The sequence below is a fragment of the Apteryx mantelli genome, chromosome 3 (genome assembly GCF_036417845.1).
Source record: "Apteryx mantelli isolate bAptMan1 chromosome 3, bAptMan1.hap1, whole genome shotgun sequence".
In the NCBI taxonomy this organism is placed as follows: Eukaryota; Metazoa; Chordata; class Aves; order Apterygiformes; family Apterygidae; genus Apteryx; species Apteryx mantelli.
In genome coordinates, this window is record NC_089980.1 from 33,569,863 (window position 1) to 33,641,951 (window position 72,089).

The window sequence follows — 72,089 nt, forward strand, 5'->3', positions numbered from 1 at the left end:
AGGGGGAAAAAGGGCAGATGGATGCTCACTTCCCATCTGATATTGGCTTTGACAGGCAGTAGTTTCAAAGGGACTTAGCTGTTGTTTTGATCCCAGCCTGCTAATAGCAGGAATTGCTGTAAGTAATGTCTAGAATCATCTGCTTAGGGGACCTGGAGATTTGCAGAGGGGAAAACAGAACTGAATTTTTTAAAAGAACTATTTAATTTGAAGGAGTAAACTCCCAAGTAATAATTGACACCCAGCTGGTACTTGCTGGATTTGGCGTTGTTCAGTGTACACAGGCCAAAATAATTAGTATGTTGTAAAAAATGTAAATTATTGCCATTTTGACAAAGAGTGATTTTTTTCCATTTTTTTTCCAATTTTTATGATTAGCTGTATAGATTTCTGCAACCTTGTCTGCAATTTATCTTGCAGCTTACTTGGAGGAGATACAGTCGGTGCGCCGCCATACCAACAGTGTGTTGGACAGCAGCAACAATTGCAACCCTCCTATTGTGGTTCACTGCAGTGCAGGGGTAGGAAGGACCGGCGTGGTTATCCTAACAGAGCTGATGATTGGGTGCTTGGAGCATAATGAAGTAAGTGAGCTTCTCCCTCATGACCAACCCTGACTTCATTCCTTAACTAACTAGTTACACTTCTGAGGTTAAAATTAAAAGGCATTGAAATGCTTTCTTTCTATTGCCTTTGTGAAACAAGAGCCTTAAATGCAACAGGCAGAGATTTCCCATGGCAAGTTACTTGTTGCAGGTTGCTGTTGGGTTGATTTTATGCGTTTTTATTAATATTAATTTAATGCATTCAAAATTAGGGCTTCTTTCTCTCTTTTGAGAATTTAGTCTAATTCATACCTGTATTTAATTAACAGTCTAGAGACAGCATGTCCACAAGGACATCTTGAAAGAGGCTAGAGAAGAATGCCAGCTTCCAAGCTCTTTTTACTAATGTTTTCTGTTCTCTAAATTTACTATGTAGGCTCCTTTCTCTCTCTCTCGTACTGTCTCTAATCTCATTTGGAATGAAACTCAGCTGTGGCTTTAAAAAAAAAAAAAAAAAGTGTGTGTATGTAGGGGGTTGAGCGCCGAAGAGCTACAACCAGCATTACAAGATTAGTCTTACAGTCTGAAGCAATGTTAAGAAGAACATCATTGGCAGAGCAACCGTGTGTAGCTATTTGCTTTTTGTCTGTGTCCTTTGCCACTGGGGAGCTGTCCAGTAAAAACACCACATCCTCAATAAGAGTGCGCCATGCAGTTCCAACCTGTGCAAAACAGCTATTGAAACGAGGGGTTTCTATTGCCAAAGGAACTGCTCAAAGACCAAAACCTCTTGTAGAGATAAGAATACAGCAAGAGCCACAAATAGATGCGTATTATCTGTCCCTCCCAGTAATCATCCACTGGATGAGTCACTTGCAGTGCAGGGACCACTGGATGTACATACCTGAAGGAGCAGAAATGCTCACTTATTTTCTGTGTTACCATAAAGTTATGGACTGGGGCCTTTCTGTGCAAGGCACTGTACAAAGTGTACAAAAAGTACTTTTTTGCTCATTGAGAAATGTGAGTCCTAAAGGAGATGCATACCAGTGAACTTTCCTTTTCATCATTTTTTAAACAGTGATGCAGAGCTTTGTTTTGATCTTCTCTACTCTCTTATCCCCCTCCAGTTTCTTATTGTTCTTTGCTAGGTGAGAAATATTAAATACAAGATTGATCTGTGTCACAAAGAAGCACCACATTGTAGTTGCAAGTGATCTCCTGAAGATACTGGGCCCGTTTCAACTGTGATGAGCCTCCTGCAACTTTGGTCAAGCTTCATTAGGACTGAAGCTGGCCTGGACAGCTGTGTCATAATTTAAGTGTGGTTTCTTATTTTTTCATGCTCTTATTTCTTCTTTTTAGCCTTCATTTTCTTTTTCACACAATTCCTTTTTTGAGGACAAGGAGGTGGCAAGGACAGAAAGGACCCCCACACACGTGGTTTGGGAGTTCTGCAGCCTTCATGTATCAGCTGAGGTTTAGTAACTGCTCTTGTGCGAGGAGTGGCTCTGACTCTCAAGCCTGCTTGACTTATTTCCATATGCACTGGCGTCTGGAAATGGCTGCTACTGTTGTTCACACAGCAGCCATGAAGTTTCTGCACTTCAGAGGAAATCTGGATAGTTATAAGATCTGTACTTAAATCGCTTGTGAGCAATGTTTAGCTGTGTCTGCTTTATAGTAACCTCTGTATGCTAATGCTGTGCCAGGAACAAGTACTAAACAGTTGTGCAGCTCTCTGTGGCCACCTCAGTTTGTCTGCGGTTTACAGAAGATACCTATTCAGCCAAAAATAGCTGAGTAGCAGCTGAAGATAAAGGAGGTACCTAGACATTTGAGCATGGGAGTGGGCCTTTACGTTCAGAGGAATTCTCATCAACTTCACTAGGAGCTGATGGTAGTGCTCACTAATAAGGGATTTCTCTGATGTCTCTTAATTAAAGCATTCCTTTGTCTTGATTATTAGTGGAAATCATTATTAATATTAAAGACAATTTTCCTAAAGGGCTTTGTTGCTCAGGATTGTACTAAGTTAATATTTTTGGTTTGTTAAAACCAAATTAAAAAATTTTTAAACTTAACATTTCATTACTAGTTAAGCAGTATGTTTTCAGCTTGTGACAGATACCATACTTTGCACAGAGGATTCTTTTTCATGCAGCAGTTTTACTGGTTTATTTTGAAGTAGGATTACTTGTTGTTGCTTTTTTTCCTGAAGTAAAATTGCTTATTACTTAAAATGCTTTACAGTCTTACAAATTAGCTGATTTCCTCAAAAGACTTGTAGTGAGTAGGTGCATTAATATTTTTGTGAAGAAGAAAAGGGAAGAAGGTTGAAAATCCTGATACAGATCTTTGCGGAAAGTCTGCAGCAGTGCTGGAACTAAAACCAAATCTCTTGATTTTGAGGGTTTTAGGTTTAGGTAAAAGGCCATTTTTAATCAGCTGTTGTACAGCTTTAGTCACTGTGGCTTCTGGGCACTTGCTGGTTGAATCTAAACCTATAGATCTCATTGCAGGAATATATTTTCAGTAGCTTGCTATATAGCAAGTAATATGTCACATCATTACATCCTTTTTGCTGTAGGCATGTACAAGAACAAATTAACTGAGGCTCTATCGACTTTTAGTTCTGACTTGGCACTGGGACATGAACTAATGACTGCAGTTACAGTCATCTTCATAGGGAAGATATTTTAGTTTGGATATCAGAAATGAGTAACATTTTTGTATTTTCTTTTTGCAAATGCCACCTTAGCAAAGTATTACTTATCTTTCATTGACATATATTGTGATGAATCTGAATTTCAAGATTCTGCTTTCCTGGAGTAAAATGATTATTAAGGTTGAATACAAATAGGAAGGTCCAACGGGCAAGATGGGCTTGCGTTTCATTTCTGAGATAAATCAAAGCCTAAGCCATTATAAGAAGGTGCAGGTAGTCACGGATTAGCGTGTACCACAGGCCTAGTAAAAATCAATGAACTGTCAAATACTGAACCGCTGAGGTAGGAAGTTGGCTGTGCAGGTCAAAGCTGGCGTGCATTTTTGTTGTAGCTATTCAGGTGCGATCGAGTTCTGCGTGACTCTGCTCAGCGAGAACCAAGTGCCTTTTGTAATCACCAGACGCCCCAGCGAGGCACTCTCCGAGTTAGCTGAGCAAACTGAAAAGAGCTTATGTTTTCCCCTGCGCCCATTTGAAAATAATACGACGTTACTCATCACAGCTTACGCATCTTTATGCTTGTTGACTCTCTAGAACTGTCCTTTTGTAACAGCTTGTTTTGGGATGTGGTAGAATATTTAGCTGTGTTTTCAGAAATTGATAATACATTAGTTTGGGCTTGTTTACATAGAACGAGTTTCTTAATTTCATGAAAATGCACAGAAATGGATATCTGGTGTGATTTCCTTATTTATATTTTACTTTAAACTTTCCAGAAAATTTCCACTGTGCATGGAAATAGACTCCACGTGCCTCCAGTTGTTAGCAGTGATCTTAACTTATTTCACTGTCGTTTTGTCCAGGCTTTGTCCTTGTACCATTTCTCATCTCAGCCAAAAGACTTGCTAGGTTCCCTTTTGTGTTTCTAGAATGGCAAACTGGCATTACGAAGTGCACTTTGTGTTGCTTGATAGGATAACTATTCTTCGGTTTTATCTCTTATAACACATAAGAAACAACACACAATTGTTACTCCAAAGTAGAGGAAACAGAGGACAAATTCTCCATTGCATCGCTCATCCCAAGAGTTGTTACTCGTCTTCTTCCTAAAGCTTTACTCTGTAAAAATGTATCCCCCCACACACACTTTTTAACAGTCAATTATTTCTGTCAGGAAAAAAAAAAATCATTGTACTAAAATAATGGTGAAAGTAGTGGTATAATAATTAAAAAGGAAAAAAAAACCAACTTCATCAAAGGAGCACATATCTTAGTGCTTGCATTTACTGCTGGAATAGTAAATTTGTATCCCTGATCTTGGGTTGTATTAGACACTCTGAATTCTATCCTGGCAGGCTGAGCTTTATGGTTTAAGTGATTTCTGAATAGCTCCTCATGTACCTGTTCTAACAAATGAAACACAGCAACATCATAGTTCTTTTGCTCCCTAAATGCTGGAAATATGATGGCAATACCTAATGAATTTTCCAGTGAATGATGCTTCACCTCACAAGCCCCTCTGTTTCACACAATGCATTTTTTGATTCAGACCATTATAAGGGTGCACGTGCGTCAGCGTGCTAATTGGGATGACGGGTGCATTTTCACAGGGGATTGCCTCGTCTGTCCTCACTTAATGCGTTTTGGTTCCTGTTGCAGGGTGGTCTCAGAACACAGGAATGAGTTTCTTTTTGCTGAAACTAAACTGGAAGATGTGCACTAAGAGGGCACCTAATGTGTCCCAGCTGCTAATAGACAGTCAGTACATGGGAACAGACTAACGCTGGTCTGAATTCAATCCCCTGCAAAATGTGTTTTGTGCATATTGGTTCCTCAGTGCCAACTGTTTTGCTTTACGGATGTGTTTCTTTTGGAGCATTATTTGCTAGTGTAAACTTAGCTGTGAGAGGTCAGGTGCCAGGGTTTCTAGATCTTTTGGTGATAGACAGTGACTTCCACTCTCTTTTAGTGGAAGGATTAGTATATTTGCCTGCGCTTTAATTTTGTTTGAAGATCTTTTGTTCTTATGATCCTGATGTCTGCTTGCCGCTTGTAAAAAAAAAATCTCTTGGATCCTCCCTCTATGAATGAGTTTCTCTGCAGATCAAAGGGCAGTATGCAAGTTGCCACAGTGTTCGTTGATGCACTGAACGGCAGAGTTGCAACTGAACTATATTATCTTGGCTATATAAATTTTGCACTAGACTTTCCTGATATATCTAGCCTTTAACCTGAGATAATACGATACACAAGATTTATTTTACTGAATTGAAAATGGATGTATTGAACCAGAAACCTACAAAGAGAAGAAAACCTTTACTAGGTGTTCAGTTGATGGTCTGCTGAGAGGTAGTCAGTGGTACACAACTGGAAGACAGAGTATTTAGTCATTTGCCCATTTAGATCAGTTCAGAAATTCCCATAAACTTCACTGGGAAAAGGATTAGATGCATATGTAATACTGCTTTACTCCTTGAAAAAGTTCGTGCAAAAAAATTGTAGTATTTCACTATGGTTGGTTATAATTAGTTCTATTATCTAACTATAATATAGTTCCTCATGCCAGCTATGTTCTTGTCTTTAAGTCAGATAACTGATGTTTGAAGTGGTGCTTGCTGGATTTAATGAATCTACATCCTTATGTCCTTTTTGCCTTCACTTTACAGAAAGTGGATGTGCCTGTGATGCTGAGACACCTGCGGGAGCAGAGAATGTTTATGATCCAGACCATAGCCCAATACAAATTTGTCTATCAAGTGCTCATCCAGTTCCTGCAAAACTCCAGACTTATTTAATCTCTTTAAAGATCCCAGACATAGCTTTCTGGATTTGACTGAACGTTGCTGATAAGAGGGGAACTGCCTTGATAACGTTGTGTGCATATATTGTACTTACTCAAGTTGTCTTGAAAGTAAGCAGTGATTATTCTTTACTAGAGTCTCCCATGGATTATTTTATACAAGATATAATTTATTTTTCTTGGAATAACTTGTGAATTACTTTAATAACTTGTGAAACTTATGGTAACTTTTGAATTGAACCACATTTGACATGACTGATCTGCATTGTAACATGTTCATAGGGAAAGCAATCCTTTCTAAAGGTGTAGTATACGGGCTTTTAGATTGCTACATAGTTTATGAAATGAACAGTTATTTGGCAGTAGGCTTTTTCTCAGATAAGAATATTGTGGAGCCAAATATGTGGCTTCCATGGTAAAAGTGAGACCTGCTACACGTCAGCTAGGGCTCTGTAGGAGTAGAGTCTGAGAATGCAAAATCGTAAGGTACGGAGACCTGTGCCTCTGCACAAGCAGCAGGGAGAGTTACAGAGGGCTCGAACGCAGGCAGTTGTGAGGGCAGAGCACTCTGGGTGCTAAAACTGTTCAAATTTCACAGGAATTACAGTTTCAGTTTAGTCTTGGAAAGAAGCAATATTGGATCTTTTAAACGAGGCCTTTACCATCCTTTGGAGGGATTCTTAAGAGATGAAGTGTTAGAAAAACAACCCAGAACAAGATGAGGTTAATCAGTGAGTCTCTCCTGTAACTGTAGCGGGCTGTGGATTGAATGGCAGAGGCATTTCAGCTTAAATACCAGCACCCCCACCCACCCCCACATACACTTTAGCAAGTTGTGGTGGAATTCCCACACTGTTATTTCTGGTGTAAGAGATGGAAAGAAAAGTTCCTGCACTGAAGCTGCTCCCTCTTCACACAACTCCCCTGTTTCTCATCTCTGCAAGCTGACATCCTCCTGCCAGCAGTCCTGCTCTTGACCGAACTTGCTCAGACTTGGTGGTTCTGTAGGATTGCTAGAGAACAGACCAGGCTGGAAAGGAGCCCTGGAGGTCTCTGGTCCCAGCCCTGCTCACAGCTGGGCCAACTTCAAAGTTGGATCGGGCACCCAAGGCCGTGTCCAGTCAAGTTTCAGAAATCTCCAAGGGTGGAGGTTCCATGGCCTTGCGGGGCCCCAATGCTTAGCCATTGTTGTGGTGAAATTATTTCTCCTGGATATCCATCCCTTTCCCAGATAAGTTTAATCTTTTAGTCCCTCATTCCTTTTGCTTCTCATGCCTACTTGCCTACCCCTGTCCCTCCATCCTCATCTCTGATCCCTTCTTCTCTGGCAGCTAGTCCCACCCAACTCTCTTTTCTCTGCTTTAGGGGACCCCCGCTCCCTCCCAATTCCTAAACGTTTTGTCCTCCTTCTGCCTGTAGTTTTGCATCCTCTTAATCACCCTACTGGCTGGTGCTTCTGTCTTTATACTATCTCTACAGCCTGGGCAGATAAACAGTCTGATGTCCTGTTTTTTCTATCTCCCAGTTTCCTACTGTGTTTCTCTTTGCTGGATGAGAGTGTTTATTTCTTCTGAGGATACAGCTGTTATGCCATGGCATTATGGGAAATGCAGTCATTGGCCTTTCTGCAGAGAAAAGCTTCAGCAGTAGCAGATGAGATAGGTCAAGTTAAGTAATACTGAAGGCTGTGGACCAGGAGTTCCCAGCTCCCAAACAAGTCACAGGATCACAGAATTCTTGGGGTTGGAAGGGACCTCTGGAGATCACCTAGTCGAACCTCCCTACTTAAGCAGGGTCACCTACAGCAGGTTGCCCAGGACTGTGTCCAGTTGGGTTTTGAACGTTTCCAAGTATGGAAACTCCACAACCTCTCTGAGCAACCTGTTCCAATGTTCAACCACCTTCACAATGAAGTGTTTTCTTGTGTTCAGAAGGAATTTCCCATACTTCAGTTTGTGCCCCTTGCCCCTTGTCCTGTCCCTGGGCACCACTGAGAAAAGTCTGACTCTGGCTTCTTTACACTCTCCCATCGGTTATTTATACACATTTATCAGATCCCCCGAGCCTTCTCTTCTCCAAGCTAAACAGTCCCAGCTCTCTCAGCCTTTTCTCATATGACAGATGCTCCAGTTCCTTAATCATCTTAGTAGCCCTTCGCTGGACTTGCTCCTGTAGCTCTATATCTCTCTTGTACTGTGGAGCCCAGAACCAGACCCTGTGCACTGGATGTGTCCTCACTGGTGCTGAGTAGAGGTGAAGGATCACCTCCCTTGACCTGCTGGCAGCGCTCTTCCTCATGCAGCCCAGGATACCATTGGCCTTCTTGGCCACAAGGGCACATTGCTGGCTCATGGTCAATTTGTTGTCCACCAGAACTCCCAGGGCCTTCTCTGCAGAGCTGGTCTCCAGTTGGCCCCCAGCCTGTCCTGCTGCATGGGATTATGCTCCCTGGGGGCAGGATTTGGCACTTCCCTTTGCTGAACTTCTTCAAGGTCCTCTCTGCCCATTTCTCCAGCCTGGTAAGGTCCCTCTGAATAGCAGCGCAACCATCTGGTTGGTATATCAGCCCCTCCTCCTAGTTTTGTATCATCTGTAAAAAAAAAAAAAAAAAAAAAAGTCAGATGTGTCCTAAAACCTACTGTGGAAACGGATCATAATCCAGAAAGTTTGCAATGCAGTTACTGTTTAAGAGAATCAGAAATACTATGCTTATTTGTGGCCATCTCACAGGGCTGCTTTTCTAAAATTCCCCTCCTTCTGTTTGGCAACAAAATGCAAACTTTTGTTGTTGTTCTTGTTTTAAATATGTATAACCAAGCCATAATAGCTTAAAGTCAATGCATAAAGGCCTAAGACTACATGCACTCTCAGCTTCCGTAGGATCACTAAATGGATCTACGCACCTACCTTTCCCCCAAATCAGTGGGAGCTTAATCTACATTTCAATACTTGACAATGCTTCTCAAAATGCATTTAAAACTCCACTGTGTTTTTACTTGGCATTATGCAATACAGGCCTAATGATACGAGAAGAATTCTGGTGGAAAGTGCTAGTTACCAGCAAATGCTTATGAGTTATTTAGCTGTAATATCTTGACCATGTTCCTTTTAAGGATCACCTGAGTTTTCAGTCAACTTCAGTTTTCCTCTAATTTCTTCTGCCAATGCCAACATATCTCTTGTTAAATTAGCAGCAACCATTTAAAGTCTTTTCAGCAGCATCTGCATGATAATTGCACAGAGATGCTCTATATCTGGGAAACAAGCCAAGGAATAAACCTTAAAGCAAAGTGTATTAAATTAGTTATCTCGTTATAGCTTTTTGAATAATTTCCTAATGATGAATTAAGTTTGAACTCAGAGCTGTCAAGTCCCATTGCTCCATTTGGAATTGGGAGGTAGAAAATCAGAAGGGAAAATAATCTGTTCCTGTGTTTTACTGTTCAGCTATTTTTGGCTGAAATGTATACTAGTATTTCCACAGTAAGTATAGAAAAAGTTATTTCATAAGAGAAAGTAAATAGTTGTGTTTAAAAGGAAGAAAATTAGGCAAATGTTGTCTTTTATGCAAAGACACATCATAGATGTCTTAGAAAAATATTAATTACAAAATGGCACCAAAAAGCCTTTCCAAATTAAGTCAGTGCCTATTAATGAGGCGAATAAATAGCCACATAGTAAACAATCATTTCCAATTAACTCCTAACATGGCTGGTATGGTAGATAGAGGACAGTGTGACTCACTTTTTCCCTTTTCTTGTGAAAGAATGGTAATTTAAAACTTCTCCTTTCATCTGACTTCAATGTATTTTTCCTGCTAGATTTTATCTTGACTAGATCTGCTATATCATAGGTGAATTGGGCTGGTGCACGTCTTCAGAGGTTCCTTTCCACCCCAGCTTGCAACCAAACTTCAGCATGCCAGTGTTTTATGATTGAAATGTGATACAGTTTTGCAGGGGAAAAACTGAACCTTCTTCTGACTTTGAACCTGTTGTAGTTTTATCAGACCTAAATTGCTTGGGCAGTATTTCCTAACCTTTAGGGAGTGACAGGAAAATGCATTTTGTGTCCAATTTCATTAGTCATAGCAGAAATGAAAGCAGGAGACTTAAAGAAACAGGACTGCTTAATTTTGGTCCCACAGACTTAACAGCAGTGTTCAAACAGAAAAGGAGGACAGTTTTGAGTTGCTGTTTGTGGGTTGCATACTTCCTAACATCAAAGGATGGCAATGGGTTGGTTACAAGAAACGGTATTCATCCATTTGGAGCAGAGTTTGGATTGAAAATCTTACAAAAATGCATCAGTTCTCTAAGAATGGAGCTGCATCTTGAAAGAGTTTATGAAAGAAACAGGCTTCTCCAAGTCTGGCACGTTTAGCCCATTTTCCTTCATTTACTCTGTAAGAGAGAACTTGGAGTGGTTGAATAAGTCTGACTTAGGGGTCCATTATGTTTATTTTCCTTTTTCATGCACTTTTTATCTATATTTAATGTTGCCATTTAACAGCATTTTTTTTTCCTTAAACTTAACAGTAGTGGTATTAAGATTAACCAAAAATTTGATGCCAGCAAAGTTTGTAGTTTATGGTCTGAGCATTTCATGATTAATACTATCTGGATCAGGGATGGGAGAGATGACTGCTGAATTTTGATGCTGCTCACAAATGGTCTGCTCAGTGCTGTAGATGTCCTGTTTGTGTCCTCCACATGCCGCAGTGGAGGATGGTGGAGCTTGGCCCAGTGCCTGCATGTTAGCTGCTCTGGCCCTGTGTGTTCCAGCTCCTCCACAGCCCTGCTTTGACACCACTTGTCCTTGATCAACTCAGGAAAGATGAAGCTTGATCCCACAAACTTCCTCCTATATAGGTGTATAGTGACCCTAAATACTCAGCTTTCTTGGAAATACTTTTTCCCTAAAATAGCGTTTCAACTGAAGTGAGACACACCTGTGAGAATTTATTCAACCTGTTGCTAACACAGTCATTTTTAAGCAGTATATTGAAGGACATTTCTGTTCCACTTGTTTAAATCAGCTGCCTCAACTACAAATAATATTAAATATTTGCATGATTTCAAGAGCTTTTTTTTTTATAATTATTCCTTTCTTGTAAACAGCCAGAAATGCAAATGGTAAAACACAGTTTGGAAATGAATGAGTAAGTCTCAGTGCTTCAACAGAGAAGATCATTTTAAGCTAATAATTGTTTTTAGTTTTTGACTATAGCCCACAGTGACCCTGAAGCAAGTGCTGATAGGAGAGCTCTTACCGGGATACAGCAAGCAAATCTTCTGGGGTAAATTCAACAGTTACTGACCATATTGCATTCTCAACAGCCGACTTCCCAAGGGTCTCTTGGGATGAGATGATGACTGAATTGGCTGTTGCCAGTCTTGCTAACGATTTGTGAATTGTGTGCTTGAAAAGGGTAAGCACCAGTATGGCTGATATTTGCTCTAGCAGCTCTTCTGCATCAGTGATAGGCTAGAATTAAATTTTGCCATCCATCTTTTTGGAAAAGAATGCTTTACATCCAGAGAACCAGGGCGGCTCCCATTTCATGAAATAAAGGATGTATCTTGTTGAAGGAGCAAGTAGCCAAATCTGATCTTGAAAGAGAAGTACTGCTTAAAAATGTAATTTGTCCAGTACTCTATAAAACTGAATATAAATCTGCTAATGTATGACCACAGTCATGTGGAGTTTGAGTGTAGATTTTGATGCCAACAGGAGAAAGGTTACAGGATCAAAATCCTGAAAGCAATAGTCCCCAGTTCATTCTTAGCCTTGCCTAGAGCTTTTTCTTGTAGAATCTGGTGCTATGGGAACTACAAATGCAGTTCTTGCCATGTGAGTCTTTAGAGAGGAGAGGAGGACATTATACATGCAGCCACTTGTAACCTTGACTTGCAGGGAGCTGAAGGTCTGTGATTTGAGGAAGGGAACAGCTGGCTGCTTGGGCTGTTGGGCAAACAAGAGAAGTTGGAGTTCTTAGCCATAGACAAACTATTGTTAAATGGTGAAACAAAACACTAGTGCACAAGTCAAAAAATAGCAGTGTTTATATATTTTTAAAAGTAAATAAACATTTTTGTTATCATAAGATACTCTAAAAACAGTGAATTTCCCCAGTTCCTCTCAGCCATTTTTCAGCATGGTTCTTCAGTGTTTCAAGGTTTTGATGCCTGTGGTTTGTGTGCACCCTTACTGAGCGTTTCCCACATGCTACTATTACAGGACTTTGCCTCTGCAAATGAACTAGAAGTCAGCAGTAAAATGGCAGCTTTCACTGAACAGTCCTAGCACTATTTAACAGTAATGGAAAGGCTAATACTTTAGCACAGTCCTGAAATGAGTACAGTGCTTAGTGGTTTATTCTTCCAATACTTCAGTAGCAGTCTTCCCTGATAGGCAAACAAGAGCAAATGAGGAAGGTTTCCTACAAACTACTTCCATGGCATCCTGTCTTTGAATAGTGGTTGGTAGCTGACACTGAGGTAAGAAGTGTAAGAACCAGCTATAGCATATTGTGTTCAGCCCCTCTAGCATCGTGCCTGGCAATCAGTGATTTAGGGGCTTCCTGAGGTGTAAGTTATATCCTACTCATCGTGTTTAATTAAATGCTGATGGATCAATCTTCCATGAATTGCATAATTTTTTTAAAACCCATTTATTCCTCTGGCCTTCACAACATCCTGCGTTAGTGAGTTCCACAACTTAATTATACATTATATGAACAAGGACTTCTTTGCGTATGTTAAAGAAAAGTATTTTCTTGCTGCTACTCAGAATCTTTAAAAGAAAATAAATTTTTACTGCCAAAAACATTGTTAATAGTATGATTATCCTGTTGAGATTGCTCCTTATGGAAAACACATTTTCCTCATTAGTAAAGTACCTTTCTTTGGATATTTTACAAAGGAAAAAAGTTTACACATGCAGATGACTGTACTATTCCCATATATAACTGTGTGGGACGTGTTAAATGAAATAACATGTTTAAGTTTTACATCACTGGATTTTACTGTCCTGTTTTACTTCAGTATTTTGATGATTCCTGTTGTATTTGCTCTGTAACTCTGTACATGACAGTTTAGTGCAAAACAGTGATTTAACAATCTCGCGATCTTATTGTATGTACACGTTTTGCAGACAAGTGAGGCATCAGTTATATGCTCTTCCTCTCCCCCCACTCCCTCCTGTTCGGGCTGAACAGCATAACTATTTTATACTATTGAAAGCCTTTAAAAAAATCTATGCATGCTATTTTATATTCTAATGTATTATTCATATCAGTACATAAGCTTATGCTTGTCAGTTTTATCTTGTGTATAGAACTGATTACTTTTGACAGTATTTTTGCACTGTTTCTTTTCTTTCTCTTTTTATAAAGTTCTGTTCAGCATTAATTGACTGCAATAACTTTTTATCTCTTTCACTGCCTTTGTGTAAATAGTTTCTTATATGCCTTTTCAAATATGAGAATGTCTTCAGTCACTAAGGATTTTTTTTGGTGAGGCTGTCCTTCATATTCACAGTATACAATAAACCATTTTTTTCAAGGAAAGCCATGCTTGTGTTCTTTCCTGTGCAAGCTTAAGGTTTTACATTTGCACCGATCTTGCTTCTGTTAGTTCCCCTTGGCACAGCCAGAGCCACAGTGAATTTCAAAGAACCTTCTGTAAACAGCAATCCAGTTTTATAGGGGCAAGACTCGTATTGCTGCTCTCACTGGGCTAATCTGATTTTTGGAAGTTGGAATAGAGGTGGGCCACGTACAGAGCCCAGCCTTCCCTTTTCTAAAATAGAGGTGGTATTCTCCTGGAAAACGGGCTGTTTGACAAGATAAAGTTTGACAAAAATAGTCAACTGCGGTACATTCTTCTTAAGGCTTGGGGCTGTGGCAAGGGGCCTTGGCTCTCTGGAATCGTAAGCTTTATTTATGCCACCAACAATTGCTTGCTAGAGCAGTAAAAGCTTTCAGGAAAACAATCTAACAAGCCCTCATTCTATAGCAATTTTATTTTCAGAGCAGTATGTACAAGAAAGAACACATGATGAAGTTCTTGAACAACAGTGATGGGCTGTCTCCCTCATCCAACTTTATAAGCAGTAAGGAATGGTCATGTAGCTTTAATCTACAACATGCTTCAACTGTGTATGGTGCTGAAAGTATACAGCTCTTTTCTTCCTTTTCCTCCCCCACCCTTAAAAGCAATCACCTGCCACTGATCTAAATTGAGGGAAAAAAACCCTACAGTATCTTACTTGGGTATGTGCAAAGAAAGCTGAGTTCCTTTAGATTCTTCCCCCAGAAGAAGCTCTTGTTTCTCAATTATGAGTAATTGCTAACAAACTAATACAATAGTTTTAATCCACTGCTGTAAGGAAATATGAGCTCTCCTCTAATAAATTCAGCCTAACTTGCAAAAGCGATTAAAAAGGCAGATGTTACACAGTTTATGCCTTGTGCAGTCCTTCTGAGTTAGGTGCTGGCATTCTCTGTTCAATCCATACTGAGCTCTAGCTCCTTACAGAGATGAATTCCCACCTACCAGAAGCAGTGATGGGCCTGCAGATTACCTGGCTGAGAGAAAAGTGGTGGCTTTCTTGCACAGGACACAGAATTCATCACCCCCACTTCCTCCTTCTCTGAGCTAAGCCATTGCAAACAAAAGTGGATACTTGATACTTAAAAAAAAAAAAAAAAGCCTACAGCTTTTGCTAATGATTAGCCAGAATAAATAAAGCATCTTGGGAGAAAGTAGATGTCACAAAACTACTGCATTCATGTAAATATATAACTAAAGGCAAGAGGGGTCAGACCACTTTATTTACTTTACACAAATAAGATAGATACACATTAAAATCCATAAAGAAAAATTAGTCATTTTTGCACATGATCTGTCAAAATGCATACCCTATATGAAACCATGATGTTTCCTTTAAAGGGCAATAACAGATTTGTGGAAGCTAGAAACGTTCTGCAAGGCCTAAGTGTGTTTGTCATTCCAATTATAGGACAGAAACGTGTTCATACGCTACCGATTTTCAAAGCACTCCTGAAGGCTTCCATAACAAGGCTTTTTAAATAAAGGTTTGAAGGATTGCATAGATTCAAAGGCTCAGTGGTCCTCTAATTCCTGTTTGATCTCTGAAATGTATGGATGATCTTTCCCGTGTGCTACTTCCATGATAGCAATTGCCTATGAAAAGAAAAAAAATATTCACACAATTGATTCATATATAACACCAGGCTATAAATACTCTCTTCAGAGGTTTGAAACAGTCTGACACCTCTAGCTACTTTTTGTCCCCTTGTAGTCATAAACCCAGTAGGAAATAAAATGAAATTCAAAACTAAGTAATAAAGGTTTTTACATTCATAGAATACATCTTTCATCTTAAAGGATCCCAAAGCACCTTTCAAAATGACATTTCTGACAAAACTACTTTGAATGCAACCAGCTCTAGGACAGAAAACTTGCAAGTGGGGTAGGGAATATTCTGGCAGAGGACTTAACCAGTATCAGCTACAGCTCTGTTCCTACCAATTTATCCTTCAGCTATCAGACTGATGAGAGCTATTGCAAAAGTTACTTTAAGGGGTTTCAGACTTGATTCTATAAACCCTTCACCTCTTCCAGGAGCCACCAATGCTTTAAGAAGAAAGTGATTGCTTGTGTAACCACTGAAGTGAATGTGAGATCTTGTCAGATTTCTGAATCGCTGCTGTGCTGGACTCCCTGCCTTGTTACCTAGAGACAGCTCTGGTCCTAGGAGTGAATGTTTCAGACAGCCAAACCAACTTTGTTGCAGTTTCCTGCCAATATCCACAAGGCATTAGAGAGTGCGTTTTACAGACAAGCTTTCCACTTGAGAAAAGGATAGCAGTGGCCCCAAACAGATGTAAGAAAAGACAGCACAGATGATAGAACTGAAAGAAGTAAATTAGGAATATGTCTGAGAACATTTAAAGATCAAAGCACTAAAGTAAAGTGCGGAACTGCAGCATCCTCACAGTCAAAACATTTAGTTACTCTCTTCTCAGGAAGCGTTAACGGAATTACCCCTGTGTTTGTAAGTAAGTAAGTAAGTGCAGCATGAGCCTTAGCTTCTACCTGAGCAGCAGTGAGCCACAGCTCCATTCCCCCTCTTGCCCAGAAGAAGGCATGGCAGCCTTCTGGATGAGCTGCTTGCTAACTGACAGAGAACAATGGTTTTGTTTTTCCACTAAATCCCAAACATCAAGGACTGGGATAACTTTGGGCAGTTCCTGTAGGCAGCTTTTGGAAATGAGTCATTAGAAAATGTTTGTGTTCAGAAGCTAACTATGCCAACAAATCTACCTACAGTTCCCCTCCACCTCCGCATCCCATGTTCTCACTGGCACAAACCCCAGTTTTAGTCAAAGCTTTAACACTAAAGAGAAGAGAAAAATCTATGCTAATTTTAAATGAGGTATTGGTTACATTTTAGAGCATATATTCTCGTAGTATCTTTCACAATGGCTGGATGTGTCTGTTATTGCTGGCTAAAAACTCGCCAGCATCAGAAAAGGAAAATGTCATGACATTCCAGACTAAGTCATTATATACTACAGTAGCCAGTGACATTTAAGAAACTAAAATAAACTTTTGTCCAACAACAATAGGGAAAGAAAGTCATGAAACATGTACAGACTAATTAAAAAAAAAGAATAAAAATCTAAAGAATAAAGAACAGACTAATAAAGAGGGGTGAAGAAAAAAGTAAACCCAAATGCTGTATTTGCCAATGTCAGCATTACCATATGCATTGAATTCTCTTCAGCTATTTAAAAATCAATTGGTTCCAGAACAAATAACCACCAAAAGCATGCCTAGTTTAACTTGGATATAGAAATCATAGACATCAATGAAACACTATGTGCCTTTTATAAGAGCCAAACCTTTTTTCTGTCCTTATCTAGCAAGGAAGAGAAGTTTTAAGACTTCTGCTTCATTTACACTAGTACAGCCCTAACACAGTGAAGAATATATGACAGAAGTGATGTAACCATAATACTCATTCCAAATGCTGCAGTAGAAGTTCACTGTGGAAAGACAAGACACTTTGTGTGAGAGAAGAGACTTATACCGCATCTATGGAAAAAATCAAAACTGAGCCAAACCTCCAGTAACCAAATATATTAACACATGTTGCATTATCTACCAAGCTAGGTTGACTGACAGGGAAGCACTTAGTGTTTCAATGATTCCATGCCTAAACTGGTATTACAAATGAAGAAATCAGGAAATACCCTCTTTAAGGCTTTAACTCCAGCTGTTCTGTTCTCCAGCGCCATATACAGCCTCCCTAATTTCAGCCACATGGAGGCAACATTCAGCGAGTAGGAAGGATAATGCTTACTGTAAGAGAGAAAGAAATTCAGGTTATCATCAACCCTGCAGTTTCATAGTATTTTCCCAGCCCTGTCCCCTCTTGAGGGGCATGAAGCTGGCTCTTGTTACCCCTACCCATTCAGTGCCCATCCCCTCTTGCTCCGACTGCCAAGAGCCCGTGCCAATTGTTTCTGTGATGGGGATGCCTGTCAATTGGGAATTGAACCGAAACTACCATATGCCTCTGAACAGCTGTCAGATGGCAATGACTTTCTGTCACTAGTTTTAACCCCGCCAACTAAAGAAAGAGACTGCGTTGTTACTAGTTTTCTGAGCCACCCTACACCTGCAGAAGTAACTTTGCTTATTCCACAACAGTCAGCCTTTAAAGGAAAGCAAGGGGCTCTTGGCGGCGTGCATAGCACACATGCTATTCTGTGCTTGCAGCACACTGAACTAACAGAGTCTGGTTCAGCAGAGCTGACCTGGAATGCAAGGCTCAGAGCCAGAGGAGCTGGGCAAGGCCCAGGGATGATAAATAGTACTGAGCTCCCAGGGGGAATGCGTTGGCACGCTCTCTGTATCACCACTCTCTGCCAAGTGATCTGTGACTTTACGTTGGCATCCTCTCTAAAGGGAGAGCTTTACTTGTGCTTCCCCCCACCCCATCTGGAAAGAAAGTCATGTCTCCCAAGCAAATTCTCATCTGGAGACTCACAGCATGATCGGATGCAGTGAGTAACCAGCTGGCTTTAACGAATAAGATCTCTACTTTAAAGGCACACACAAAAAAAAACCCAACACAGAATACAAATTTTTTCCTGTGGAGGCTGTGTGCTGCCTTGCCCCATGTGAGGGCTTCAGCCTGCACGCTCTCCCACGCCTTGAGCTCTAGGGCAGTGGAGATCAAGGACATCAGGGCACCAACAAACTTGGCCTCTGAGCACAGTAGCTGCGCTCAGCTCCAGCTCCCTCTGCTGCTCAGCCCCAGCCCTGGGACAGGGCTCTGCTTCCCTGCAATCATGTCTGCTGTGTTACTGCAGAGACAGGACAGGGTGGAGGGCTGATGGTAACACCTGGGCTTTGCCTCACTTACTTACCTTATACAAAATACTGACTGCAGTTGCACTTCTGCTTTAGAAAACTATTAGGATATTAAAAAAATAGTATTTACCTAGCTAAGCAGAACTGTCACAGCACCCATGATGGTATAAGCTTATTTGGAGAGCTCAAGGCAAGAATTTCGGAGAGTCGTCTTTTGCTACACATTGCAGGCCATGTTCTGATGGTAACAAAATCTGTCCCAGCATTTAAATATTCTCTTTGAGTAGTGATGTCATGGACAGCAAGTTTCTACAATATGTACCCAGAGAAGTGATCTCTGCCCAAACATGTCTTAGTTACTCAGATTACTGAATTATAGCAGCAAAAGTCTTATATTTACCTGTATGGTCTGATAATTTTTTGCCCATAACGCAGTGCACCTTCCCAGTCCTGCATGTAGAGACAGACACCCATAGCTTGGTACATCATGTGTAACATATAAACATTACTGTCTTCAAATACTGCACCCATCTTGTCCAGGCTAAGCTCACAAATCTCCAGTAATTCAGTAGGAGGTATGAAGAAGTCAAGGAATGCAATAAATGGATGGTCTTTGGTTACACAGCTATGTGGTACTGCCAAAGAAGAATTGCCTTATGCTTGTTCAGAATGGTCTTGAAAAGTCCTCTTCTCTCAAATGGCACCAATACTTCTATGCTACAACAACTCCAGAGCTAAGGTATTGTTCTACCAACCTAGCTTTCGGATTAAAAAAATAAATAAATAAAAAAATACTGAATCGCTGCTTGTCCAGCGATGTCAGAAGAAGGGGGAGTGAAACTCTGCACACAGTGGGTACAGAATCAGGCATGAGATAGCCTGGTCTAATCCTGGCCCAGTGAATCTTGCATTTTTTTCCTGCATTGCACCACTGTTAGAACAGGTAGGATTGTGACGATCAGTTGTTGCTACAGCCTTGCATGCAGTCTCTCAAAAACAGGCAATATTACCGCACCCTAACACATACACACACACCCATGCTCATACTTGTCTCTGACTTGTCCTGTGAAGATAGTAATCAGCCTTACTGATAAAAATTTAAAACTAAACAGGAAGGAACAAACCCAGGGTCTCACAATCCCACAACACTGGCAGTGGTAAACTGCCACTTGTTCTCAGGGAAAACTCTTGAGACACAAAAGGGACAGAGGCATAGTCCAAATTCTAATGGTCATAACATTTCACCTGCAGGTACTTTTGACGCAAGTCACCAGATAAGATTTTTAGATCACACAGCAAGCCACTGGACTCAGGGTGAGATAAAGGATATATTTGTAGTGTTTGGCTCTCCTGAATTCTTCAATCACATTCCTGGCATATTTGATCATGTCCCATACTGCCTCTGCTGATGGAGGATCATTCAGCTTGCGGATTTCCAGTTTTTCTTTATCCTGAAGGAAACACAATGCTAAAATGTTACAAAATTATAAATGCAGGTTCCAGGTCCCACAAATAAAGATGTACCTGCTACACAAAATCACTCTAATAAAAAGACACAGATGGGAACTTCAGCTCCTTAAAGACTGTAAGAAGAAAGGTAGAACATGCACCTGCAATTTTTCTCTAAAGCCTTGGCTGGAAATCCTAAAATCCTACCTTCCAGTTCGTTTGCCATTCTCTAGTTTCATGAAGTCCCTTGCTCATGGAAGGTCCAAGAGCTTTCCAATTTTGTTATGAAAGCAGTTTTACATAGGAGGTTTCACTGCTTCCAGGAGATCAGGGATTAAAATAAATCTAATTTTAAGACTAGGAAAACCCAAATACTTTAGGCCTACCAACAAATGATACCTCAGTGGAAAATGGGAAGATAGTAAAGACAGAATAGTATCCTTCATATCTAAAGACAAAAGACCATTTCCACACATTTCTTTATTATACACTGACTTTCTGCTGGACAGCTCCATTTACTTTTATCTTTCCATCTAACTTACTACTTCATGAAGTCTCAGCTGCAATCTGGAAACAATCTTTTGCTGTTTAAGCCTCAATTGTTGATAGATTTCTTTCATCCTGTGTTAATTATTTCAACTGTCAGCTGAGAGGGCTATAGGGATATCTGTTCAGAACTGAAGGAGGCTGAGTGATAGGTGATTCCATGAGTAGCACATTGCTAGAATGAAATCCTTGCTTCATTAAACTCAGTGGCAAAATTATCAAGGCAACTGTAGGGAAAAACACAACTACAAGATCAACAGAATGGCTTCAAACAAGAATACTGGGTACTATTTGGAAAAAAAAAAATACAAAAGACGACAGTCATTTAGAGGAAGAAGAGCCTACCTGGCCAGTTTGGGAAGCAGCTTTTAAAAAGAGACCCTCTGTGAAAATGGGGGAAAAAATGACCTGGAACTTCAGGATCAGGATTATGACAGTCAGACCCATCTCAACTGAAAGGGCAGAAGAGCCACATGAAGCTCAGTTCTACCAGGATCTCCAGCAGAGGATAACTAAACAACTGGTAGGACAGGCACAGCTGTTTCAGTATCCACTGGGTTTGGGTGCTTAAAGTCTGGCCTGCTGATCACAAGTGGCTGTTGCCCAGGACTGTTCTGAGTGAGAAGTATGATCCTGCTGGCTTTCTGAATCATCCTACAATATCATACAACAATGTTTAGCATTGACTGAGATGCCCCAGCCAGGGACTGCAGCAGGACTCTGTCCCAGACCAGGACGCCAAAAATGCCCCAAGCGAGATTCACTAGCTGGGAGCAGGAAGAAAACATGCAGTTACAAAAACTGAGTTCTGAGCTAAATTCTTTTAGCCAAGTAATGCAGACACACAGTATAATTATCTAGTTTTAACAAAGTCTTCATCTTCACTTTGTAGCACAACTTTACATAAGCGTCTACCATGAAATTTCCTGATGTGTCATGATTACAGTGGAAAGAATGTGTAACAGAAAGTCTTATGGATGGAAAAACAAAAGCAAAACCCTATTACCTTGCTTTCTGAAAATTAGTTAAACCAGACAGAATGCTGTATCTAAGGACCTATGTAAGTACTTTGATAGATAGAAAAAAGAAAATTAACACCATTTTTATTACCTTTTCTTTTGTAATGCACTCCCTGCAATCACAATTAAAGAAATAAGAATCTCTTAACCGGTCATTTCTATCTTCTGTGGGATACAAGAGGTCAATATAGCTGGTAAAAATCTAGATAGAAAAACACAGCAGTCTATGAAAAACAGTGTAAATATACATATTTATCACAACAAGTTATGTGGAATTCATGTTTAGTATAATCAAGTCATCTCATGTGCTTCATACAACTTGTGAGCCCCTACAGCCCCATCACCTGCCTATTCCCTCACATTCCAGACCTCTCAGCAGCACCAGGAGCACCAGGAGCTGCCATTTGTGAATGCAATCTGACAGAGAAGTGTTTCCTTTTCCATTAATTACGGAATTTCCCTCAAATATTACCCTGGCTTAAACCCAGGACAGCAAGATTCAGGTGTAGATAATGAAACATCACAGCATAAATCTCAGGCTCCTGTCAGACTACAAAGAGATGCCTACATTTTTAGACGATAATGATTTCAGGTATCCAGCCTAGGATAAATTACAGTGGCCTGTTTTTTCAGAGGCTGCAATCTTAAGTTTTTCTTTTTGAAAACCTACAGAAATTGGAGCAACAGCGGTCACTAGTAGCTTTATAAACTTTAAGACAAGAGCTTTAGATCTCTGAAAAGAAGAGAGGTCCAGCGCTCCAATTCTAGGAGAATGAATATCAGATCTACTTCAGTGACAATATTTTTAAGCAAAGAGAACCTGCTTTTGATCATTCCAGTCCCTTCCACACAGTATTTTTAAGTTTTCCTCTACGTCCATAATCTTCAAAAAAGAACACTTGCAATTAGCTTTAATGGTGTGTTTTTAAAATGACATCTCCCTGAAGAAACATGCCATTCACAAAGCACAGCTGACCATTCTGCAGACCAAAAAAACCCACCAACTTTAGCTGCATTTCCTCATTTGTAGTCATCTGAAATGTTTTGCTCAGTCTTTACACTTTTTTTTTTAATTTTCTTTTTAAAATAAAGTATATGTAATTTCATGTAAGATATTCACATTCTTCCTCTGTGTGGCCTCATACTTTACCCCACACTCCTCTCCTCCCTTTCCTATTTTCAAAGTATGCAAAATGCAGAAACTGCAGTTACAGCAGACACTTTGAATCTTTTCTGATGCAATGGCTACACTGAACCTGAAGAGGGAGACACAGGCCACAAGACTGTACAGAGCCCGAGCAAAATCACTAGTACACATTTATACGATTTTTAAATGCTACTGCACAAAAACAGTGAGATCTTGTAAAACTAACACAGCTTCTAAACCACAATTCAATCAAAAGAAAATTCCAAGCAAGGCAGAATATTCCTCATTTCCACCTCTCACAGTAAGTGCCCCCCAAAATGCTGGAAGTGTCTGCAGGGGTCCACAGTAAAATTCTGAAACTGAAATTAACTCCTTGCTCATTACTGCAATACATTTGCAGAATCAGGTAAAACTTAGTAAACAGAATAAGAAGTTGCTCACCCAAGTCATTCACCCTTTGCTCCAGCAAGTAAACCATCTTTATTCAAATGGTGAGCAACCCCAATCCCAGGAAAACAACCCCTTTTCCCTTCTCCAGAACTGGTATCGCATACTTCAGAAATCAGTAGAAATTATCAAAATTAACTTTAAACTTATTTTATCAGCCTTAACCTTGCTCATTAAATCAGCATTAATAAATGAACCACAATGAAATTCTATGGAAACTCCATCCCCAAAGAGAACACAGATTCTGGAGAGATGCATGCAGATCCAGACAGATGAACATCCTCCCTAACTCTGCCTTTTAAAGAAAAAAGAAGCTCTCTGCTGCTCAAAACTCCTTGCCAAATTCAGCACATATTTGAGAAAGGTTCAGGGTAACACTAGAGCCTTATTCTATTTCACTGAATTTTATCCATCACTGTTCAGTTTTGCTCCACCTAAATACACACTCTTATTCTTCTGTCACTTCACAGCCAAACTCTGCTGAGGTGATATGACTGAGCTTCATGTTTTGTGGATGCTCTGTCCAAACAAAAGTTAGAGGATTTATCTGCACCCATTTACCTTGTTTATTCTGGCTCCCATTTCATTACCCTACTATTATACTGGGAATTATTACAGCAGTAATAATTTCCTTTGATCTTGGAATTTCAAAGCACCAGCCAAACATCAGTAAACTAAACCTCATTTTACAGATGGGTAAACTGAGACACTAAGGCTAGCAGATACACAGTGACTGCTGCCCTCTGCTTGTTTTAACACACAATAGGACACCATCTCCTAGAATCACTTAATTCCCTAGAGCCGATCCAACTTTTCCCAAAGCAAGATCTTAGGCTTCACTGAGAAACAAGAAATCCTTCCCCTCCGTGATTAAATTGTCATCTAATTGGAATGAAGCCTGAAAAGCAGGATGGATCCCACTTCTAGGATGTGAGCGTACACAGCATTGCAGTACATTCAAGCACATTGCATTTACCTCTTCTCCAGGCTCAATCTCTTTAACAGCTCTGACTTCAGCCAAGGTCCCTCTGTAAGTTACAATCACATTTGGGCAACAGCTATGGTTCATCAGTGCAACACTGTAAAAGCAGACAAGTAAACCTTTTTTTCCCCCACCACCAAAAGCGACAGGCAAAAAGTTAAATACCACTTCACAAAACAAGTTTAAAAGATTTGAGTCAGTTTCTCTCTCTCCAAGCTGTTTTATTCTGAGGCTTAACATGAAAGTAACCTTGGGAAAATCGGCTGTATGGTTACTTATTCTAACTTATGGAGAATGGCTGTGCTAATGAATCATTACAATTTTAATATTGTATTGTTACAAGTCTAGGCAAGTTATTATTTTCCTATTTTTACAGTTGACAGGGGTATTTGTACAGCTTAACTATCAGCATCCTATGATAGACTATTTTCCCCAGTCAGAGAGGAAGGAAAAATGCCTTTAACCTAAAGGAAACAGGTGAAAATATGGGAAACCAAAAGACACTTGCTGCATTGCAAACTATGATCAGTGTTAAAATTTTAGCTAGCTTCTGTACAAAAAAACAGAACAAAAAAACCAAAAAACCCCCACAGCCTCCAAGTTTAAAGCAGGAAGGAGGATATTTCTGTCTGTTTGTTATATAAGCACAAGAATTATGCAAAAACCTTGCCTGCTAGAGAAAAGTACTCTCCCCTGCTACCAAACTCAAAGAAAGAACAATTTGCAGGTTATTTAAGATAAAATGTATAATTTTCATTTTTTTCCTCCAATCTACCAAAATAATAATTGTCTCTTCAGTCTTCTTAGCTCATAGGCATGTGAACTTTCCTACTGTTAGGAAAGACATGGCTCTCAGATGCTGAGCATTTATAAAGGAAGGTGCAGAACATGTTTCCAGGAGATCCTGGTTTAATATTCTCCTCTCCCACCATGTCTCTGATCCTGGGCATTTCAAGGCCTTCATTTCCAATCTGCAGGTAAGGGATAAGGAATGCAGACCTGCCTAAAGAAGGAGAGTCTTTGAAACAAGGACTAGCTACTACTGTCTACAGAAAGCACTTATCAAAATCAGATCCTGCTCTAATTGGGCACCTGTAAGTTTCAGATTACTTCAACATGGACAGCCTACTAGCACTCCAGGCCTCCCAAGGAAGCCAATCTAAGCACAGAGTGATATTGCTTTCAATATGGGGTTTGTAAAGAACAGGGATAGAAACTATCCTCCTTTGCTACAACATTAAAATGGGAAGGACAGAATTAACTGGAAGAAACTTTCCTCGTCCTCAGCCTTAGAGAGAGCTGTGCTCCACAGTCCACAAACTGCAGTTAACACTTAACATCTGCAGTTTATTTGTAAAGCTGAGGCACTTGTACATATTTTTTCCACTGTCATAGCAACATAAAACATCACAGTTTTAAAAACATCTGAGGAGGCTGAAAGAATTTATGAAAGGGATTTACTGTTTGCAAAGGAACAAAGGTAGAAGGGATGTTGTTCGGAGAACACCAGGTGAAGGATTATACTCAGCCAAAGCAGAAAGTTGTGAATAGACCAGATCACCTGCAATCCTTTTCATTTTGCTTTGATCATTACATGACGTTCCTGTCCAGAACCTGCCAGCAGCGTAAGTCATTGTTTCCTACCAGCCTGCATATAGTTCATAATCTAAGCTTTAGGACTTCAGAGCAAATTCCAAGTGCAATTTCACTAAAATTACCAGATTTTTCAGCAAAGCTGGTGCATATCATGAGATGTATTCTGGAGTATTTTACTAGGGGACAATACAGGAAGATAATTAAAAGGAGACAAATTAATATTAAATGTTTGATTAAATTTCTTTCAGTACAGATCTACATCCATACATGCATAGTTTTTATTGTTTATAAATAAGTTATTTTTTAAAATACTATATACTCAACCTACTCAGGAAATATGGCTGATCCCAAATGAGAGAGTTCTTCATCTTCAATTGTGAAGCCATTACAGTTAACCTAAGGAAAAAGGGAGAGACACTAACTCAGCTTCTCGTCAGCCTTCTACTCCACACTCATATGTCACATTCTCACACTTCAAAGTCAACTGCAGAAATTTGCTTACAGTTTTGTCTACACCTCACCAGTACAGAACTACATGACATCTCAGAAAGAGAAGGGAGGACAAAGTCCCTAGCCCAAGGAACATGCAGTACTGTAAGGGACTGACAGTCCAATACCTGCACTTGCTCAGGACATAGCAACTCAGAGAGCACTCCTTGGAGGGCCAGTCAAGAGAAATGGGGCTTGAAAAGAGTGCTAGAAAGTGTGTCAGACAAGCAAGACCATCACAAACATGAAGCAAGGCCTGATACTCAAGAGACCGAAGAGGCCATGATGAGTAAAGGATTGAAACAGCACTACAAGTGCAAGGAACAACGCAGGGGTAAACAGCAAACTCAGCCAGGCTGGGGCAGTGCAGAGCTTATATTATGCAGACAGGGCACAACGAAGCTGTTACCTGGTCAAGGGCTGCACATATCAACTACAACTACAGCACATGCAAGAACAACAGTGGTGAGCAAGATTCGAACCTCCTATCGACATAGAATAAAAGTTATCAAAAGAAACAGAAAAAGGACAGTGTGTGAGGAACTGCAATCCTAATTTAAACACTGGCACAGGATAAAAAGATCTTGTTTATAAATTTTTATTAAAGAATAGTGTCAAACAGGTTTTAAAACCTTTTCCTGTTTTATCTTCAACTAAACTCAAAGGAATCTTATATGAGTTTCAGCCTTTTTTCATTTGGTTTGTGTGTCTGCAGTGATCAAAATGCACCTCAATCAAATACTTTATTCCACTTCTACTGCAAGTCACGTTCATGCCAGCACAAAGAAAACTCTCTCCATCCTCACCAACATCTCCCTACAATCATCAGAATAGTCACAGAAGTGCGAGAAAACATTAAAACATCTATTGTCACATGAGCAAGCTGAAGCTACAATGAACACAGGACAGTCAATAAAACACAGTGCAAGTACTTGCTCTGGAAGGGTAAGAGTTGATGACAAACACTATGAACAATCTTATGCTCCACAAGCTGGAATGCAGTTCTGAAATGCCCAGATACTGCCCAAACCCACCCCTCAAGTATGAACTGTTCAGGATGAGTTCACTGTTATGAAAAGTGTCCTGTTCCTCTGACTCACTCATCAGCATCTTCGATATCATTACTTGATCTTTATGCTGCTATTTTTAGCAAGATAGCATCCAAAGGCTCCTTGTCTCTCAAGATGAGCATGCTACTGCACTAGCCAATGCATGAGCATACCTGAACCAAAACCAAAATGTAACTGCTGAACATAAAAACAATAGAACGGAATGATTATATCAGCAGCAAGTAAGAACATAAGGCTACAAAGGCTGACATGGAGAACAGCTTGATGGTTCTGAATCACAGGAAAATATTTAAAAATATGTAGTGAGTTATCATCAACTCCCCTCCACCAGGCCAGAGACAACCCACTTCTTGAATGCATCATACCAGAAATGACACACGAGGAAGAATTAGAAGGGATGAGATACCTCTGGTTTCACCAGAGGAATGCATGACTAAAAAAGGCAGCATGGAGGAAGTAAAGGGACATAAGTGAGAGAACTAGAGCTTAAGGTTGTTTCCAATGGTGGAACACAGAAAATGTGCAGAGGGAGGCACAAAATTATGCAAGCTCTTCAAGGAAGGGATGAGACACTTGTTCTTGAGACAAGAGAGAAACTGTTTGAATAGTATGACAAGGTGAGACTGAGGCAGAAGAGTCTCTGTCTGAAGAGCTATGTTCCATAGAGACAAAAGAGAGCATAAGGATGCAAACAGCCAGGGAAGAGAGCAGTGAGAGACAAGGATGGTTTGGACAAAAATCTTTGCTCCATTCAAAAGGACCAGTTACATGTTAGCTATGTTGAGTAAGATGCAACACTATACCCAGACCACACAGAGCAGTAAGCAAGGAATCAGAGATGCTCAAGTCCCAAACCATTTTCCAGAGTCACAGGGAGAAAGAATGTCAAATGAAGCAAAGTAGGCACCAGGAGGTCAGAGTAAGTGTTAAAGCAGAACAAAAGAGCAACAGCGTATCCACACTATTGTTTTTAGCTCAAGTTAATTAATTGCTAGGAAACATGTTTGTATAAATCAAGTATATCAAGTATATCAAATCAAGTATAGCCCCTTCTTCCAGAAGGGCTTCATGCTGGAGCTGAAACTTCAAAAGGTCGTGTCCTGTGAAAAACTTTTAAGGAACATCCAGATGACCTTTGGAGATTTTAGTTCCAACAACTGCAACGTCCACAGTAGTAAATAGCTCCCTTACGGTCATGATGAGTTTAAGCTGATGTTTAAAAGTGACATTAGAAACCCAGAGGAAAAACTGGGTAGAATATCAGATCTGGGAGTCAGCAACTCACAGAAGGCAGTTAAGGTATTGTGATATGGTGGAGCTGCTCCAGGACAGGACATAAAGGGAAAGTCGTTTTAGACAAGACAACTTAATCTTTGGGGATTCTGGCTACATCCTAACAAAAATACTCAGAAACACCACGAGAAACTGGATGTCCTGACTTCTTTAAAGTATCCCCTTGACAAATATAAATGGTGAAGTTTTCAAAACAGAAGAACTTTTTATTGAAGGAAAATGTATAATTATGAACAACTGAATAGATGATGGGCAATGGAATATGCTAAAGAATCATTCACCTACAGCATAACAGATTACATCTGTATTAAGCTAATAGTGACTATGCCTTCTTGTTGGTAGATGACAGGCTGTATGAAAAGGGTGGTACTATTTCAGCTTCTGTCAGAGCAGTCAGCATTTATCCACATCTCAAAAAAAGTTAACCAAATGAACTTTTTATTCAGAAGTACAAGTTTAACATTAACTTATTTTGAAATAAAGGAGAAAAAGAAGGAAATGTAGCTTTTAGCATTCTAGTGTATTATTCCATCCATTACAATATATTCAATTTAGATGTGTATGAAAATCAGGTGAGAGAAAGCGGTGACACATTTCAGAAGTTACAACAAGAAATCCTGCCTTTCATCTCTCCAGACTACCTGACTGCATTTAAAAGTCACAGACTGGATAAAGATTCAGACTGCTCTTCCCAGTTCTCTGAAGTTTTCTATCTGTGAAGAAGTTGAATATGATCACCATCTGACCACCAAGGATTTCCACAAGCTTAAAGCCTGAATGAAGAGTTCTGCTTTCACACAGTCTCATACCAGCAACCTGTTGTACATGAAGCCAGTCCTACAACCACCGCACTATGCTTGGCCCACAAGAAGCCTAACTTCAACAGAGCTGTTTCTTCTTCTTCAGTGTTTGAGAAGCACCTCATAAAAAGTCTGCAGACAAGAGTCTCTCCCCTCATTACTGAAGCAGGGCATGTCCAGCCACTTCTGGCCAAGGAAGCACATCCTCTCCATCAAGTACACTCAGCACTCCCTACAATAAGCAAAGAGCTACCATTTCCATTGCTGTTAATATTTTGCTCCTTTCACAAAGGCTAAACTCCTACAGCATCATCCACCTAAGGGGATTGTGTTCTAGCCAACTTACTTGTGCAAAGAGAACTACAAGGACAGCATTGTCAGGGAACTCCATGTGCTTTGAATAAAAGTGATGAAGAGCAGCAATGTCGTTCTGAATCAGCTCTCTCTTTTCATTGTCTAGTTTGTCAAGGTCTGTGGACAAAGAAGATATTCCATTTCAGTTACAGGAATACTCCCCCATGAACCGCGGCTAGATCTAGGTTAGAACAGGCCTGTACTTAGGCAGAAACCCTTCAAAGAACAGCTACTTGGAAGTGCTGCAAGAAGTCTCTGTTCTTCAGTAAAAGTAATGCTTCTCCTGCCAAGGCCACACATGCACTACAAGAACATGCAGGATTAAAAAGTCTTTTCTAACATCTTTACATTAACAGGAAATTAGACTTAAATTTTCCTCTGTTGGCCCTGGTTACCTCTAGCAGCATATCAACTGTGGATAACTTATGAGCTACCCGGTCCCATCTACTGTGGTATGAAGTCACATTCAACATCACACTTCTTGATACATGCTTTACATAGTGAAACTTCCTCGTATGGACCCACTCCTCATCAGTACAAACCAGCCCAGACGCCTTCTAAGAAACACGGCTTATCCCTGCTTTCAAAAGATGTGGTCTTTCCTAGTAGTAATGGCCTAACTACTTGTGGCCATCCATGACGGGGACCTAAAAAAGGTTGACATTAACACTGGGGCTAGTCACCAGGGTTTCCCCTGACAGTAAAAGGAGGATAACACGAGGGTGCCTAGGAGTGCAATCCACGTGGCCTATTGCAGACACCTGCTTCAGGATGCAACAAAGAGTGCCTGAGAATGCCTGCATCTTCATGGGCTGGAGGGTGATAACCAACAGACGTGTGTTTAATCCGCAGATATCTGAAGATAACAGGTAATGACAGGTACATCAGTGGAAATGTTACCCTGCTCTGGTCCATGACAAGCTCTAGCCAAAGCCGTGGCCCACAGAACATTCTGACGCCTGAGCCATGCAGAGAGAACGAGAAGATGGATTATATACTCCTGGCCCCTTCTCACTCTTAGGCCCTTTTGCCTCAGAAGCAGAGTGTTGAAAGTTTTTCCTAATCCTCTTTCGCACAGCAGCAGCATCACCACCTCTGTGGTGGTCTAAGAGAGCCAGCAACTCATCATTTTCCCTTCCCCAACTCAATATAACAGCAGAAAGAAAAACAGGTGATCCGAGAAAAGGCTGCACAACAGTAGAAGAGGGGGGAAAGGATTTATAAGAGCAGACATGAATGAGGGGAGAATCCCAGAACACTGGGTAAATTGAAATGGGATAATTTCACGAGAATTAGGGCAAGCCAGAAATAAGAAGTTTTAAGCTTCCAAATGACAGCCGGGTGTCTTCTCCTCACTTACCCACCCAGGAAGTTACAAAGAATGAGGCAACTTCTGAAGATGCCAAAGATGTGGTAAAAGATGAGGAGAGTCAACAAGGCAGAAAGAACACAGAGTTCTTACTAACAAAATCACACACAAAAGAAGGGTTCCTAGAGCACAAGGGGGACATGGCAACAGAAAAAACATTTCAGTCTTTCAGCTCCCAAATTTATAAATTATTTGCACCGAAGATAAGCTGCAATGAAGAAGAATATGCAGAAATTACTTCAGCACCTACACTTCCTCCTCAAGATCACACCTACTAACCTACTTATAGAAATTATACTTGTCTTAGGCAAAGTCAAATGTTGGCATTTTTCCCCCTTATTTCCCCTGTAATCCCAACAGCTGTGATAACAACTTTTGACCATAAAGCAAGTAAGACTATGAAATCTTGCTGTGTTTGGTTACTTTGCTACCTCAAATTCTGGAAACGGCTGTATTTATTCAGCATTTTATAAAGGTATTTGGAAACTATCAGGGCAAGAAACATGAACATATAAACCTGTTATCTCCTTGAGTATTACCTCCAGGACCAAGAAAGAGAAATGAAAAATCAGTGAAAATTATGCCAGGACAGTTACTAGTCCTCTCGTTGCTCAATTTCTAACTCTGCCTCACTGGACATAAAGATTAGCCTTCCAATTAAAAGCAAGCTATTGCCTCATCTCTTCCCCTGGATTATTTTGGAGCATTTAGGACATGGAATTTCAACACAATCACATATAACATGTCAGATTTGACTGGCAGTGACAGATACTGAAGCACAGTCCAGAGGGTTCTGCAATTAGCCCCTTAGTCACTGTCACCATCAAGCAACTGTGCTGTCTCTGATTTTATGCCTCCTGGTAACAAATACCAGCTATTTTAATTTTATAACATTACAATTCTCAAAAGACACTAGAGTACCAGAAAAGTCATGAGATGGATGTATGCTACATAATTAATTCTGTCTAGGTTTTCACCCTTGTTTCACAACCCCTGCAAGCCACCAAGCAAAAAAACAAAACAAAACAAACAAAAAAAAGAGCACTGCACTTTCACAAAAACTAGGAACCACAATTCTCTTTGTTTACCCCTTCCTCCAACAGCAGTGGGATGCTCAGAGAGGTTTTGTTGGAGAGGGGCCAAGGGATAAAGCAAATCCTGAATATAGAAAACTGCCTCTGTTTAACTGCAAGCTTTTTTACTTACGTGATTCAAACTCTTTTACAGCAAGCCACTTCTCTGATTCTGTCCTTTCAGGATGAGCTTTCTAGCAATAAGGGGAAAAAGAAGCAACAACAAGAAAGTGTTTTAATTTTTTTAAGTAGGCAGTTTTGTCTATTACTTACCTGTAAAACAAACAAACCCAGATCCACACTGTGTGGAAGTCAATGAATAGCAATGAGTTAAATCAACTAACCTTTCTAAAGCCATAGAAATATTCTCTCTGCCCCAAATTAGGCAGCCAAAGATTAACTCCTATCAAATTTATATACATAAACTGAACCGTATTTTAAATATGTCATTTGCTTTGTTCTAGACACCCAGAAAGCTGCTAACAACAGCGAGCAGGCAGGAGACAGGCTTCGCTTTGAGGAAAGTGAATAAACTGACTGTTGACAGAGTTCAAAAGCAATGCTCCATTGTTGGCCTAAGGCCACTTCTTTGTAATCTTGGCCATTAAATATGGCTTTGCAGGTGGCCCAGCAGCTGAGGTTCAGGGACTATGGTTTGCATATTTAGCTTTTATATGACATGAAGGGTTCTCCCCCCTCCCTGCAAGCGATAAAAGCACAAATTTATTCCAATGACTTTTTGTCATTAAACATCCGATTTTGTTTGTGGATCACCATTAAACCAAGCTTTAATTGAGACACACACACATGCATGCACACACACATCTACACACGCAGGGAGTATGCAGCCACCTTCCCAGCAGGTCATCAAAACCCTGACTACATACGGTATCCAGGTTGCCCTTGTCATGTAAGTAGACCTCGATCACACAAACACGCTTCAAAGAGAATTTGTTTTTGCAGAGAGAATTTAGAGCTCTACAAAGATATCCAGTGTAATAACCTTGAAACTTACGAATCCTGCCCCTCTCTGTAAGTGCTGGCACTGTCCTCACAGTTTCCATATAGTAAGGAACACTGAAACGGTGGTTGACTCTGCAATATTATTTCCTTATTAATTACGTTCCCTTTTTCCAAAGACCAAGCATCTGTGATTTCTCTCTCAAGCTCTGTCTTTCACCAGGCAAAACCAGCAACCATAAACATTTATGCTCAAATACCTCAGAAGTGTTCCAGTCTCACATATGCATTGGGAGTTATACAGTACACAGTGCCGTACTGTTTCTTTCAGCTGTAACTGCACAACAGGGCAACTGCTTCATAAAGATATCAGTGCCTGCTGACAGATAACACAAGGAGCATTCCTCAGAATTTAACAATATATACCAAGTCTAATTCTTCTTTCTCTTCCATAGACTTGGCCTTACTGTTAGTCTGGATAGGTAACTGAGAGCTCCAATCTACCAGAAGAGAGGATGAAACTCCACAAACATCGTGACAGTATCAGTAAAATTATTCCATTTCTGGACTCTATTCAACACTACCTTGGTCATAGGTGATAGATATACAGCTTAAAAGCACATCAGCCTGTTACCGTCTTCCCCCAAAGTCTCTGGCTGGACCATCATGGCCCTGACAGTGCTGCAGTGGTTGGACTGTTAGTTCATTCAGCTGCTCATGCTCTATACTACACCCATCTGTACACAGGAAGCTGGCACATACGCGCTTTGCAGGGACAGTTACTGTAGGTCAATTTTCATTTTCCTGCCTTCCCTGGCACCCAGAGCAGGAACATATCTCCCAAATCCAGTCTTCTGCTCACCTGTTTGGCAAGGATCCTTGCCGTCAGCCTCACAGTCTCTGAGGGATTCCAGCTCTGCCCAAAAGCGCACATGGCGGAACACTCCAGCTTGTGCATTGGCCAGTCTTCCTTCTGAAAACACAGAAAAATATTTTAAAAAAATTAAGCCATGAAGATAAAGGGATGAAAAAGAGGATGCAACAAGTCCTGCCAGATCCTAGAGGTCAAGTGAAATGTGTTTCCTTTGAAAGAATAAGATGACGCTCACTAAATCTGAACAAAAGCTTGAGTCACATTTAAGGGGCACAGCTATCCTGCTGTGTTTTTGAAAAAATTCACAAGGGACAAGTTAAGGTCAGAACATCTTCATTTATTCAGTGGAAAAAAAGAATTAAATGGTGAAGAAGCAAACAGACAACATGATTTATAAATAACCAGTTCTTATTGTTCAGATCAAACATGTGAGGACAGAACAGGTCTAAGTTTGATGGCTTTATTGGGTTCATTTCCATTTAATACCTTGGTCCCTCATTATGACATGACCCTGGTGTAATCAGGAGTAATGTGTCTGAAGTCAATGGATTCGCAATCACAACAAGAGTCAGTATATGTAAGGTCAGAAACAGACCTATTCAATAGAATTATCAGAATTTTTTCCTTAACTGTTGTAGAGTAAGACTACAGCTAGTCAACAAAAACACTGTATGACAAATAAAAATAAACATATTTTAGTTAAGAATGTATATTATATTCCTAGCTCAGCATACATCAAAAATTGGAGCGATGGCACAAGTCACTGATTTCTCTGCACTGTACTAACTCCCTCCAAAGCAACAGAAACTTTCAAAGATTAGCACAGAATCACAGATTAACACTGCAGTGGCACTCAGAGCCTGGCACAGGCCTTTGCCAGACTGCATCGTTTCATTTTATTTCTTTATTCAGATATAGAATATTCTTATTTCTGTAATGAACCACTGCACAATTATTTATTTCTGTATCTCAACCCAGACACACATTTAAAGCAATGTGTTATAACAAGCCTATATCTTTTCTTCCTGTAAAAGGAACATCAGGTTGTGTTTTCAGATGAGATTTAATCTGCTGGAAAATGGCAATGGTGGAAAGAAATCACAACAAATCCCACAAATTTATAACTGGAAGTGAAACCTGAAGCACCTTTTGCAGCCTCCAGCTCTTAAAAGCTCTTAATTCCCCTTACTATGACTTGCACAGTATCACAAACCCTGTGTTAGCTCATACAAAAAAAAAAAAAAAAGAAAAGGAAAAAAAAAGAAGAAGAAAAAACCAATAGCCCATCTGAGTGGCTGAGTGCTGAGTGACAGGAACAGAAGAAACACAGCGTTTCACTCAGCTGCCTAACTATAGACATCTAGTGCCATTTGAGACATTCTAGGCTATCTAAAACAGCTATGTGGGACCAGCAGATATGATACAGGACTTCTGGGAGACCCATTCGCTGCTGGAGCAGTAGCTGGAGGTCACATAGGACAAGCCAAGGCACCTTGAGCAGCCAGCTGAATCAGGCCCCCACCCCAGTGTCTCCTGGCTCAGCTGGCGCACTTATTTAATGTTTTTGCACATCAAAATAAAAGCCAAGAACCCCAACCTCAGACTTTGTACACCACAAGATTCTTCCATTGCAAATGGTCATTTTTAACTGCCCTAGGCATAGACAGTTTTATGAGTTTATCCTATTAGGAAAAGAAACCTGAAAACTTGCACCAGCCTCACATGCAATTTGAAGCAGTGCTATACTGCAAGGGCATTCAAGCCCTGACAAGGTCATATTCGTTGTCCTTAATATCTCAATATGTTATTTCCAAAAAATCCTATGTACAGGTTGCATGAAATAAGCTCAAGTGTAAAAGTTCTAAGAGGACACAGCCATCCAGACCAAGAGAACTAAAATAGTATATTATGCAGTAACCATGTCATGTGAAATAACACTCTCAACTGTCCTACAGCTGTCACACTACAAAATGTGTCCCCAGAGATGCCTATTTCCTATGCACCGAGACCGCTAGTTGGAAAATTCCCATTAGCCTTTGGTTAGGAACCCACAAGCTAAAGCCTAAGCGAGATGGACTAAGGCCTCATTCTTCACCCACCGCACACCCACAACACCCACCAGCTTCCACCTGAATTCCCAGTGCATAAGAAGTGAAGGAACGGAACCTAAAGTTTTATGCAACTCACATTCGCATACACACTGGTTGAATAAACAAGAGAGATTACCTGATAAAACAAAACCAAGATACAAAATCATGCGCCTGTCTCAAAGCAGTGTTTTAAAAATCCATTTGTTCCCTTTATTCTTTAAACATTGTTAATTAAAATCTTTCCTGAGGCAGAATCATACTGAGTTATGTGAACTAGTAGGGAGGTTAAAGGGACAAGACACGACTGAATTGTGCAGAATGAGATAAAAGCCTGAAACACTACAAGAACAGAGAGTAGTGATGACTGAGTAATACCTGCGATGGAAACACTGCGACAGCAGCTTCCCCTGCTATCACAGCAGGACTGTGTTTTGCATTCTTTTCCACGTTTTCTCTAGGTAGTTTGAATTATAGCAGGTAGCATTGTTCTAGCTGAATCCCTAATGCTACATTAATGATATTTTCTTCCTATTTTCATTACATCCGCAGTATTTTTCCCTTCATTTCAGATTGAGCGACAACATTTTTGGAACTGAAGTTCTCTAAAGCTTATGCTTTTCACATCAAAGCATGGAAACAATCTTCTCCATCAGTTCTTCAAAATGATTTCATCATCCAGAACTACTGGATTAATTCCCAGAACACTCGCATATACTTCAGCATTAAAAAACAAAACAAAACAAAAAAATCCATAATACTCAGACAGTAAGACTTAATGCCGAACAAATGTCCTGACTACTCCTTTCTGACATGGAATTTTTCAGTGCCGTGTAAAATTATTGTTGTGTTTCACTTGATCAAGATGACACGCGCAAATACTAGAAAGAAATGCTGGACAAGCCACTGTAGTGGTTAGTTTAGCCCAGTTCTTCATATGCTTGAGGCCTGATTCTGCCGCTTATGCTCAAATTGTATTTAACTCCCTAAATTTATTTCGGTGAGGCCACTTCTGATGTGTGGTATTATCCAGTAAAGTACTCTGATATAGTCCTTCATCAGGCAGCGAAGCTAAGAGTTTCACATGTCTTTACATCCTTCCCATTTACACAATGCTGGGCTAGACAGGATATTTGACTTCTGTGGGTTAATGATCAAAAAGTTCACAGAAGCCATTTTTCAAAGAAAATTACACAGAGAAAGAGTTTGCGGATAGATCCCTCCCCAAGGCAGGCTCAAACAGAGACTTGCGGTGTTCCAGATTCCTCTCATGCAGAAACCTTACAGCAAAAATTTTAGTATTTCTTCTACAAGTCATTGAAGAGGACTGAACAAAAACTGACTTCTGCAAGGCCCCATTTAAAACACATCTGCTTGATGCTGATTCCAGGTCTACAGCTACATGTGGAGACTTACTAGCTGGCTAAAAATATGTTTCCCTCACTGCAGAAATACTAACTACAACATTCTTTAACATGACACATTAAGAACAACTCCTAAATATTTTGTTGGAAAATATACTTCAAACAAGGAAAGTGGGTACCAAAACATTTAAACATTTCCTTCTGCACTTTGGCTGGCTGACCTCCACTCTGCCTAGGATAAACAATAGCAATGTGTAATGAGAGAAAGAGGAGCTCCAGTAGCTGGTTCAAGTTCACCAGTTCCACAGTTGTACCCATGTAACCCTCTTAAAACATTTCTCTTCAGAGTTGTTTCAGCAGCTAATTTCTGAGGAGAAAAAATAAGCACAGGTCTCCTGCTGTTTGACTAAAATTATTATAATTTAGGAAGTCAAGACCGGAACAGCTGCAGAGGGGCTCTGAAAGGCACTAGTGTAATAACAGGCCTGTGCTTTGAGGAAGCAGTAGTGAACAGCAGAATGGCATGAATTAGCTGGAAACCCTTTTAAAAGGGGAACTGGATTAGGGGCTGGGAAAGGAAAGAAGCGGCAAACTAAGGCTACATCCTCAGTTGTATCCAATCAACCCACAAATCATCAAGGCAGCAACATCTATTGGAAGTAAAGACAACGTTCACTTTCACGCATCCCATGCCTGAGACTAACTCGGTGCCTATGCAACTGTCCAGCTTAATACAGAACAGGCTTAAAGTTTTTTATATATATATATATATATATATATATATATATATACATATATATATAAATATATATCCTAGAAGCAAAATAATAGACCAAAACAGCACTAGGACTCCAAGTGGCAGTAAGGGAACTAAGGCAGGCCTGGAGGATGAGTGTGAGTGTGTGTATATATCAAGAGAGACCCCTAAATAAACTAGCCACTCTACCACTGCAAGACTGTCTTCCATTGAGTTAACTCTCACAGTAAGCGTGACATTACAGCACTACCTGTCCCTGCTAACCAGGGCAAAGGGATCCTACTGCAACACAGGACTTGGTCTGTGCATCAAATACCTGGCCACATAGAAGTTGCGTTCCTTTCCCATTTGTGCAACCTTCAGCAAGTCAATATATCTTTGTGTATCTACATCCCCATTTGCAAACACAGAAATGCCCAAAAGAGTGCTGTGAGGCTTGATTCATTAAATGTTTGGAAAGTATTTTCAGAACCGCCAAAGAAGCATACAGCTCAATATAGCAGACCAAACGTGCTTTCAAGGAAGACCATGCAGTGTCACTGCCTTTATTTTCAATAACCACATTTTTCTGACAGCAGAAAAAAAATCCCATTCAACTGAAATGTACTCTAGTGAGAGGAAGATGTGTGCAGTTATAAAATCGATATTTCTGAAAAAAAAAAACCCAAAACATTTATTTACTGCTGAACACTTTCACCCCTTTCTCTTGTCTTTTTCTTCTGATCTGTCTCTCCCCACAACTAAAAAGAATTCTTTTGAATCAACTGTGTTATAGCAGGTCTTTTAGTAAGAAAGGAGTAAGCTGAGAAGAAACTGTCTTTCCATCCCATGCAATACACTCAATGTGATGAACACCTGTCAAACTGAACTACATGGAGTTTTATCAGAGTAACAAGGTGTTAGCTAACACTAAATTCATTCATGTTCCTGGTGGATACATGTAATTTTTAGCTGAATTGAACAAAGAAAACATAGATTTACAGAGATTTACAGAGATAATTAACTTAAAAAAAATCAAATGAACAATGCTGTAAGAGCTTTTAAGTATAGCCCAACACTTTTATTAGCATGGCATGACCAAGACCAGAGCAGGAAGTCTCACATCCATGGAAGTAAAAGAGAAACATTAACTGTACATCCCAGTGTTACAAGTTCAGTATCAAGGCACAAATGTCCTTTTTGGCTTTGACAAAGAACTGCTGAACTGCTGAAAATTGCCTTTGACCAAGACAAGGATGAAGATGCAGTGCAGATTGCCTGTGCAGCATGTAGTCAGTGGAGACTGGTTTCCAGAGAATATTATGCTTGAAGGTAACTTTGAAAGAATGTCAAAGAATTCGGTCTCAACAACATTCAAAAATTTCATCAGACTGACTCAGAAAGGCCCAAAACATGGAAGATAGTGTTGTATCAACTAGAAAGTCAAAAACCCTAGGCAAATCATTAGGAGTCAAATGCTCATCCCTGTGCTTGTCATACTACTGTCTAAATAATGCAACTTCATGAAATGCCTTTTTATCTAAAACTTTGTACTATATAGCAATAGGCAGGAAAGATTTTAATTCATTAACTTATCAGACAGTCAGCAGTTCTGCTAAGTGTTCTCTCCTGCAGCTTTAAGGATACTCAGTCTGAACAGTTAAGAATTTTTCTTCTTGGAAGATGCTCCACTACAAGAAAGAGTATTCTGTCTGAAGAAGAAAAAAAAAAGAAAAGAAAGCAAAACATGGACAAGTCTTTATCCAGGGGAAAGAGAGGAAAAAAAATCATTGTTCTTACAGTGTGAACTTTGTTAAGTCTGCAGGACAAAAGTCAGGACACAGAGCAGGAAAGGAAGGACTTGGAGGTAAAAGCAAAGGACTGTAGATAAGCAGAAGTAAGTTCTATCACTTCCACCACAGTATCTACTTGCTACTTTTCCTGGTGCAAGTCACTGAACTTTCCTACTTCAGTTAATCTGGCAATGACAGTTACCTGCTTCATAAAACATTGAGCTTTATGTTGTAAGAGAAACAACTCAGAATCTCAGATGAAAAGCATTGAAGAGCCAATATATTGTGTTCAATTATTTCCTTCTCTCACACAGCTAAGAGCTCACTAAAAATAACATCATATGGAAGCACCTCTTATAAATAAGTGTTTCTCACGGAGGGATCAGGGGTTGTAGCTATGCTGTCTTTAAAACTCTTCCAGCTTTCTTTCAAGAGCCTTAAGGACACTCATACAGCAAGCACTCACTTTCTTCCCAATGCAACTGCTGTGCTGTCAGTCCTTCAATATTCCGTAAACTATTACAAATCTCATAAAAAATGCATTTATTAGCGTTTTGAATCCTAGTGGTGTTTCAAAACCAGAAGGCCCTTTGACTCATCCATGATTCACCAAGACACTGTGAAAAAGTTGGAACCTGGGGAGGCAAAAGAAGGATCCTGAACTAGTGAAGGCCAGGCTAAGTTTGCAACTTATGTAATGGAAGAATAAGATACACCCTTGAAATAAAAGCAGCGGCCACCTCCAAAGCATCTGGAAACTGAGCAGCACAAACTGCAATATCTCAGACCAGATAATGAGAATGGGAAATATTTTGCACCCAACCCACACACGCACAGCATGCTACCATGCAAGAGGAGGTTTGGATTATTTATGGCTAACGCATAGTTGCATGACAAGCCTTTGGTTACTTAAATCCTTCATAAGCATTGTTCCATACTCCATCAACAGCACCACAGATTTTACACAGTCAAAATAACTGACTGCGTAATTCCTTATTTAGTTAGCAATCCACAGCATGATTCTTACATGCAAAGGCTAGGTAGTAGATCAGAGAGAATTAAACCAAAATAACATCTTTCAGAACAATGAAATAAAAATGGAATGACAATTGCATGCAAGTGTTTTGGATGCCACCATATTGCTCTACTTTGGAACATGCTTATATTTTATTGTTTTGAGGCTTTTAAAATACAGAGTATATGAAAGCATAAGAGTGACCAGAACGAGTGAGTTAGGGAAAAAGCATGTTTCAAATGATTACAGCTATTGTCAGCTGCAGCCATCTAAAATATTTGTGAAGAATCTAAAACAAACAAACATACCCCCAAAATAGCTATTTAGTAATTTGATTTTTCCATTAGACACAGACTCTCACACCAGTCTAGTGAGGTTATGTTAAATTATCTGGTTTGTGCTTAAAGAAAGAAGCAATACAGATGTAATTAGTGGGCTGACAGGCAGCTCTAATCAAAGTCTCAGTGGTACCAAGCCCCGGAGCTACTGATCTTTAAAGACTCACGCTGACCATGTCCAAATCCTGTAACTGTCCAATGTACAACTCCATGGTCAGCATCTGTGGGATGTTGAAACCAACTGGCCTACTATTAACCACAGTAATGATTAGAGACTATCAATGCCATAGCAGCAATAAATGGAGTTTAGCAACCCAACCTCCATTCTTATAAATTGTATCACACATACCTGACATTCCACATTGCAGTAAAAGGCCTGTTTACATCTTCCACACTTGGACAATCCTTCTTTCCTTAAAAAGAAAACAGAAGTTATATCTACTCTGTAATGCTGAATGAAGCACACATGTATCTCATTTCACTTTAACAGAGACACATCTCCTATTGGGGGCTAGTTTAACACACTCATCTGAGAAGAGTTTTGCACAGTATTTTGCATTTCATAATAAAATTACATTTTCTTCAGAACACTGTAACTATGGCTTGAACCCCATCTTCAGATAGCAGATGCTATTTTTATTTGTTTAGAATTTCAAGAGCAAGTTTTTCGTAACAACTGTTGTAATGCAAGAGCACTCTACTGTCCTGATAAATTGCTGGGCTTGGAAACATGTTATTCCATGCTCCCAGACAGTATTGTTTTTTCCACTATACACTGCATGTTAGTAGCTTACTTTTCCTTGTTTTAAAATTTCTCAGTTGCTCAGTATATTTGCTCACTAACAGCAGTGAGCTTTTGCTTCTGTTCTTTCAGTTACATTGCTTCTCTGTCTGCTCACAGAAAGCGTGCTCAAACACTGTTTTGTGAGTAACCACCTCCCAACAGCAAGAAAAGATGTTTCATTCTTAAATACTCTCATTGACATCCTGTCACCACACAGCCTCTTGCTCTCCTGCTGTCTATAACATCTGCTCAGATACCAGTGTATTCTAAGCTCACCTAAGGCTTGCACTCTCTTTTTAATATTTGCATATATCCCAACATGGGGAACTGCCAAAAGGAAGGTCCTTTTCTGCTTCAAGGTGCATGGCGTTGCAGCAGATCCTACCAAAAATACAGCATGTGTTACATAACACATGATATTTTGGTGCGCCAGCACAGGGATTTCTCAGTGGTCTTGCGATACTATAAAATGTCTATAGACCTTCCCCAGTATAATTTGCAAAAATATTCATTTTAAACCGAGATAAGTTTTATAAGGTGTTCACTGGATTAAAACACGGGCAAGTGTCCTCCATACAATATGACAGCATATGGCATTTCAGAGGTCACCAGTACTCAGAGTCCACAAAGCCTAGCAAGTCTTGGCATCCTCCTACTGTTCTTGCAAAGTAGAAAGTGAAACATGAATGAGTCATGCTGACATAAAGGTTCTGCTGCTGACACTATGCAACTCCAGTATAGCTGTATATTTAAAACAACTTAAATATTACTGGATGCAAATACGTCTTTCTAGTCTCATTCTGTTCATTTTACTACAACAGTTTTATGACGGCATAGCAAAGTATCTCTTTCCAAGACTAGGACTGACCCCAAACCTTCCTCCTAACACTATTCACAAGTCAGATGAATGCATTTCAGAGTTAGGCCCTTCTTCCTAATATGCAGAAGTTCAGTGCTAGTACAATGGGGAACAGAGATACGAAACACACTTCTGAGTTCCGACAGATCAAGTTACCTCACTGATGCATCCTTCCTTTTAGGGGAACCCCATCACTCTGATGTGAAATAGGTTTCAGACTACCACATTGTAACTACTGTGGGTACTGCACTCGGCAGAAGATTTATATTCCTCGATTACTGTGGTCCTTCAGTCACGGGAGACGCTGGCATGGAGAATAAGCAGCATTTAAACAGGCCGCTCCTGAAACTGATTGCAGAAGCTATTCCACAAGTACTAAATAGTATTGTAGTGATCTATCCAAGACTATTTCATATTAACGGAGCATGAAAGGTATTCCTTGGTCCTTTTACAGAGGGAAATGTTTTGGATGTAGGGATATCTTAAGAAACTGACTTCTTAAATACTGTGAGCAATAAGCAATATAAAACAAGAAAGACTCATGCCAAAAACTTGATGAAGAAAAAATAGTAACACCTTTATCAATAGTGAATTTGTAATAGGTGAAAATATTTGGATTGAAGTATAGGGCTACCTTGCTTGAGTATAACACATACACAGCATATAATCTTCTGTCCAGGAGTAAGTTCATTCAGTTTATATGTCCCTATTTTACATGGTAAATACATTTTGTCATTAATTTAAATAACATTCTAAGTAGCAATCCAGTAACTGTTTCTTTAAGCACTTGCACTAACGGACAAATTTTGAAGAAACAATTTTGACCTTAACTTATTTCAGAAGCTGTCCCTCCACTTCTCGGTGACCTTTTGATTTTGGTGCAATAAAAACAGATTACCAAAACTTATTCTGAACTGTTATATTTATGAAATTTCAGCTAGCTGCAGTTTTCTTATTCATATTATTCCACAAAACCCTGCTCAAGCCAACTCACAAAATGAAACATCTAGAATTTAACATGGCAGGGAGTAGCATATAAATTAGTGTTGATATATATGAAGTTCAGCATCAACCTCCCATTGAAAGCAGTAGAAATTTTGTCATTATTGTTGCTGATGTTGCTACTGCCTGGCCCTGCATGTGGTTTGAACAAAACTCTGCACTCAAGCTGCTGCACAAACATATGTAGTGTATCCAGTGGTCTTAAGGTATACCTCTCACATAGGGTCTGAACAGTAAAAAAAAAAAAAAAAAAAAACATACACAGATGCAAGGTGCAAAAAGGACTAGCATAAAGATAATGAAATAGTCTCCTGGTAACTTCACTGCATGCTTTTCTGGGAAACAGAAAGCACAGCAGTAGCTGCAGATTCAGTCTGAGTGGGCATCACGTGAGCAGAAGCACACTTGATACCAGGCAACGTTAACAGTATGCTCGCCCTCCTCTTTCCCCAATAAATCTAAGCCAGCAGTGAGAGATGTAAATTATACACCACCTAGACCCTATTTTAAATGCTAATGACAGTTACAGACTTTAAAAACACAGTAACAAAAGGCAACAGCAACAATGTAGCTCTTTGTCTGAGAACACGGGGCCTACTGTTAAGAACAATGCCTGAAAAAAAATCCCCAAGTATTTCAATTTATTTTACTTTGCATGCTTGACCTCGCTATGGGCCCACCTCCCGAAGCATGTGTTGGACGGCACCATCAGACGCAGAAAAAGAAAGGCCGCTGAGCACTTTAAGCTTATATACATCTTGCTGAACGGATGAAGCTGATCCTGCCTGCAATGCCCGCTGAAGCGCCAAAGCAGGCCTTCGGCTGGACACGCTCCATACACTTGACTGCAACTTCTTGGGCGCATTCGTGACTTTATTCACGTGCTCAGTCCTGTTGGATTCAATTAAATCTGTCCATGACAGTACGGCTATGCACCTATCTATATAGCTATAAATCAGAAAGCATATAACGTATGTATAAAAATGCAAACACACATATAAATATATATTTAGTGTATATATATATGTGTGCATGTAGTGTGTATATATATATTTTTATTTATTTTTTTATAAGGCTTGGCTGCTTGCGAGGTAAGCAAGAAAAACCCGGTTGGGTACGGAGCCGAGCAGCCGCGGCGCTGCTCCCAGGGGCCGCCAAGCAGAGGCCGCAGCGGGCGGCGCGGCGCCTCCCCGCGCGGCTGCCTCGCGCCGGCCCGCCGGGAGAAGGCCCCGCCGCCGCCGCCGGCCCTACCTGGCGAAGCAGCCGTCGCAGTGGCCGCCCCTCTCGCTGACGGTGAGCACGGCCGTGTAGGCCGGGCAGCTGAAGAGCAGCTCCCCCAGGGCGTAGCGCCGCCGCGCCCGCAGCCCCCGGCCCCTGCCGGCGCTGGCGAACGGCTCCAGGCCGCCGGGTGGCGGCTGCGGCGCCGCCTCCGCGCGCATCCCGCCGCTCTCCGCCGCCCGGGCCGCCGCCACGCCGCGGCGGGGCGCGCCGGGTCCTAGCGCGCTCCGGTGCGCCGCCTAGCGGCGCCGGGGGCCGAGACAGCGGGCGGCGGCGAGGGGGCCGCGCGGAATCCCGCCCCTGCCCCTGCCCCGCCCCAGCGCGGCCTGCGGCGGCGCCGGCGCCGAGGCGGGTCGGGCTGCGGGGCTCCGCTTGCGTTGAACTTGTTGAGGGCCCCGGCGCCTGGGGAGGTCGCGGCGTCACCCGCGGGCCGAGCTGACAGGCCCAGCCTGCGGCAGGGAGTTGCCACCTTCTCCCCCCCCAAACCCGAGGTGGTTGTGGCCTCTCAGGTTTAATGTCTGCAGGGGCTGGGAAGCTGACCGGCATCTCCTACGATGTTAGGATAACACATCATAGGCTGACCCCCCCCCCCCCAAAAAAAAAAAAAAAAAACCCACACAGCACTAATAAAGTTTTCTTATAACCAACCAGCAAAAAGGGTTAAGCCTTCTCCCAATTCTGAAGAAATTAAGAAAGAAGCAAACCACAAGAACTGCAAATAAAACAGATAAAACCTCCAAGAGCTAGGAAATATTGAGTTTATTCAAAGTTAGAATTACTACCTTAGGATTATGAAGCATAATAAATCTATTATTGACGTTTAATTTGTTGTAAGGCACAACCCCAGAGAAACCCATAAGGCTATCTTCACTAATAGAGGTTTTACAGCTTTGTGCCCAAGTATTTGGCATATAATTATTAGTTGTACAACACCCTAATATATCAAGAGAATATTCTTTTCAGAAAGATGAGTAAATGAACATAAATATTTTTGGTGCCACTTGTAGTTCATGAGCAATGTAGACTGATGTAAGCATCCAGAGGATATAATCTCTGCTATAAGTATCTGTGTATTTAGTTTTCTGTTATTTGTACAATAGATCATTTGCAAGCTCCTATTTGACTGAACACACCAGTTGAAACTTGAGGCTCAAGATTTCCACAAAAAAGTAGAACACTCAAGTGAAAAGGAAAAAAGGAAAAACTGAAGAAGCAAGCTTGAAATTAGTTTGCAAAAGAACTTCTGCAATCTCCTGAAATAGAAATAAAATAAACATTGATTCAGTAGGTGTAAAAAAAAAAAAGACTAGATTTTAATTTTATTAACACTGTAGTACTTGACAGAGCTATTCATTTTGCTAAAGCTGCTCTTGTGTCACTGAACAGAGTTTAGTCCTAATAGACACAGTAGCCTATAGCTTTTCAGTATCAATACTCCAATCCAGTCCATTACACCAGAAAATTCCAAATAAGTAGAAGCACTAAAATGTATGAAGAGAACATACAAAATTCCCTTTGCAGAAGTGTAGCGCATCCCACACCGCCTCCTTGCAGACCCGTGAGCCGAGAGCCTCTGTGCAGGTGAGCAAGCAAGCCTGAGGAAGCCCAAGGCAGGAGGCAAGAAGGAAGGTTTTGAAGCAGTTTCCCAAGCCAGTTCGCAGCACAGCCCTACAAGTAGCTGCCCCCACACAGCAGTGGCAAGCACTGGCAGGGATCCCTCAAACCGGGACTGCCTTCAAACACTTCATAGCCAGAAGTCCAACATTAGGTGCTTTGACTTCAGCCTTTTAGTTGCCCCAGCCGGAAGAGCAGAGCCAGGTGCTGGTAACAGGGTCCCTCAACAGCCCCAGGCACAGCCAGGGTGCACCAGGTCCTGGGGCCATCACAGCACCCTGTGCAGGAGCAGCAGGAGATAAGTCCAGGGGCTGGAAGCCCAGGCCTGAGCTTAAATGCAGTGCCTGGGCCATGGGCAAAGGGGGAGGGTGGGAGTCCCAGGTGAGGCTGGTCAGGGAAATTAAGGCCTATTAGTGCCCTCAGGGCCCTGAAATTAGACTATTCCACATAATGGAATTTAACACATAATGTGTATCCAGCTGCATATCTTTGACATCTCTGAAGTTATCATCCATCGTAATGTGATGAAACAATTAGAGTCATTGCAAGAATAGTGTATCTTTTTGGGCTGGCATTATTTGAATTAGTTAAAACATCGCCTTTTTACGAGGAAAATGTGAAAAGTGAAAATAGGTTCAGTAACTGAAAAAATGTGCTATCATTCTCTACCACTAAGCTAAATGTTAATCTTGACCCACTGCAGATTTATGAACATCAGGCATGGCATTACTGTATCCAGTTAGAATAATAAAAGCAGAATCTAATTAACTAAGCAACTGCAGAATCTTGCAGGCAAGGACTGCCATTTAGTCTCTGTATCTCAATTCAGTGCAGCCCATGGTTATCTAGCTCAAAGGTCTGGACTCGTAGTCATTTCTACAATTAGATATATTTAAATATAATAATCGATAATATATTCACTCTATAAATGAAGTAGCATTAACTGGAAAACTGCCCTTATGTTCAATCCAGTTTGATTAATAGATGGTTCAATTATAGCTAGACAAATAGAGTCATATATTATAAAACTGTCTACTCTGATTTCTTATGCTAAAAAGCTATTGAATTTCTTTAATTAATTCCTGTCTGAAGTAGAGCAAAACTTTCAGGAAACATTCAGTCTTGATTTTAAAATGTCCTTAATAAATGGTTTTACCAGTCTACACTACTAAACACGTATGCTTTATTTCTACCCTGAATACGCCCACTTTTGTTTTCAGCTGCTGGATCTTGTTATAACATTGTAAACTATTTTGACTTGACAAGTTCTCAGATTTTTTGTCACTACGTTAGTACTTGTAGACATTAGTAAGATGAAATGGTGAAAATATAGCATTATATACTCCAGCAGTGAAATCCTGGTCACACTGAAATCAGTGACAAATTCCCATCTCCTTTAGTGAAGTCAGGATTTAATTTCTGTTTCAAATAATGTTGTGTCCAAATAAAAGAGGTCTAACAACTCATATGCAGTATCAGATCACTACTAAATGATACCTTTGCTAGGTCATAGGCTTCTCTAAAATCTTGCAGGTTCAGTGATTAGAAGCTTGTGAGGAGTTTTCTTTTTTGGGGCACCAGCTGGGATGATGCAAAATGTTATCACATTCCTGTTCCACATTATCACCCTTGTTGAACAGCCTGACAATTTGATTATGCCTCAGGTAATGGGGAAAAATTTGAATTTCGGTAGCTCTCTTTTTTAATAAACAGTCATTTAGTTTTAAAAACAAAAATAATAATTTACTAAATAGGCTTTATTCCTCCCTGAAAAACCTAGCTTTCCAAGAGCTAATGCATGAATTTATTCACAAGAGTGAAATTCACCAGCGGCCTGCAGCCCCATTCAAACCCTCAAGGAGAGATCCAACCAGCTGCCTGCATAGCTTCTAACTTACTTTGGATATTTTCAAGAAATAAAAGTGGTTTGATAAGTTATTAATGAAAACAGTTTTGTAAATCCTTTGTTAGTATATTTATCCTTTCCCCCTTTTGCTATATTTATACAACACCTTTAAATAAACCATACCTTTTTGGCTCTGCCTATTTTATCTGTGTTTTCATAGCATGTTCATCAGAGAATCCGAACATGGATTTTTGTGAATCAGTTCGTATGCCTGAAAAAATATTGTTTATTGAAAAACAGACTTGTTAATCAATTTAAGTAGGTACTCTAGGCTTTACCATATAAATATGTATGTAATAGCTGAATAAATAGCCAATACCAGGAAGTTTTAAGCAACTAGAAAAAGAACGAAGTGGTCTAAGTTCCCATGGCTCACGAGAGCAGTGGAGGATTCTGTACCCTGCAGGATGTGTAGAGGACCAAGTAAGATTGAGTGATAAAGTGATAAATTATTAAATTATATCTTACATCTGCAGAGACTTATACTTCTGATCCCCTCTGTCTTTTTTTTTAACTTCCGTTATATGTGTTTTAGATATGAAAGATGATAGCTCATGAAAGGATCTGAAGTAGGGTATAGGTTTAAGAAAGTCAAAGAACAAAGTGTTGTGTCTGCTCTTTGAATTTCTTAAAATTATGGAGTCTTTAGAAGCAGAGCTGTTCACCTTTACTCACAACCTTGGAACTGCTCTGTGGAAAACTGAACATTTTATAAGAAAAGATCTATCTATGTTAGTCAGTTTTAGTTAGGTTTAATTACTTAACCTTCCAGAAACTGTACAGCTAAAACACAGATTGCATTCTCCAGGAGCTTCTGAGCACTGCACAATGAAAGCTGTCTTTTTGTGTTACATGTCACAGTAGACTCTAGCCAGAAAGGTCGGAACTTGAAATTAGCAGGGAGTCACTCACTAAGTCACAGACCCCCGAGCAAACTGAAGGGTGAGCTAAGAATAAACAATAAAATCAGCTACATGGTAGGTACAAGAAATGATCCCCATAGGTCATCAGCCTATGGGGAGAGAAAGGACAAAAGAAACCATATATAACCTCTTCTATATTTGATACAATTATTTCCAGAGAGATCTGGTTTAGTAACCTTGTCTTTTTTTTCAGAATCCATTGGTACCATCAGCTGCTTTCAACTGCCTAGTGCAGGTACTGAAAACACAATAGCTGGGGCAGCTGAAAGCATGTCCCACATTGTGGTCCAAGTAACAAAAAAATCATCATAAACTGATTTAATAGACTTTGCGGGCGGATTTTGCAGCTTACCCTAGACTCTGTCCTGCTGTAGCTAGGCAGCTGCTCCTGGTATCTTGGCAAGTTAGGTAGTTTACATTGGTCTGCTTTACATCAGAGAATTGCACCTTTTCAGCAGGGAAGTGCAAGTCTTTATTATTCTTTGCAAATCAGAGATTAAGTGTGAAGGTAAAAACACAGCAGGAGCTGGAAAATGCTGCCTTTCAAAGAAGAAAAGTGCAGTTAATCACTTTTAGGGAATAACCTGCAAGGTGGGAGTTCACAGATCAAAATGAGTCCCAGATTCAGTGGAAGCTGTGAGCATGGCGTGTCACCAGTGCATCTTTCAGGCTGGTGTGCTCCCAGCTCCCCACCCTGCAGTGGCCTGGGCTTGACGTTCAAAATCTGCCCTTGTGTTATCTTCAACATCTATGCCATGATTGTCAATTCGAACTTTCCATTGCCCGGTATTGATACACAGACAAAAAGACTCTAGAAATGCCCTGGCTCTGATGGGAGCCAGGCTGTTCCCAGGCAAAGAGGGCTGGTGGAAATGGAGAAGCCCGGCAACCCCACAGAGGTGTCTCTTCTACTCAGAGATCTTCATGAGAATCAAAGAGCCGGAGATCCAGAAAGTGGTTCTTCAGCTTTTTCATGAAGGAAACAAACTCTTCTCCACACTCACCTGTGGGATACCTCCTACCACTTTATTATCATTAACATGCCTATTACAAGTCATTACTTTACAGGGGAGAGTGAGGACCTAAAAGAAATAAAGATTCAAGTTTCTGCCTAATATATGGAAGTAATTTGCCGGGGTTAAATATATTTTAATCCACTGATTTGAAGTTTACGAGCATTTTCAGCATGTCATTAGAAAAAGCCTGTACACAAATTCCAAAGACAAAAAGTGACAGCAGCACAAATATGGTTTCAGAAACATATCATGATGACAGAACTGGATGACTGTGGGGAACAGGCAAGGGCAGCTGTTAGGTGTGAAAGTGACACTCAACACTCAGACGCTTGCAGTTCACAATTTGCTTTTATCAGAATCAGCAACCTCACAACTGCCATTCTGTGTTAACTCCAGCCTGCCCCTGGCAGACCTGCATTAACCTTTGCTTATGGAGCCACGGCAGGACTCAAGCAAATAAAAAAATATAGCACGTCAGATTCTCCACTGGTGTAAATCGGCCTCTCTCTGCTGACTTTGAAGGAAGTGCACCTGCTCGTTCAAGCTGAGGATCTTACCCAGTGCTACTACTCGTTAAGTTGTCACATTCTTCCCCTGCCTCTTCTTTTGCCATCTAGCTGCAACTTTCCTGTATTGAAGACTACAGTAAGGTCTTTGATCCTCTGATAACTCCTTGAGGCTCCCTCTCCCCCTCAGATAATTGGCCAGGATGTCACCTGAGTTATCCAGGGTCATCTTATCTGCCCTTTTGCTTGGAGAGGGATTACAAGCAAGAGAAAAAGTCTTGGTGCCTTCACAGATGCAGATGACCTACATGAGTGCTGCCATCTGCTGTAGGTCAGGCATCCCCCCTGACATGAGGGACTCCCCGTTGCCGCTGGACCATGCTTAGCCTCTCCTGCTACTGATGTGGAAACAGAAACCCTTCAGGGTGACCTGGGCCCAAAGGCAAAGCAAGACTGTGTAGGTTTTTTGCCACAGGTTACTGCGGATGCTGGAAAAGGAGAGTGGGTGAACTACTTTTCTACTTATCAAGGTATTTACACATTATAATCAAGCAATCTCTCAATATGCTTTGAAGTTTTCACGGTAAGACATTTTCTCTGGTTCTAACAACAGTTTTTGTAGCTATTTTCTAAACCTCTGATTTTTTTCAACTTCATCAAAACATACAGTCACTGAAACTGTGGCATTTCAGTAACCCCACCAATGCAGTATAAGAATGTAAAACTACTTCTGTATACATACTGGCTGCTTTTCTATTTATATGTCCAAAGATTGCATTAACAATACAATCAGCAGTGATTCATATTTACTTCAGCATCAAAAATGTTTGAGTGCCAGACCTAAGACTGACCCCTCTGCAACTTTACTAAAAATATCTTCATTCAGTGATGATTTCCCTTTCTCATTTTTGAGATCGGCTGCTTAATAAACCCACTATTCTGCTAGTGGATGTTTTACTGAGAGTGCACAGTATTATTTTTTAATCAGAAAGTTTTGCAAAATTACATCAAATGCCGTACAAATGTCTTAGTGTATTACACTGAAGCAGTTACCTTTTTCAGCCAAATTTGTAATCTAATCGGGTTTGTCTGACAAGACCTATTTTCCATAAAACCATGCTGACTGGCATTAATTACTTCCTGTCCTTTCATTCTTTATCAGTTGAATCCCATATTCCATTACTTTGTGCCCCCCCATCCCCCACTCCCCCAGTTTGATGTCAAGCTAGCTGGCTTATATTTACCAAGGTCACCATGTTTGTCCTTGCTGAATACCAGCTAGACATCAGTCTTCTTCCAGTCTTCTGGAATTTCTATATTATTTCGAGATTCATTAAAAATTAATATGTAGAGGCAAGCATCTCCTTCACCAACTGTTTGAGACTCCTTGCATACAAGTTATCTTTGCCTGATGAATTACAGGTTTTTATCATGACTAGATGTTTAACATCCTATTTGGTTACTAATGGACTGAAAAGGCTTCAGCTTCCCAATATGATACTGCTGTCATCCTACTTTCTCCAAATCGAGGAGACATGTTTATTGAATATGGCCTTCTTCATTATTAATGATATTGCCACCTTCATCTACTAACTGGCTAATTCTATTGCTGCAATTTCTTCTGTATATAATGTACTTCAAATGCTCTTTTTTTTTGGTCCTTTTTTTGCTGTGCTGGACATGCTAATGTCTTAAGCTTCACTTTTCTGTGTGTCATAATTTCTAAAGTACATTGAGTGGTATTTCTTTCTCCTTTTTCTTGCTTTTGCTCTAGGCTACTATTACTTCTAGTTTCTGCCTCCTACAATGTGAAGTAATAGCTGGAAGGAGAAAGGGAAAGAAAGTGTTCTTTCTTCTGCTTGGTGTCTTTTCACTTGAAACAAATATTGTTCTTACCTTCTTGTTGTCCCAGTTTGACTTCACCGAATATTTGGTTGCACCTAGTGCTCTAAAACACATCAAGTGGATGGTTTCTGGAAACCAAAGAACCTTCTTTAAGTTCAGTCCAGGTATAGGGAGTAGAAGAGATATGAACTTTCTCTTATTCCCCTTTTTAATGCTCCCTTACTGACTGGGGACTCATCTTTTGAGAGGATACTAGATGTCCATGTAGTTTGTGGTTTCTCTGTAAACCACCTCTCCTGCTTTTCCTTCTATGACCACTTTTATACATGGAAGGAAATTAAGAATACACACACTTTTTATTGAGAGAATAGCTACCATCCATCATGAGATGACAGACGCTTACTGCTTGGAAGATAAAAGTTCTTCTTGGAAGAAAGGCCCATCCAAGTACCAAATAATTGTAAGTGATGACATCCTGAGGGGCATCACACCAGCAGCAGCTGGAATCCCTCCAGACCTGGTTATCCAGGATTACAGTGTGCTCCCAGCTTTGCGCTTGGTACCAGCAAGGGCCATGGGTATGCAGTGCATTTGAAAACATAGCCAAATGTTGAGTATTTGTGTAAGAATCAATAACTTGGGGAATTCTCATTGCTTGTAAGAATTTTATTGGTGGTGGTTTTTGTTGTGTGGGATCTTTTTTGCTTAGCAGAGGAAAAAAAAATCTAGTCAAAGGCTGGGAGTTTCACTTTGAATCAAAGTAGGCCTGTGCCTATTTTTTTTACCCCATCAAAGGTATTCTCATGAGCAAAATAAGATCTGGATGAATCAAAACAGGCACAAAGTTGTTGCTTAACAAATCAAGTTAGTCCTCTTAAAGAGGATTGCTGTAATATTTTTTTTTTCTTGTGAATCATTTTAAAGATATTTTGACTTCAACAAACCTTTCTGGGGCTACTTTTCTTCAAGCAACAAAAGCTGGAATGTGTAATCTTTGTGTCGACAATCAGTAACTAAAAATAGTTGTGTGAAAGTGATAAGCTAAATCCTGCCACTTTGCTTTATGCTTCTATCTCTTGCCTCTTTATAAAATTAAAAGATGGTTACTCCATTAAATTCATAGAAGAGGAAAAAAAAAGACCATATGACCTTCACTGGTTCAATGATTTTACATCTAGTCTTCTATATATTTCTTGTCATACCAGTATTTGCCTTCATAGATGTCAAATTATTTATTTCAATTACTACCTCTGTAAATGAAGTAAACTGAGTAATAGAACATTTTAAGCTATTTCTTACACAGCAGTTATATAGTCACTGCAATCCATATTGTTCTACCTACATAAGGTCATATGGAATTTGTTGCAGTAACCCTCCCTCTGAGAGACGTATTTGAAGACAATTTCGTGTTTGAAACCTTAAGCATGACAAACAGGAACTAGTGAATCTGATATTGTTATAACATAGTTAATTTGGTGACCTTTAAAATGAAGTGTTCTATTTAAATTACTGACTTTTCTGCATTGCATTTTAAATGAATTCAGGCTCCAGTTATGAGCTAAAATGATAGTCTGAACTATCTTTCCATGCTTTATCACCTTCTGAATATAAAGGTATTAGATCATTTTACCTATATCTCTTTAGAACCTGGTCACTGGCAATGAAAAACAGATGATTAAAATAGCATGAAAAAGCAGCTGTGCAAATTATCCAGTGAGCTAACTGAGGTAAAATATTACATGGACAAGGAACTACACAGGTCTGTATCTCCTATGAATGAACATCCTTATCTTGTTCCTTACCTTTGGACCCTCTATGTGTCCTTTTCTCTGCTGAAAATAACAAGATGCAACATAGGCATCAGTCAAATAAACTGCCTGCCTGCACTTGTACCAGTATACTTGGCTGCATAAGCCAAAGGAGACATGTTGAAAGTCTAAGAGCTATTCAGGGTTGCTCTTGCCAGGAAAGTTGTGTCATTTTGACCTGTTTCCAGAAGGAGCTGGTGAAACTGTGGCATGGATGAAGCCTACCACCTCCTTACAAGGCACTGAGCAGCCTTCACAGAACAGATACTTTTGCAAATGATGAGAGCGGGATTTGATATAGGAATTCAGAGTTGAGTTTGGGCCATATTCTCCAGACAGCTATCTGAAATTATGTGGATCAACGTAGATTCAATGGGGTAAGAAATAGCCACTGAAGAGCACTCTTTGTATAGGATAATTTTACTCTGATAGGGGAAATAATACTCACCACCTGTTTCAGCTCTCCCCATCAATCCCTAGTATGACGAATAGGCAGACACAGGGTTGTGTTGAATTCTCCTATCTGAACCTCTGTTGAGATAACTTAGGTGCTTCTTTTTAACCTAACTTGCACTGAGTTTGGGTCGCTTGTGATCAGGCTGTTCTGGCTACCTTCCTGATAGCATCCCATTGGCACTTTCACTGCACCACAGCAGAGCATAAGTAGCTTTTTTGTGTCTCCATTGCCCAAATTCCTGTCACAACCTGATCTTCCATAGGTGGATCCAGATTCTGTTCAGGAGGTAATGGGCTGAAAATATAAAAGCAGTGACTCAAACCCTGCTCACTGTGTACAGTCATAAAAGGTTAAGAGATGGACAAAGAAAATCTTGAAAATTTTGACTGATGGGAGAGGAAAAAAGAAAAGACAACAAAAATACCAAAAAGCTGATTAGTCAGCCTTGAGGTACCCACTGTCTTTGTGTCTGTCATCATCGCAAATATTAGGCAGCCAGTTTTCACTGAACCCTTTGAATGACCACCTAAGACAAATTTCACTGTATTCTGAAAGGACAGATATATGAATCACATCTGAATTGTAGGACTGTATCATGTGCCAAACACTTCCTGAAGATTTTTTGATTTAGCTGAGGAGCTAAGTTGTCTCTTGCATAGCTTACTTCATCTTGCAACATAATTTCCTGAAAGGACATTCACAAATAAAGGTTTCTGTAAGCATTTATAAATTAGGCTTTACTTCAAAATAATAATTAAAAAAAATCAAAAGCTCATTTTTTCCCCCTCTTTCATGCTAGTGGTGTTTCATTGACCTACACCAAGATGAGAAGACAGTTGCTGTTTATATAATCTCTTTATGACTTACTAGTTTATGTAGCTTACTAATCAAAAGATGAATAACATCTTTGCCAGATGCAGTAGGACACCTAAAATCATGGAGTGTTAAGAAGTACACATTGTAATATACAATTCTATACACATTTTGTTAAAGGAGAACGGAGAGAGAGGGAAAGGGCATGTTAGAAGATACATCGTTTATGAAAAGTTCTAGATAACATAATTGGGATAGAAACAAGAAGTTTTTGCCTACAGAAATCTAACAGGACACTGAAAAAATTGCTCTAAAACCTATGGAGCATTACATCTTTTATATTAATTTTTCTGAGCCATTGTGTAGAATTTAATAACAGAGGTATCTGTGCTATAGGATGGTACAAAAAGGCTGCAGAAAGCCTATCATTTTGTATTGAATTCTGTAGGACTTTTCCATAAGGGTTGGATGGTTTATGAGGTGTATTGTGTGTGTGTTTCTTCTTTACTCCTGTGGCAAGTTGAACTTTGGTTTTAGACTGCAGCACATTCTGAATGTGTGAGTAGCCTTTTGTGGGTAAAAAAGAAGATAGTTTTCTGTCTCATTAATCTGCAGACTCATGTGGAAGTCTATGCTGTCTTAAGCCTTGTTGGCAGGTCACCATCCAGCTGCATGAGCCATTGTGTTTGATTTTTAAATGGGGATGTACAATAGGCACTGTACCTGCTGGTGTAAAATGTACACAGAAAATTGCATACCATTTCCGTCAGCAACTGAGATTTTGTATTATTTCAATGAACTGAGAGCCCTTTTTTAAGTGCATGAGGGAGCTAAGAAGATGTACACGAAGGACTGTGTAACAGCATCCTTTCCTGACCTGGCAGAAATGAGAGAAGATCCATTTTTTTGTCAGTGATATCTATTTAAATAAGGCAGGTATATGTCTTATATATGTATGTGTGAACCACAAACACAACCTGTAGGTAAAAAGTACTACTTTTAGAAAGCCAAAGCAATTCAGACATTGAAGCTTATCGATTGTTCCTAACCATGCAATTAAAAAAAGAGTTGGGAAGATTGCTGCTGAAGACAATACAACAGAGGTTACAGATGACAACAGGGTGTAAGTTCCTCCTAACTTAGGAAGAAGGAAAAATGTCAAAACAGTAATAAACCCCAGCCAGGTCAACAGGTCAATCCACATGAGAAAACCAACACGTAACAGAAGGGCCTCTGAAACTTCTGAAGAACAGAAGATCAGTAGGAAAGTATTTTTATGAGAAATAAAATGTGCCTTCCTGTCAGGGAGGAAGGGAGTTGCAGGGTGCTTGAGAAATGGAAAAAAAAAAAAGCCATTAAAGCCTGATATGAATAAAGATCAGGTGAGAGAGGATGTCACCTTGTGGCCTTTGGAACTGTATTTCTGCTGCCTCCTGAAATTATGTTTTCCTGAAACAAAGGAACAATGTTATGGAAAAGTGGGTGCCAGGTACTTTAGGAAAATGAGACACAGCGAAACGGATAAAAGAGACAAAGACAATAGCAATCATATGCAATAAAGTGAAGGCAGCTGAGGTCTGAGACAAAGGTGAAAATTCTGAGCCAGCAAGATGACTGAAACAGGGGAAGGAAGGAGGGAAAGGTGATTCACAATAACATTTGAAAGACATTGACTTGAATATTTATCAATGTCACAGCAAACTTAGCTTGGCAGCCTTGGTGGCTGACTTTGTTCTGTTAGTGATTTCCCACCCTCAAGATGAAAAACAGGAATGTAGTTCAAAAGACAGCTCTTAATATAAGCTGATTGTGACAATGCTTAGGCTTCCAGGCCAATTATATAGATATTGTCATGCAACTGTATAGCTTTTCTGGAGACATAACTGAACTATTTATTTGTGCTGATATTCAATGGAGTGGATTCAGTCTAAGCAACATAGACTCTTGCACACTCACACAGACATGGAGTTAATATGCCTGCACTGCACAACTGGACAAATGGAACATTCTGCGCCATTGCTTGGAGTACCTCACTTGCTACTAATTCATCAAATTAAAATGTAGGTCCTATGCCCTGGTCAATGACTTTGTTACATCTTTAGTTTAGAAATAGCTAAAAGAGTTCTGAAGTGATTAATCCAACTGATTGATGATGGATACAAAAGTACTCAAGTAAATTTTTTTAGCTGATAGCAAAGGTCTAATTTATGCTGCTTTTTTAAGTGCTATTTCTGCATGTATATAATGGTATTCTGAAGTGACTAGTTTGCTGAAGGTTAAGATGCAGGTAATATTATGTATGTTAGAGAAGTGCCCAATCCATAAATTTCAGAGCTATACTCAATTCTGTATCCCAACTTTTCCAAAGTTACAATTGCCATCCATCTCTTATCTATAGCTAAGGATAGAACAAATGTCACACTATAAAAAGACAGACAAAGGACCATATCTGTCCTTGGTTACATTGGTAAAAGTGGAGTTAACTCCAGATGTCATACTGTTGTAACCAGGAACCAAATTTGGCTATTTGTTTTGAATCAATGCTATCAATAAAAGTCTGCCAAAAATAACCAACTGGTAAATATTAATTTAAACAGAGAAATTGGAAATCAGTTTCACACTGAGTTGCAACATGGGGCCACTGCATGCTGGCAGTAAGAGGATAATGACACTAAGTGCCAAAAAAATACCTGGAAAGCACTACTTCTGTGTGACATCCAATAAAGATGCAGCACACACCCCTACATTTTTCAGCAATTAAATATCTGCAAATGGAAGTGCTCTCTTTCCCCAATTCTCTGTCTGCAGTGGCCAAAATACGGCCCAGCAGTGCTGTAATAGAAGTTTTTCAGGGTGGCCCCTCTGCACAACAGCTGTTTCACAGTCTGATAGTAGTGTCTCCAGCCAGCTGCTTCAGTTTGCTCCTGGCTGTCACTGCTATAGGTTAATAGGAACAGAGGCAGGAGAAGGGCCTAGGCCAGCATAAAGCAGAAATAACAAAATTTTCTGCCAAAAGGGAGTGTGGGATAAGAACTTTAATGGGCAAGCAAACAAAGAATCAGACTGAAGCCTGAGGCGCTTCAGTGTGTTGGCAACAGACAAGCAGTCCTGGAACAAGTGCAGCCCAGAGTCTCAATTTGAAATGACTGTGTGGCCCCTGTGCCAAGAAAGTTTGGCTCTGCATATACATGTGTGCATGTATATCTATATCCCCACACCAAATATGTAGTTGTGATAATCATGTAGTAAATTACAGAGCCATATGATAAACTGCATGTGCCTTTGACCACCTCACCTGCCCCCTGCCAGCTAATCCATCTCCATTTGGATTTATTCTACCATTTCCAACTAAGGCTTTAATCCTGCAAACACTTATGTGCGTGCTTAACTTTAAGCACATGTATAGTCCAACTGAAAACAAGTTTGGCTGCATGTAGTTCCAGCATCGACTCTAGGTGGGATCCAGTCCTCCCTTTTACATTCAATAGAAGCAATTTTGGCTTGTGATTTCTTTTAACTTTGGGGACAACTACTCTAGCATTGGTGCTGACTGCTGGTTCGGTGTAATTGTGTGTCATGGACAAGTCCATGTTATTCCATTGGCTTCAGAGGCATTGCACCAGTTCACATCAACTGAGAATCTGTCCTATTGATAAGGAGAAGTTCATAAGGATTAATATACCTGATCTACAAACACCAGTGGAATATCACTTCAAGCATAAAATGAGGGCAGGCTACATATAACAGATTTCTTATTCCCACAAGACTGGGATGCTGGTTGATGGTGTTGCTCTACCATGTGGTCTAAGCAGCCATCCATGTGTCATGAACATAAGGAAGTTCTTTCAGAGCTTCTGTCACCTGTTCTCTCATGGCTCATGCCTGTCTTCAGCTCCATGTTTTCTCTCTATCCCCTTCCATACACTGTGCTGAAAACAAAGAGAAAGGCAGCAAAAGAGAAGTGTAATTGTATAATGCAAAATAACAATCATAAGTCACACAAACACTAAACCCTATGTATAATGAATCTGTCCTTTAGGGACAGTCCTTTCCATGTCATTGTCTGGTACTTATGTTGTTGTTCATCTAGCTAATTACTGCTTTGAAAGGTATAGTCCTGCTGTCATGCCTAGATTAGCAGCAAGTGTTTGGCCAGCTACTTTCTTGTCACAGTTGATAATTATTTAATGAGTTCTGTTCTTCCCTAGGAAAGCAAGATTGGGATAGAATTGGACTTATTTTATCACAGTAGCATTGCTGCGCCTGTTGGCAGATTTGACAGCAACAGTGCTGGATTCCAATAAGACAGAAGAAGAAGAATTTCCATAAGTAGTTCCTGAATCAGTTGGAAGCAGTGGGGAAATTAATAGTAATGAGTGAATCTCAATAGATACAGACTCATTACTATGTTAGCTGCCAGTTGTTTCCCGCAGCTGTAACCATGCTGGAAATTAGGTGATGTTTTTAGCTAAAAGAAAAGCTATCATAAGTTATTACAATATGTTGCTAAACTGAGAAATCTAACTTTAGATCTCCAGATTTCTCCATCTGTAGGGGGCCACTGAAGTCATACTATCATTTGTTTGCAGTAGGAGTCTACTGATAAATGAAAGGACATCATCAACAGGGCCAGATGGACCCTTCTTTCAGATTACCTGTCTGGAAGAATGTTGTGAGGAATAAAGGCAGATAAAGAAACTTTGTGTCGAGGCCAGGTTAGAATGACATTGGCAAATGCTTATTGTATGTGTAGCTACCAGCTCCAATGGGGTATATTTTAAAGACTCTGTGGTAACTGTTTCCAGTTATTTTCTATACCTACCTGGAAAATCTCTAAAATAAAAAGAAAAGTATATATGCAAAGTCTTAACTCATTGAAAGCTGATTATAAAAAACTGAAAACTACCTGAAAGAAGTTAAAAAGTTACAAATTGATTTTCCTTTCAAAATATACTTTAATTTAGACGTTTTAAATTTTTCAAAATCAGAGCAAAGCATTTTGGTCAATCTTAAATACTTTTTTTTGTTAGCATTTCATTTCATGGAAAACTTGGGAAGAAATTTAAACCTTTTTCAGAGAGGGAAAAAAACATTCAAACTGGCAGAATTTCCCACAAAATGGATACCCTAGTTCTTGCTCACCTTTACTGTTTCTCCTCACACTGAATTGTGTTTTTTTTCCTGAATCCATATAAACCTTCTAATTCTTCATGGTCATAAAGCACGGGTATCTTTTTCTTTAAAGTCACAGATTCACTCTGAGTTCATGTGCAGTCCATTCAGTTATCCATAACTATCTCCTGCAAACAAGATTTACATGTGTATGTATGAGATGCATGGTTGGGTTTGTCTGTCATTCTGAGATATTCTGAATGTTCTGGAAGTTCAGAAGTTGCTTTTCCTAGAAATGGCATTGAGCCATCAACTAAGCACCACCGGACAATGCCATGATGTCCTACATTGAGGTGCCTTCTATATGGCCACATCACTCAAGATAGCAGCGGTAGCCAGACAGGGGGAGGTTGGTTTGTTTGAAATAAATGACCTGAAAAGCAGAAGGATTGCTGGTCTCAGCAAACTGCTCCTCTAAACAGCAGGAGCAAGTGAACTCTGAAAACATAAGAATTTCCTGTTAAGCCAGCCTCCCCAGTAATGCTAATAAATAATAATAATTTATACAAACTATGCAAAATGGACAACCTATTACTATCTTTTATTATTAAATCTAATATTTTTCCAAGCAAGATGGTTTCTCATCTGCCATATTTTCAGAATTTTCCTTGAAACAACATCTGTGTTTTCAGTGGAATTTATTTTCTCTGTATACACACTGATACAGATGCATGGCTTCACTCTGGATGCTGTGTGCCATCTTGGTTGGAGGTAACCAGGTTTTGAGTCATTCCTGAAATGCAGGGAGGTTTCAGATTTTGTAATCCTTTCTCTAACTCCTAAACTTGCTATACTCTGTGTTAAACTCACTGCCATCCAAAATGAAGGCCATGTAGGCAGAGGGGTTTAGTTGGTTATCTTGAAGCCTCTGTAACTTATATCAAGGGTTTGGATAACCTGTGCTTGGTGAAGTACGGGACAGAGGGCATAAAAGAGTACAGCACTTTCTCTGACACACCATTTACCCTTGCTTCCTGCCTCACTGTCTAAGTTGCGCTGTGATATTTGTGGCAGGAATACAACCCAAGACAGGAGCCATTCTTGCAAGATGAGGAACTGAACAAAGCCTAGCCTGGAGAGAGTTTAGGGCTTTGCATCTGATCTTTGTTGCCATTTTCAAATTTACGTGTGTTTTCGCAATAAGCTACTTTTACCTATTTCTCCTACCAGAAATATACATATTTTACTGCATACTAAAAGGCACATCAGATGTATTGCTATGTATGGCCAGTAATTATCAATACGTTGAACAGATTGTCCTCTTAACATTTCCATTCAATCTCTCTATAGATATATCTATCTATCTGTCTATATGCATCTAACCAGATTATTCTGGTGATGTTCAAGGTGACATATGAGCTTTGGGATTTTTTAAATCCAGTATTCTGTCTGAATGTGGACTTCAGAAATGGGTCCATCTGTGCTTTGTTGATTTTCCACATACTTTTTCCTATCAGATTGAAACAGGATTTACTTCTCATTAGTAAGATATTCAGCTGCAACCTGAATAGGCAAGGCCACCACTCAGCTGTCTGGTCACAAGAATCTCACATAATGTGAGAATGTGCCCATGCCCAGCCAGTGTTAATCTGGGGACCTCTTGCCTCCTCCAGTAAATCTGTCCCTTGCTACCTTTTTTCCCTTTCAGCACTATGAGAGAAGAGTTTGCACTTGTTAGGCTGGTCCTGGCAGTCAAACAGTGTCTGAAGGAACTTGACCCACTGTAGACAGCATAAATTTAAGGGGCGCCTCCATAATATTCCACAGTAGTCCAGGGAAATGGAAAACAAGAATCACAAGCAGTTAGAATGAATTCTTTGTCTACTCTGTGTCGGTGTGATATGACTCCCCAAAATACCTTCTCTGTGCATAAAAATCAAAAGGAGTTCTGCCTGCAGAACAAATACAGGAGAAATTAAACAATAGGTAATTGCTCTATGTATAAACTAATTAGCAGCACAAAATGCAAGCGGCAATAATGCCCTTCCATTCAAGACATTCTCATTTTATTTTGAACTGAGTGTGCATGTGGTAATGTTCTAAAGCACTGAACATTTACTCATTTGACAGGGGTGAATGACACAGAAATCAGCATCTTGTGATCAACAGGAAAAGAAAGAAAAAGAAGAACACTCGCTGTTCTGATGTCATCTCCCATTGTTATTGTTGTTGTTCCTCCAAATAATGGAATTCTGGAAGCAAGACCATAAATCTCAAAGCTCAGCATTGTCTCATTCTGAGATCAAGGTCCTTGTTGCTGATTGATTCATGCATTTTTCATTTGGCTAGCTAATATCCTTTAAATGGAACAGACACTTAGGCAGTGAAACTGGAGCTATTCTCCTCTCCCCCAAGAGGATTTAGCATGTAAGTAAGTTAAGCAATTTCTTGGATGATTTTTGGTAGAAAATATCATTTATGGAAAACAATGAATATCTTTCACCTCAAAAGTCTAACATTAATTTTCACCACAATGAACCTGGTGCTATTGGGCATTGAGAGCACTCAGCTTTTAAGGTTAGATTGTAATACCTTTCTCAAGTTGAATGGTACCTTATTCTTTGAGTTATCCCGTTGGAATGAAGTATTAAGCTATCACTTGACATGGGTAAGAATATCACAATCTAGCCCTTAATGAAATCTGTAGGAGCTGAGAGGGTTCTTTACAAGAATGAGTCCATAATCTGTATTTTTCTATTTTTATGAATATGTTTTACTTAATTTGTAGTCTTTAGACAGCTGCATGGTCTGATGTAGTTACTTATATTTCACCCCAACTTTGATAATTTTAAGGCTGTCTGAGATTCTACAAACAACGTAATTATAAAAGACAATTATATTGTCTTTTCTTCAAAGCTGAAACTGTTAACTTGTTATGGAAACACTATAAAGAAAAAAATTTTTTTAATCCAGATAAAACAGCAATTCTGAGATCACAGCCTCAGTGGGCTGAACACAGGGCAAAGACAGAGTACAGACAGCTCTGCTCTAAGGAGTTATTTGTTTTTTATTCAGACCTTTAGTTAAATTCCAGGTAATCTCAGGCTTTGGCCTCCATGTATGAGAACTGTATCGATGTTTTTGCCCTTTGATCCTGCTTTTGTGTTGCCACGTTTCCAGTTCTTTAGAAAGCTTACCATTTATCGTCCTGTTCAGTATCACGATTCCTGAAGCGTTCCCTTGCAGTGGGTCCAAGGTATCTCGAAGAAGCATTTTTCTTACTGTTTTATACCCAGTATATGTTATACCTGTATATGTTGTACCTGTACTACCTCCTAAAATATTGCCAAAAAGATATTTAGATTGTTGCTTAGCATAAGCAAGGTCTGAGAGCAGTGCACAGTGACAAGATCTAAACAGCAACTCTAATTCTTCCATCCATTTGGTAGTGGCTACTCAGGTGAGGCATATATCCAGTGAAGTAAAAGATCTTTAACACAGTGCAGCAATGTATAGTGCATGATGGAAGACAAGATTGCATCCAAGGTAGCCCCCTGCCATTCATGTTTCTGGAGGATTCGCACTGAAGTTTCCTTTCAGTCACAAAATGTTTCATGTCTCTTGGCATGGTGAGTCATTTGCCATCAGCACTTGAATAGTGCCTTCTTCAAGGAACTGTGCCCACCCATCCTGAACTGAGGTTTAGACTCGGGATGGCCCCAATGTGAACAGGAGGAGATGAGAAGGGTGGAAATGATTGATAAAGGATTTCTGGGAATCCTGGGAAGAATTTGAAGGAATCCTTGGGTGACTGTTTCCCCAGCTGAAAGGACATTGCCAAGGTGCCTGTTTTCCCAGACATGAAGGGCTCCTGGGAACTGTGCGTCAACAGCTGAGATGTACCCTTGTTTTGTAACAGTCTGTCTGGGAAAAAATGAGATCAAGAGTAACAAAAATAGCTGAAAGAACCTTCCATTAGTGTTAATTCAGTCATCAAAAAAGAAGTCTGACAACACAAAGAAAGTAGCAGTGAAAGACTTAAATTGTATGATAGGGAATAGCGTAGAAAGAGCTGTAAAATGCACATTTTAGAGGACAGTGCTGCTTTTCCTCTTGTTGTCAAGCATCTCAATAATAAGAAAAATGTAAATCTGATACATTCAGCACTACAGAAATAACTGATAGTTTGGGGTTATATCTTTAATTAAAGGAGGAAGAACATGACTGATATTTAGCTAAAAGGGAGATTACTAAGAACAAAATATATAGAAAGACTATACTGGATGTTCTGCAGTATGATAAAAGGCATTTGTTAGACTCAAGAGTTTTGCTGGTTGAGATGGGTTTATCTCCACATGCTAAGAGAATAGCAGCCATGAAACAAGGAATATTTTGAAATTTGAGCAGATTTCTTATAGCTGTGCGGGGTTTTCCCAGCAGAAAGAGGAGTAAGATGATCTGACCCTCTTCCTGCTGATCTACAAAGGTTGTTTCCTGCTTTGTCAGAACTTTGCATCTGATGTTGCATCTGTGCTGCTGTTTTGAGAGAGATTATTATTGTTGTGGATACTGGAAAAGACATTAAACTCTTCTGGAAACTGAGGATATTTTCTGTGAATTGAAGTGTTAGAGGAGAACTTTTTTTTTTTTTTTAATTACCTTCCTCGTTTCTAAATTTCCTTTCAAGAAAGGGAAAGTAATTCACTAAATTCAACTTCTTGACTAAATTCTTGTGTCATTTGTGGATTCTTCCTTCCTTTAACTGAGAAGAATTTGTGTTTTTTCCAGGCCTCAGTCTCACAAGCATTCAAGCACATGGTTAAGTGCCTTTCTGTCCAGCCAGGCAGTTCAAACACCTGCTTTAACTTTGTAAGTACTTGTTTAAATTTACAGTGAATAAGCTGCACAGTTGAATAAGGACCTAAGAGTTAGATTCTACGCCTATGGAAAGTCTATGAAAAAACTCACACTGATACCAATAAGCCTCTCAGACTGTGGACCCCCTACTAACTTTTGTAATAAATAAGCCAACATTATACAGGTAGCTTTCTAGAGGAAGGTATGGGGCAGAGGGTGAGTGGGTCAGTGCAGCTGAGGGGGTGCTCCTTGTCAGTGGCAGGTGACAGGGAGCTGTTGTGTGGTTGCAGTGCCGTGCCATTCCCACTGCACCTGTATCCACTCCTGAGCATTGCAGCACTCAAGAGAGACCCTACAATAACAAACACATTTGCACCTGTGCAAACATCCTTGGTTTCATTTTCTTGGGGATACTGTAACAATAATAATTTAGCATAAAAGAAAATACTGAGTTATGCAACAGTCTCAGTGGGAGCTTGCGCTGCCTTGCTTTATTCAGGCAAATATTAGTAATATTTGACTTTGATTTACTTTTTATTAGTGCACCATGGGCATATGGGAACCTGAAAAATTAACTGCCACACTTAATAATAATATGTAAAATACCATAAGTTGGTCTTTAAACCTTATCTTATTGATTTCCAGCTTTGGTTTTATAACTTCATTCAGTAATGTTTAATGTCCTTTACTTCCAAAATTATAGATCTTTCTGGAACCTCTTTAACCTTGCCTGTTATTTGGACCTGTCCATCTGAATGAACTTAAATCCCAGTGCAACAGTTTATTGCTAGATGACCTCCAGCCTGTTTAGCCACACTGCCCATTTTCCCTGTATTCATTCCATACATTGTTTTACAGTAGGGTATTTCCCAGAATTTCCCAAACTTTTCTAGAATTTACACTGGGGGATTTCAACATTCTTATTTTCATCCACATTCACCTTCTTCATCAGTTTAAGCCTAGATTGAGTGCTCTGTGCCTTGACAACTCCCTGAGAGGATCAGGACAGAAAGGTTTGGACTTACCTCACTTTAGCAGCCCATAAATGTCAAAGAGCAATTCCTCCGGGGCTGATATTTTCTATGCTTGGTGTCAATTTGGACAGCTGGGGTGGAACTGGCAAAGCCTTTGGCGTACTCATATGAAAAATACTCTTTTTCTGCATGTGTTCCAATCCGCATTTTCAGGCTCAGATAATTCCAAACCACCTAAAACAAGAAGTTTCAAACTGGGGCCAAAAACTGTAAACTATCCAGCTTAAACACACAGGCTCAGTGAAATCAGAGGGATAAGCCGTGTAAGCAAGACTTCTTTGTGAATAGCTGAGATTGAAACGCAAGCCCAATTTGAAGAAAACAAGTCAGGTAATTTTAAAGTTGTAAGGCCAGACCCTTATACGAAACTCGATCACTGGATGTGCGGGAGTGAGGGATAGATGAAAATATAGTTCTTTCAGCCCTTGTAACAGTCAGAATCCTGGTAATCAGAGTTATTGAATTCTCCTCTTAATAACTCCAGAGTACTATCTCTTTAGAAAGACTGGGGAAAAGTCTCATGGGACTTCACAGTACAAAGCACATATTTGTCTGCTGTGCAGCTTCAATGTATAGTATGCATAATACACTGCCCTTACCAATTCTCCCAGAGATATACCTGAGATGTCCAGTACCTCCTCTATTAGTTGAGCTAAAGGAGCAATGCTAGGATGCATAACCGTGTCAGATTTTCTGTAGTTCTTAGCTAGCCCATATCTAGGACCTGACCAATATACGCAACTAACGTGTTACCCCTCCAGCCTACTTGCCTTTTCATAAACTGAATTTGAAGTGAGATGCAGAAAACAAAAGGCATTTTAAACTGGGCTTGAAATCTTTTCTAAGAGTTTTGTATTTGGCTATGAGCCTGATCTGCCTTCCCCACATCTAGTTTACATCAGTGCAATCCCACTGGAATTAAACAAGCAACACTGGTGCAAAAAGAATAAAGAATCAAGCTGCTTCTGCTAGAGTGCAGGGAGCATTTGCTCCTTGGATTTTTGGCTACTTGGCTTTTTTTCGTAATTTTTGGCCACTTGAATGCATTTTATTTCTATTTAAAATGTTTCCTTCATTGCTTTTTAATCAGATGCTGTCCTTCTGTAAAAGTTGGAAATAAAATAATTCTTAGTAACAACATTATGTGTAGCCGTAAGTGACAGAAGTAGATATTTTCCCAAAGAGCCACAAAGAAGGCTTAAACCTGCCACTGCTGTGCACTGTGTGCTGACCCGTCTGCCTCCAGGATGCCATCATTCAGAGGTTCACGCAATAGTTCAGCTGCAGGCTTCAGGCCACTGGATTTTATTCTGCTTCCCTGGAGGCCTGCAGAGCTCAGAGCAAAACACAGACTATTCGAAGCTTAGTTGTGAGGCTTTCCTTCAAAAGCCCTAGCAAAGGTACAGAAGTGTCCACACTCACATGGGTTTGGTCTCCTCAACGAGGGGACCAGAAGGGCAAGAAATACAGAACTAGGCTTTGCTGCCTCACTCTTACTTCTGCTCGTGAGGCCAGAACAGAAATAGCTGTCAGCAAGTATCTGGAAGGATGTTTGTCCGGGATCCTGCTCACATTTACCATTTGGGGCACGAAAACCCTAGGAAGGACTAAATCGTTCCCATGGCCAGCAGCTGATAGGAAGTTCTGATACGAAACGTGCTGCTTTTGTTAAGCACTGCTTCTGAGAAGCGTTGGCAAATATATTTAATGCCCTATAAAGGGCCAGTAAGCTATTTGGTCACATACAGATCCATTTGGTTCATTGCTGGAGCCGCAGCCACGTTGCCTTGCCCGGCGGGGAGCGTGTCCCCCTTTCCAGGTGGCCCAGGTCAACCGCGCGGGCTGGGGGCGCCTCTCTCCGGGGCGTGTTTCGTGCGGGGATGGCGCCGTGGCCTCCGCACGCGCCGGCTGCGGGCAACCCCAGATCCGCGGCCGGGCTCGGCCTGCGTTTTGTTATCGCTTGCTGACATCTGCTGGCTACGGCACGAATTATTTCGGCGGGCCTCGGAGCGGGGCCGCGGAGCCCGGCCCAGCTTGGGGAGGCCTTCACGCGGCAGGGGCGCGAGCGCTCGGCGCCTCCGGAAACCAGGCCCGAAAATGGAGGGGTGGCGGCATGCCTGTCCCTCGGCAGGGCATGGCTGAGCGCGTCGCCCCCCGCGACGCCCCGCATCTCAGTGCCCCCCGCGACGCCCCGCATCTCAGTGCCCCCCGCGACGCTCCGCGTTTCGGTGCCCCCCGCGACGCCCCGCATCTCAGTGCCGCCGGCACCGAGCGAGGACGCAGCCCGAGGGCACGGCGGCAAGTCACCCTGAGCGAGCTCCTCAAGCCCAAAGGTTGCAGCAGGGTTTCACGCTGCCTCGGCAGAGCCGGGAAAGTAAACAATCTGCTCAAGGCCAGAAAGAGTTAGTCAGTGACCGAAATGCCAATAACAGCCCAGTCCTTCCTCAGCCACGTGCTTTTAAGGTACTTCCTAAGAATTAGCAAATGAAGGCTAGAGCCACCCCTGGGTGACACAGGCTGTGGTAGGACTATTCCTGTCTTCTGCATGAGTCTGTCAACACAAAGAATTGCAAATAACGGACCCTGAGCCACACACGGAGAAAGGGCTGGGTGCAGGGTTTCTACATGGGTATGCAGGTTGTTTTGAGCAGATCTCCGGTGTTTCAAATTCCTTCTGCCTCAAAACATTTACCTGAAAATGTCTTGGGCAGTTACTTGCTCTCGGCATGCTGCTTGAGAACAAAACTGCTTGTGGTCAGAGGGAAGAGAAGCAGGAAGGCATTACTTCTAATGGGTGCTGTGCGTCCGAGTCATCTGAGCACTGCATAGCACCGCATGCTTTACTATGCACCAGGAATCACATGAACACTGCTGGCAGCTTCAGTTTTGTGACCCTCCTGGTCTTGGCATAAATGCCAGCTCGGGTGGCGCATGTAGTAGGGCTGCCTGGAAATAAGAGCTGCATTCAAAAAAATTAATCAAAAATGAAACCCTCTCAAGGTCAAAGAAAAATATTGATGCAGGAGAAAATACTCATTGGGAATCCAATGCCCCTTTTGCCTTACTGTGCTCTTTTTCACTGAGCTGGAAGAAAATAAAATTAATCACCTTGATGTACATTAATACACAGATGGTAATTGTGTCATTTACTGTATCTTAAATGCTGGAACTGATTAGCTTTTATCAATCCTCTCAGCACTTCAAAAGGACAAGACACCTAGTAAACAAAGACGAAGTATTCTTGCCTGATAGAAGTGATGAAAGGAGAGACTATTTAAAACAGATAGAAAGGTATTTTTTACTTTGCTCAGTGCAAAACAAGCAGTTAGCTTCCCAGCCAGGACAGCCTGTAAAAACAATTTGAATTTCCTAGCGATCTAAAATCTTATCTCCTATATATAAGCTTATATGCAGGTATTATAAATTATTTTTTTGTTTTTAATATGTTGGTGGATGGCTAAAAATAGCTCTGTCATATTCAGAGTTTATCCATTGCCAAGAAAATGGAAGTCAGCATTTCAAATCACAAAAGGAAAAATCCAAAGGTCTGCACCAAAGAGAGGTGTGGCCAAAACATCCCCTGAATAGCAGACGGTGTGGATTGATATATAAGCACTTCTGGCCATTCCTATCAGAAATGATGCATTGTGTGGGATTCACTGATGCAAGCCAAATGACAAACACAAAGAAATCACATGAGTTGTGTAAAGGAAGCTTTCAGTGTTCTCGGAGCTCATCTTTTGAGTAAGCGTATCTGAGTTACATTCCCAGAAAGAATACACTAAGGCAGCAACTCTCAACCTTTTCTGACTTGCAGCCTCTGAAGAATTTTCCAGTGGATGTGTAGACACTTGCAAAGAACATGTAACTGTTGCCATAGACTTGCTTTTCTTAGGCATTCCTTAGAAATAGCCCACAGATTCCCTAGGGTATACAGCTCACAGGTGGAAAACCCCTGCACTGAAGGCCCATTATGAGGAGAAAGAACTAAAATGAAACCCTTATAACATATGGAACATGCTGATGATACAGGTTTGAAACTCTTCGTTCCATGAAGAAAGTTTGGAGGAATGGGTCCTAAATATTATCCTAAAGAGTTAAATAAGGATAAAATCAAGTAGAAGAATAAATCCATATTAAGGGAGGAAATGCATTTTGTTTTGACACACATTGGGAGGTGACACCCATGTTTTGGGCCAGGTAGGAAAGTGGACAGCACATGTACACAGCAGAAGAGAGGTTGCAGCAGGGAGAAGTCAAGACAGTGCATGCTGCAGCTGGGGCCTCTCTGAAAGATAGTAATCCTACTAATCCTTTGGGTCTGGCATAGTTGTGCCAAGTGGGCTGACTTAGAGCCGCCCCTGCATGCTGAATTTAAAAGATTGTTTCCCAACTGACACAGAATTGAGAAATGCGAAACACTGTGGCTAGCACGATGCGGTCCCTTTTGCAGTGGTGGTGGAGAGTTGCCGGTTTCTTGGTTTCCACTAGCATTATGGATGTTCAGACTTCTGCTAGCACAAGCCATGAAATGGTGAAATGCCATAGGCTAATCCAAAACCTTAAGACATAATTCAGAGATTTCTGTATCAATCAGTCACGCATAATGAAAAATGGTTTTGTTGTGTTCCAAAACAATTGTAGGATTGTGTTCTATTTTCTATATCAGATAACTACATTGTTTGGAAAACAACTTCACTTTCACTAAAATAATCCAGAAGTATACAGCTGAAACTCCCACAGCAACTTTATCCTGCCATGTTACAGCTATATATCTGCTATTAAGACTTGCAGATGACCCAGGATAGGGTCCCAGGATAGGGAATGGCTAGGATAGTACACGGAGTGTAAATGATGCTGATTCTAACCTCTGCAATGTTTTGTATCACAATCAATGACACTGTTGTTGGGATATGTTTCCCTATTCACTTCTATTTCTCAGTAGAATTTTAAATATATTCTTCCCATTTGCTTTAAAAATCAAAGTTCAGTAAAAAGAAAAAGAAAAAATTGATGGTAGAGAGACTGCTGAGGGAAGTTGACTCATTGTT

General features: G+C 40.4%; 2 protein-coding genes across 2 annotated transcripts in view; one reads left to right on the top strand and one right to left on the bottom strand.

Moving 5' to 3' along the window:
- Positions 1–6,073, top strand: part of PTPN14 (protein tyrosine phosphatase non-receptor type 14) — a 117,180-nt gene extending 111,107 nt beyond the window's left edge. Inside the window, exons 18-19 of the mRNA XM_067294697.1 lie at positions 421–584; positions 5,880–6,073. Coding sequence (XP_067150798.1) covers positions 421–584; positions 5,880–6,008 — 293 coding nt within the window. The 3' untranslated portion in view covers positions 6,009–6,073. The remainder of the gene's footprint in view (positions 1–420; positions 585–5,879) is intronic.
- An 8,758-nt stretch (positions 6,074–14,831) lies between these two features.
- On the bottom strand, positions 14,832–45,319 carry SMYD2 (SET and MYND domain containing 2). Its single transcript, XM_067293061.1, has 12 exons — positions 45,121–45,319; positions 41,574–41,637; positions 33,880–33,990; positions 32,191–32,251; positions 29,608–29,732; positions 25,938–26,005; positions 24,008–24,110; positions 21,529–21,639; positions 19,754–19,874; positions 18,824–18,998; positions 17,298–17,406; positions 14,832–15,222 (listed from the first exon to the last, which is right to left on the bottom strand). The coding sequence occupies exons 1-12, from the start codon at positions 45,306–45,308 to the stop codon at positions 15,142–15,144; spliced, it is 1,317 nt and encodes a 438-aa protein (XP_067149162.1). The 5' UTR covers positions 45,309–45,319; the 3' UTR covers positions 14,832–15,141.
- Between the last annotated feature and the right edge of the window lie 26,770 nt (positions 45,320–72,089).

Coding starts and splice junctions, on each gene's coding strand:
- SMYD2 (XM_067293061.1), bottom strand. CDS start 45,308: ATGCGCGCGGAGGCGGCGCCGCAGCCGCCACCCGGCGGCCTGGAGCCG. Junction 33,991..41,573: donor ACTGCAATGTGGAATGTCAG/GTATGTGTGATA, acceptor CTGTGTTTTCAG/AAGGAAGACTGGCCAATGCA. Junction 29,733..32,190: donor TGTAAAAGAGTTTGAATCAC/GTAAGTAAAAAA, acceptor CTTTGTCCACAG/ACCTTGACAAACTAGACAAT.